General features: G+C 35.9%; 1 protein-coding gene across 1 annotated transcript; it reads left to right on the top strand.

Annotated features, from left to right (window-relative positions):
• Positions 1-36473: 36473 nt before the first annotated feature.
• LOC131164121 (axial regulator YABBY 1-like) lies at positions 36474-39871 on the top strand. Its single transcript, XM_058121093.1, has 6 exons — positions 36474-37091; positions 37341-37505; positions 37653-37773; positions 38852-38900; positions 39124-39199; positions 39375-39871. The coding sequence occupies exons 1-6, from the start codon at positions 36954-36956 to the stop codon at positions 39480-39482; spliced, it is 657 nt and encodes a 218-aa protein (XP_057977076.1). The 5' UTR covers positions 36474-36953; the 3' UTR covers positions 39483-39871.
• The last annotated feature ends 32218 nt before the right edge of the window (positions 39872-72089 follow it).

Below are 72089 nucleotides of genomic sequence, written 5' to 3'. Positions count from 1 at the left end.
CCGGGGGGGGGGGGGGGGCAAGGCCAAGAAAGAAAAAATTTTGTTCCTCTTCTTCTTCTTCTTATCAGCCCCTCACCTCGGCTCCACCATTCACCCAACCTCCAGCCACTCCTCCGGCCAGCTCCACCAACACCACTCCAAGCCCTCTCCAGCCGAGGCAGCCATCACTACAGCCGCGATCCGCCACCATCTCCGCCGACCATACCCGCACAGCAACCCAGCCGCCGACAACCACCACGAGCCCCTACCTGCTGCCGTCACTGCTGAAGACACGTGAATCACCGATGACCTCCAACTCCACCACTGCCAGCACCACCGAGCATTACAACCACCACTCCAGCAGACTCTGATCCTCTCTTCTCACATTCACGCCCAGCCGCAGCCCTCCATCCTCCCATAATCATCTCGCAGACACCATCCATCCAAAACCTCCAGCTTAATCAAACCCCACGTTCCCTCTCCTCACTCTCTTCTCCATCCTCACATAACCCCACGGCCAGCCCAACTTCTTCTCACCTTCACGCTCGTGCCTATCCTAGAGGTGACGACCGTTCGTCAGCATCAGCTCCGGCGGCAGCGGCGGTGTCCCCCTTCACGATCCCAGACCACCTTGCTGTTTCAACCGCCATATATAGTCATCAAGCTCCGGCAACGAACCTACCCCAGCACCACCGTCACCAACCTCGCATCACTCACAGCAGCACCATCTCCAAGAACACATTGCCATTGCAACAGAACCACCCCTCCGCCGTCGTCACCTCAGGGCTACCGTCGTCGCCTTTGCGTCATCGCCATCGCCGTCAAGCTCACTGTCTGTCCAACCTCCACGCATCGGCCGCTAGCCCTCTGCTGCTACACCGCCATCCGAGTGAACCTACCGCCAGACCATCCATAGGATCTCCGGCCATCAGCTCCTCACGGCCGTAGTCACAGTGTTCTCAAAGGTGGAATTTTTATGTGATTATTAGGGAAGTACCTGTATTATTATTATGTATATAGATTTTCATTCTATATTATTTCTACTATCATATACATATTGCAGGTTATTATTTTATATTGTTATGCAATATCTCGGCTTACCATATTATGCTGTCACCATTATTTTTTGTTTTGTTAATTTTGTGTATATATTTTATCATTGTTTATGAGGCTATTATTATCATATGGTATTATCATTTAACATGCATATTTTTTATTTATTATTATTGTTGTTGTATAACATGTCGTATATATTTTAATATTTAACATATGTGGGTTTTCTTTCGCTTTTGTTAAATGTTATTGTCGTTATATTTAATATATGCATACTCATATTAGTATTTTAACACATTTAGTATCAGTATTCTAGGACTTTGTCATATTCATATACAAGGGTATCGATTATTAGGTCGAGTTTGACATTTTGGTATATATTAGGTAAGTTACTATTATATTTAGTATGATAATACATAGAATATTATGGTGTTATTATTATGTTTATATTAGGTATTATTTATTAAGGTATTTTTTTTTTATTCTAATATACGTGATATTATGTTTTACAGTGTCTTTAGTATCTTAATATATATAGTGTTATGGTATCTTATCACTTATCTTGACATTCATAATATTTTAGTAGATATGTGTTGCTTATTACCCTATTACCATATATTAAAACCTCCCATATTAATATTTTCCTATAAAAAAAAATCCTATAAAATTTCCAAAATTTGGGAGTGTACTTTCCTAAGTATTTTCTTGATTTTTTTTCCCTATGATTTTATTGTGGGGGGTATGAGCCTTTGGGCATCACGTACCATAAGCTCTGAGGGAATATATATGTATATTTTTATTTATTTATTTATTTATTTTTCATATTTATTTATAAAATCACAAAAAGGAGTAATTTAAAGATTTACTAGATTAACTTAGGGATAATTTCAAATTAATTAGGTACCGTTCGTAAGAACGGGCGCGTAGGGGGTGCTTGTACCTTCCCCTAGCGTAACCGAACTCCCGAGCCCAACTCTGGTAACATAGACCTATTCTACCCCTAACGGGGTAGTAATTACGTGTTCTAACCACACTAAAAGGTTAGTGGCGACTCCGACTTTTTCCATGATTTTTCCATGAAAATTCTAAAATGATTTTAATTTCGCCGCCCGGGGCACACGCGCTGCGGGGACGTCGCGATAGCTGAAAAAACTAAAATTGAGAAGGCCTTTTAATCTAAGAAAGTAAGTTGGTTTGTCTTTAGCAGAAACCTTAAAGGGAGTAGGTTGATTAAGTGCTTGTGGAAATCTTGATTAAAAGGAGCACATAAAAATTCATTTATATAGGGCTACAAATTAAAATTTGGCAAACACTCAAAAATAGCAAGTGCATCAGCTCTAACAAATTGATTAAGCATTGCATGAGTGGTTGGTTGTTTATTATTTTGTTTGTGATTGGTTTTGTGATTGTGGTTGATTTTCTTGAGTATTTAAAATCAACAACGTAACTTCCTTGTGTGTTTTCTTAAGTGTATAAAAAGCTTAAAATCTGTAAAAACAATGGAAGGATTTTTTTATAAACCCAATTCACCCCCCCCCCTCTTAGGATAACACCTTGACTTTCAGCTGGTGTCAGAGCCAGGTTATAGAAAATCCTAATTTGATGCTATACAAAGGTCTAAACAGCACACCTAGGTGTTTCCCCTTTTGCTGAAGGCCAATCCTCTACTAGACCGCTTATCTTTTGTAGTTTAAATTATACATTTTTGAAACAAAAATGAGGATATATATTCAAACCATGGATTAGAAAGCATGGAAGATTGTCACACATGGTGACTGCATTCCTACTAAACTAGTAGAAGGTCAAGAAGTCCCTAAAGAAGAAAAAGACTTGACCGAAAATGATTATAAAAGGTGTAAGTAAACTCTAGTACCATGAATGCACTATATTGTGCTTTAGACGTTAATGAGTTTAATAGGGTCATGGCATGTGGGTCAACTAAAGAAATTTGGGACAAGTTAGAAGTAACCTATGAAGGAACTATAGATGTTAGAGATAGTAGAATTGACATGCTCACAAGCGAGTATGAGGCCTTTAAGATGAACCCAGATGAAACCATTACTAGTATGTACATTAGGTTCACTCACATAATAAACTCTCTCAATGCCTTAGGTAAAAATTACTCAACTTATGAAATGATCCAAAAAATTCTTAGAGGACTACCACCAATTTGGGAACCTAAGGCCATTGCCATTACGGAAGGTAGAAACTTGAACAACACCTCCCTAGAGGAATTAATAGGTTCTCTTCTCACATATGAGATGGCAATGAATGAAAGAAATTCAGAGAAAAATAATAAAAATAAGAAATCAATAGCCCTTAAGGCTAGTAAAGAAAGTTCTAGTGATGAGGATGAAGATAATCACTTACACGATGAAGAATTAGCCTTTATCACTAAAAGACTTGGAAAATTTTTCCAGGAGAATAGAAATTCCCAAGGAAATTTAAAGGATCTAAAACTAACAAAGGTGAAACAAACACAATGGAAACTAAGAACGATCCACCTACATGTTATAATTGTAAGAAGGTTGGACACATTAAACCCGATTGTCAACAAATGAAGACGGACAAGAAGAAGAAAAAGAAGGCAATGAAAGCTACGTGGGATGACACAAGCTCAAAAGAATCGGAGGATGACTCAAGTGAATAATAAGTTGCCAACATGTGCTTTATGGAACACAATGCTGAGGTAAAATTTTATTATAGTTCATCGGAAGAATCTAGTGGAGAGTCTAGTAATAATTCATGTGATAGTATGTCTTCTTACAAGGAAATCCAAGTCGAATTATTCAACTTACACAACAGATTCATCAAAGTATCTAAAAGAAACATAGCCTTGAAAGAACAAAGTGAAAATCTTAAGAATCAACTAGAAAGTTCAAAATTAGCTGAAAAAGAAAAAGATTCTCATATTGATGATCTAATGAAGAAAATCAACATATGTGATCTTAAAAGCAAAATTGAAGATAAATATAAAATCATTTACAATTTTACTAGAGGTAAAGAAAATTTTGAATAGATGGTTGGTCAACAAAGGATGATAAGTAATAAAGAAGGAATTGGTTACAATGGAATTGAAAACAAAAGGAAGAAGAACTTATTTATGGGATACTTTGTAAAAGAAGCTAAATACTATGCAAGTACATTTTCTACAAATATACATGAAAACACTACGTGCTACTTGTGTAGAAATAAGGGACACATAAAATTCAATTATCCACTTAAAAAGAAATATGTCAAAATCAAGAATGAATGGAAAGTAAACACTAAAACTAGGTATGAATTAAAAAGAATTAAGAAGGTTTGGGTTCCAAAAGTAATACCATGAATCCTTCCTCGTAGGTATGCTTTAGGACTACTCCATCAAAGGAAAAATGGTACTTGGACAGCGGGTGTTCAAGGCATATGACGAGAGATAGAACAAAGTTCACGTCCCTAGTTCAAAAAGATGGAGGCTATGTGACCTTTGGTGACAACGCCAAAGGTAAAATCGTTGGAATAGGTAAAACTGGTAAAGAACCCTCACTTACTATTGATGATGTTTTGTTACTTGATGGATTAAAACATAACCTTTTAAGCATTAGTCAACTTAGCGACAAAGGTCTTGACATAATCTTTAAGCAAGATAAGTACATAGTTGAAAATTCTAGAAAACATGAAATTTTGTTCACAACCTATAGAGTAAATAATGTATATTGTATAAACCTTGAAAACTTAGTCTCTCAAGATGTAACATGCTTGGTTGCCATAAATGAAGCTAGTTGACTTTGGCATAGAAGAATAGGACATGCAAGCATGGACCTATTATCAAATCTATCTAGAAAGAACTTAATTAGTTAAAGGTTTACCAAATACAAAATTCATAAAAGATAAAATTTGTGATGCTTGCCAACTTAGAAAAAAAATCAAAATAAGTTTTAAAAGGAAGAGAAATATATCTACTAGTAGACCCTTAGAACTTATACATTTGGATTTGTTTGGTCCAACTAGAACTCAAAGTGTAGGAGGCAAGCAATATGCCTTTGTTATAGTTAATGACTGCTCTAAGTTTACTTGGGTATTGTTTTTAGCCTCCAAGGATGAAGCTTGTAATATGATAATAAATCTATGCAAGAAACTTTAAAATGAAAAAGGATATGACGTTCAAATATAAGAAGTGATCAAGGAAGAGAATTCAACAACAAAGATGTGGATAAAATTTTCAATGAAAATGGAATCAATCATAATTTTTCAGCACCTAGAACTCCACAACAAAATGGAGTTGTTTAAAGAAAAAATAGATTTCTCCAATAAATGGCAAGAACAATGTTAAACGAGCATAATTTACCAAAATACTTTTGGGCTTAAGCGGTAAACACCGCATGTTATGTAGTAAATAGAGTTTCAATAAGATCAAATTTGAATAAAATTCCCTATGAACTTTGGAAAGGTAGAAGCCCTAATATCTCTTATTTCCATATTTTTGGATATAAATGCTATGTATTAAATGATAAAGATGATTTAGGAAAATTTTATGCAAAAGTTGATGAAGGAATATTCCTAGGATATTCATTAAAAAGAAAAGCCTATAGAATATACAATAAAAGAATTCTTACAATCTGTAACAATTGATGAAGAAAGTCCATTCAATAAACTATTAAAAGTTGAAGAAGTTCAAACTAATCAAAAACAAGAAGATTTAGACATAGTAGAAGCAAAAGAAGAAGAAAATAAAGAAAAATCAAATAATGATGCTGTTGAAAATACTGAATTACCAAAAGAATGGAAATATGTAAGAAATCATCCAAAAGATCAAAAAATAGGAGAACCATCATGAGGTATAACTACAAGATCCTCTTTGAAAATTCTATGCTATCACAATTCTTTCCTATCTCAAGATGAACCAAAGAATGTAGAAGAAGCTCCAAGGATTGACTTATGGATAATAGCCATGCAAGAAGAGTTAAATCAATTTGAAAGAAGTAAAGTATGGAAATTAGTTCCCAAACCAGATAATCATTCAATTATAGGAACTAAATGGGTGTTTACTAAAGGGAAAGAAACTTAATCTAGTTAGCCTCATTTTAAAATGGATGTGGGCCAAGTTGGAAGCCACTTGTGTCACTCTTCCTTATGGTTGTATGTTGAGCCTTATTTTTGCTCAACTTGATATTACCACACCTTCTGACTTGTTCATAAAACATACTCGCTATGATCTCTCCACCTCCACAACCCTCAAGAAAATGGGCTATGAAAAGCACGATCAAAGTTGGTTCTTAAAAGGAGGAAGACCTCAAAGAGAAGTAGTTGTACCTCCTCCTCCTCCTCCAGCTCAAGACCAAGGACCTCCTACTAATACGCCTTCTTGGTTCATTCCCTTTCATCATGAATTCTCCATCTTTAGCAGAAACATGAGATATGAACTTCAAACATGAGATCAGTGCCTCACTCGTATCGAATAATATCAAACTAGCTCATCCCATGGTGTTGATCCTATGGACATTAGTTCTGCTCTTCGGAGTGATGCTGAAGAATTTGAGGATAGCAGTGAGGAAGGTGATGAAGAGGAAGGTGATAATAAGACGGTGATGAAGAAGAAGCTGAAGAGGAAGATAATAATGCTGCTGATGATAACTAATGTTTGATTTGTAACTTTGTATTTTGAACTCCATATGTTTTGGCTGTATTTTATGTTGCTTTGTTTTTATTTTCAGTTTGGCTTGTAAACTCTATTTCTTGTGACCTTTTGTAATATGACTATGCTCTCAATATGACAATGCTTTTAATGTGCTAAATCACTTTGTGTCTATGCCCTTCAAATGTTTTTGAATGATGTCAAAGGGGGAGAGATATTTTAGAGAGCAAAAATGACACAATAGTATTTTTAAGCAACCATGAAAAATGAATATGGAAAGCATATAAAATCTTGGCATATAACAAGGGGGAGTAAAAGCTAAAATGAACATGAGAACTTAATAAAGCATATATGATGACATGGAATGCAATATACTTGATTGTGACTCATTTTTGAACTTACTCATACTTGAACTCATCATTTTTCATATTTGATTTAAAAGCATGCTTATTGTAAGGGGGAGCCTAAAGCATGCTTACTGTAAGGGGGAGCCTTTGCAAAGGTTCTCTTATCTTTACTCTTTATTTGTCATCATCAAAAAAGGGAGATTTTTGGCCTAACATGGCTTTCAAATCTCATTTTGATGAAAACAAATGAAGGTTTATTTAACATGTGTTGTTAAGTGATGATGTTTCAAGAATACTTAAATGACAAAGTTCAAAAGATCAAAGGAAATGCAAGTTCAAGATCACCAAGGATCACAATGCCACACTCATCTTTAAAGTGATCCAAAGGAAGCTCAAGTGAACGAAAATGATCAAATCATTTGGAAACCTATAGTTGACTCAAGCTCAAAGTCTAAGAGGATTCAAAACAAATACACTATGAAGACTTCAAGCTTAGAGTTCTTACGGCTTTAGAATGAATCAATGTAAGTACTTCATATTGGATATCATGTACAAATGTTTTGAAGCTCATTAGGGTTTGTTTTGGACTTAGAGACCTTGTTTTAAAAACCCTAGAAAATGTTTTTATAAAGAAACAAAGCAAGAGAGTCAAATGTTTTTGAAAACTAAACTAAAAAACAAAAAATTTGTCTGTTCAAGCGATTGAAGTGTAAAATCAGGCGTCTGAAGAATTTTTTCAAGCAAATGAAGAATAAGTTATGGCGCCTGATGATTTTTCTGAAGAGGTAGTGTAGGCTCAGGTGACTGACCCTTGTCACCTTAAGCGCTTGGCCCTATTTTTAGTTAAAATTTCACTATTTTAAAGAACCTTTGGCCACTGACCTTGAGACTTTAGACGCCTGAACACTATCAATGGCTATATTTTTAAAAAATTTTAAATTTCAAATTTAAGTTTCTTGTGCTCCAAATTTTGTAAAAACTTGGGAAATACTCCAAGTAAATTTTTCCAACACGAATTAGCCTTTATGTGCCTATAAATACATGTTTTCATAAATCAAACATTCACCAAGCAATAGAACATCTGCACTTTGGCTGAAAGCTCTCTTGTTCTCTCAAAGCTCTTTTTTGTTCACTTTTGCAATCTGAGAATTACTAAAATTCTGATCTTCTTATCATTCTTTTCTAAGCTCTATAATTCGAATTGCTGAATTCCATCTAGAGAAGTATTCTAGTGAAATTGTTCTTGAGCTTCAATTCTATTTCTTTTGATATTTGTTATTAAAGTATATAGTACTTTCAATTGTACAAACCAGCTCTATTTGAGAGTGTTGGCCTTACAAGGCTTAAAATCTTGTTATCTTGTTTTGATGCTCACAAACAAGTGAAATTTAATGTAATTGTGTGAGTAATGATATTTCAGGATTCATATATGTGAAAGTAAGGTCAAAGTGCCCACAAGGATCAAATATGATGGAAGCAAGGTTAAAGTGCTCACAAGGATCAAATGAAGCTTAAATGAGCCAAGACATGAATTACTTGTTGAAGAACATGAGGACATGAATAAGTTGTTGAAAGTCAAGGTATATCAAAGTCAAAAGATCCAAAGAAAGGCAAAGTAAGAAAGCTTAAAGAATATGGAAGTTTGAAGAAAAGATGGATTCAATCAAAGGACAAAGCATGAAGACTCAAGAACTTAGAATGCTAATATTTTAGAAGTCTCATGTAAGCGCTTTAATGTTTAAAATATCATTTGAAATATTTTGAAACTCTTAGGTTAACTTCTTAGACCTAGATACTTTTTAAATTACCTAAATAATATTTTTATAAGGTCAAAAATTATTTTAAAAAGGTTAAAATCATTTTTGGAATAAAGAGCACCAAAAAGAGTTTTTTTCCCAAATGCTGTCAGTTTTTATATAGCCGCATTGAGGTGAATATTTCTCTATCAAGAACTCATTATTTTAAATAGAGATAAACACGAAAGTTGTAGGATTTTCTCTTATCTTTCGTTTGGCACCAATATCACCTAATTTAGAGTTATATAGAAAAAGTTATGGCCAAAACACTGAAACGAGGTCACTGCTGTCACACATTTAAAAATTGTTCAACGGGCAAATTTTTAAAATTCGAATGTTTTAAATTATAGCCGTTTGAACCTTAAATATTCTAATAAATAGGGAAATTCTTTAAGGAAACTTTTCCAAGTTTGAAAGCCTATAAATACATGGTTTTTCAAAACAAATAAAAAAACCAAGAATTGAAAAATCTGTTTTGAGAAGCTGAAAGTATTCTTGTTCTTCCTAAGTTCTCTTGCTCACTCATTGGAAAATTCTTTTGCTGAGAACTCTGAAGTGTTGATCCTTCTTCTTTTGAATTCCTACTGCTAATCCTCTTCTAAGAAGGATATTGGTGAATTCTACACTTAAGGTTTATTCTATTTCCTATTGATATTTTACATTTAAGTATATAGTGCTGAAATTGTACTAACTTGCTCTTTGAGAGAGTATACTTGTACGCAGATTTTATTTTATGTTTCTTGTAGTTCATTGACGTTCCAAGGTGTTTGGATCGTTGGCTAAGCAAGGGGATATTGCTTAGAGAGGCAGACTCTAGCCTATGTAAGGAGTGACCGAACGAGGGAATATCGTTTGGAGAAGGCAGACTCTAGCCTTAACCAAGGAGTGTTGTAATCGGTTTTGTTCCACCGGTCAACGGAATAGGTTTAGTGAATCCTTTGGTGGTTTGCCAAAGGCGAGGACGTAGGCTGGGTATAAGCCGAACCTCGTAAAAATCTCCGCCTCACTCTCTCTTTCCCTATTCTTTAATTTCAGTTCATATACAACTGCGTGGATGATTTAAATATCTAAATTATACATACTATGCATATTTGGAAATCAAGTAAACTTAAAATCCAATTTTGATTTGGGTTGCGGAAACCGAAAGGGAGTACGTTGGTTACACCATATCTTGCAGAAACCATATGGGAGTACGTTACTTGGTTAACACCGCAAAGATAAATTTACCAAGAGTTTATTTGAATTCTAAATATTTGGAAAGAGTGATTGGATTTATTTATACAGGGCTTTACTTCAGTAAGCATAAATTATAATTCATAATCACAGGGCTTATATAAACAAATAAACTATCTCAAGATCTTATATTACCAAATTGCTGAATACTTTATATCTTTGTTTGGTTGTTTGTTGTTTAACTTGTACTTGGCAAATAAATTGATTGTTTGCTTTGAAGATTGTGTTTAATTGATTGGATAAAAGAACTAAGTTCTTGATTGATTAAGGAATTAAAAAACAAGTCAAGAATTGGTTAAAATAAATAAAAGAAGTTTAAGGTATTTTAAAAGGAATTAAAAGAAACTTTCAGAATCCAATTCACCCCCCCTCTTGGGAAGCTATTCCTAATTTCAATTGGTATCAGAGCGGGGTTATAGCAAATCTTAAATAGTAGCTATAAAAAGATCTAAATGGCTAACTTAGGCATAGCTCCCTTTGGAGAGGGACAATCTTCACTTAGGCCACCAATCTTTTGTGGTTTGAACTACACTTTTTGGAAAAAGAGAATGCAAATATATCTTCAAACTATGAATTGGAAAGCATGGGAAGTTGTCATGGAAGGTGACCAAATACCCACTAAGATAGTTGATGGAAAACAAGTTCCCAAAGAGAAAAATGATATGACCGACCTAGACTATAAGATACTACAAGTTAATGCTAGTGCTATGTATACGTTATATTGTGCTTTAGATATTAATGAATTTAATCGAGTAATGGCTTGTAAATCAGCTAAAGAAATATGGGATAAGCTAGAAGTTACTTATGAAGGAACAACGGATGTTAGGGATAATAGGGTTGATATGCTCACAAGCGAGTATGAAGCCTTTAAGATGAACCCGGATGAATCAATTACAAATATGTTTACTAGGTTCACTCATATAATAAATTCCCTAAATGTCTTAGGAAAAACTTACACTACTTATGAGATGATAAGAAAAATTCTACGAGGCCTTCCCTCCATGTGGGAACCAAAAGCTACTGCTATTACGGAAGGTAGAAATCTGAAAAATACATCCTTAGATGAGCTTATAGGTTCTCTCCTCACATACGAAATAGTAATGAATGAAAAGAGTGGGAAAACCAAAACCCAAGAAAAAATAGCCTTTAAAACTTCACAAGAAAACTCTAGTAGTGAAGAGATGGATGAAGATGAAGCAGCCTTTATATCTAAAAAGCTAGCAAGGATACTAAGAAGGAAAAACAAATTCAAGAGAAGAATTCAAAAATCTGAATCAGATGAAGAAGAAGAAGAAGTTAGTAAGAAATCAAAGAATAAAACTCTTACGTGTTACAATTGCAACAAAGCTGGACATATCAAACCGGAATGTCCACTACTAAAGAAAGAATCTAAGAAGAAAAAGAAGAAGGCCATGAAAGCCACTACTTGGGATAGTACAAGTAGTTCGGAGAATGAAATAAGTGACCAAGAGGTTGCTTACACGTGCTTTATGGCATGGGATAACAAAGAAAGCTCCTCAACTAAATCTTCAAATAATTCTTGTAGTGATGAATCAAGTGATGAGGATATGCCATCTTATGATGAACTTCAAAATGATCTATTCAAAGTACATAAGATGCTGATGAAAGCAAATAAAAAAAACACCTCATCGAAGAATAAGAATGAAAGTTTAATGAAAGAGATAGAATTCTTGAAGAATGCTGAAAGAGATAAAGACTCAAAACTCAAGCAATTAGAACATAAGTATGAATCAGTAAAGAAAGAAATAGAATCCAAAAATCTTGCTGAAAAAGAAAACAACTTGAAAATTGAGAAACTAGAAATCAAGAATGAACAAATGATAGAAGACCTTCGATCTCTATCCTCTACCGTATATGAGAAAGATTTGTATATTTCTGAATTAGAGGATAGAATAAGAAAATTATCTCTAGAGTTAAAGAAATCACAAAAGAAAGTTGATAACAAGAAAGAGATAGAAAATCTCAAGAGTCAGATTGAAGATAAAGATAAGATCATTCATAACTTCACTAAAGGAAAAGAAAATCTTGATAAGATGATTGGCTTACAAAGAATGTCTTTAAATAAAGAAAGCATTGGTTTCAATGGAATTGAAAACAAAAAGAAAAAGAATTCTTACATGGGATATTTCTTGAAAGAATCCAAAGACTATACTTGCACATCTTCTAATGCTTACACAAACATCATATGCTATCAATGCAAGAAAAATGGGCATATAAAGTTTGAATGTCCGTTTAAGAGGAAAAGTGTTAAAACCAAACAAGTATGGAAAATAAAAGAAACCTCTCTTGAAAAATTTTCCGGACCCAAGAAAATATGGGTACCAAAAATGAAATAATGACTTCACACATATATAAATTTGAAAATGGCATTGTTGGCCAAAATCATAGGATGACTTTTTACAAGGCTTAACTTAAGAAATATAGAGAAAATATCAAATTTGAGCTTATTATATAAGCACCTTGCTGTTACATGCTACATGCTTGCTTGCCTATATGTGATGTGTTGATATGCTATATGCTACATGTGTAATAATTAACTTGACTTGATTTATATTGAAAAGTATGGCTCACTACGTTGAAAATTGAGAATGAGATTATTGAGCTTAAGCATAAATTTTTTTTTTGATATAAGGATAATTCTTGAACATGCATGATTTTAAATGAATCACATGGATAAACAAACTACTCTTTATCTATGAGCCATGAAAGATAATAGTAGTTATATTGGTATCTATGAACTATATATTATGTGATATTAAGCTTTGGTATCTATAAAGTATTTTTGGTTTCACATGTTAAAAATTTCAATAGATATCAAACCTAAAAGCTTACTTGGTATCACAAAGTCAAATTATTCATGAGCATGATTATGTCTATGAGCATGATGTGACATTGATGATCTTAGCATGATATTGATATTTGATATGTGATATGATTCAATATTTTACATGAGATGATAAAAGCAAAATTAATAACAAAACTGAATGTATTGAATTCGGGGGGAGTGTCATGAATCATTAATCAATTGATATCATGAATTATTTTTTTTTTAAAACTTTAAATTGGTATCATAAAAACCATCAAATTAATATTAGTTGGTATCTTGAATAAATGCGGTGAGCTACACACTACACATGCTATATTGAAAAACAATAACTTGAGTGTGTACATATATTTGGAATACATGGTTATTGATATACTCAAAATGATTTGTATTTGAATTTAAATCATTTCTTTTCTTTTTGATTGATGTCAAAAGGGGGAGAAGTTGTGAAGCAAAAATTGGGCAAAATTGAGCATGAACATTATATCTATTCAAAAGAAGTATTTAAGTATTTAATATTGATTGAAAAAGCTTGTAAAACCAAAAGAAAGTAATGAGCACGATCGATGAAATTAATATTGATTTTACTAAGATGAAACTTATTGAAAGGGGGAGCCTTTTTTTTTAAGACTTACTCAAATTTTTGCTCATTGTTTGTCATCATAAAAAAGGGGGAGATTGTTGGCCTTACAAGGCTTAAAATCTTGTTATCTTGTTTTGATGCTAACAAACAAGTGAAATTTAATGTAATTGTGTGAGTAATGATATTTCAGGATTCATATATGTGAAAGTAAGGTCAAAGTGCCCACAAGGATCAAATATGATGGAAGCAAGGTTAAAGTGCTCACAAGGATCAAATAAAGCTTAAATGAGCCAAGACATGAATTACTTGTTGAAGAACATGAGGACATGAATAAGTTGTTGAAAGCCAAGGTATATCAAAGTCAAAAGATCCAAAGAAAGGCAAAGTAAGAAAGCTTAAAGAATATGGAAGTTTGAAGAAAAGATGGATTCAATCAAAGGACAAAGCATGAAGACTCAAGAACTTAGAATGTTAATATTTTAGAAGTCTCATGTAAGCGCTTTAATGTTTAAAATATCATTTGAAATATTTTGAAGCTCTTAGGTCAACTTCTTAGACCTAGATACTTTTTAAATTATCTAAATAATATTTTTATAAGGTCAAAAATTATTTTAAAAAGGTTAAAATCATTTTTGGAATAAAGAGCACCAAAAAGAGTTTTTTTCCCAAATGCTGTCAGTTTTTATACAGCCGCATTGAGGTGAATATTTCTCTATCAAGAACTCATTATTTTAAATAACTATAAACACGAAAGTTGTAGTATTTTCTCTTAGCTTTCGTTTGGCACCAATATCACCTAATTTAGAGTTATATAGAAAAAGTTATGGCCAAAAAACTAAAATGAGGTCACTGCTGTCAGACATTTAAAATTTGTTCAACGGGCAAATTTTTAAAATTCGAATGTTTAAATTATAGCTGTTTGAACCTTAAATATTCTAATAAATAGGGAAATTCTTTAAGGAAACTTTTGCAAGTTTGAAAGCCTATAAATACATGGTTTTGCAAAACAAATAAAAAAACCAAGAATTGAAAAATCTGTTTTGAGAAGCTGAAAGTATTCTTGTTCTTCCTAAGTTCTCTTGCTCACTCATTGGAAAATTCTTTTGCTGAGAACTCTAAAGTTTTGATCCTTCTTCCTTTGAATTCCTACTGCTAATCCTCTTCTAAGAAGGATATTGGTGAATTCTACACTTAAGGTTTATTCTATTTCCTATTCATATTTTACATTTAAGTATATAGTGCTGAAATTGTACTAACTTGCTCTTTGAGAGAGTATACTTGTACGCAGATTTTATTTTATGTTTCTTGTAGTTCTTTGATGTTCCAAGGTGTTTGGATCGTTGGCTAAGCAAGGGGATATTGCTTAGAGAGGCAGACTCTAGCCTATGTAAGGAGTGACCGAACGAGGGAATATCGTTTGGAGAAGGCAGACTCTAGCCTTAACCAAGGAGTGTTGTAATCGGTTTTGTTCCACCCGTCAACGGAACAGGTTTAGTGAATCCTTTGGTGGTTTGCCAAAGGCGAGGACGTAGGCTGGGTATAAGCCGAACCTCGTAAAAATCTCCGCCTCACTCTCTCTTTCCCTATTCTTTAATTTCAGTTCATATACAACTGCGTGGATGATTTAAATATCTAAATTATACATACTATGCATATTTGGAAATCAAGTAAACTTAAAATCCAATTTTGATTTGGGTTGCGGAAACCAAAAGGGAGTACGTTGGTTACACCATATCTTGCGGAAACCATACGGGAGTACGTTACTTGGTTAACACCCCAAAAATAAATTTACCAAGAGTTTATTTGAATTCTAAATATTTGGAAAGAGTGATTGGATTTATTTATACAGGGCTTTACTTCAGTAAGCATAAATTATAATTCATAATCACAGGGCTTATATAAACAAATAAACTATCTCAAGATCTTATATTACCAAATTGCTGAATACTTTATATCTTTGTTTGGTTGTTTGTTGTTTAACTTGTACTTGGCAAATAAATTGATTGTTTGCTTTGAAGATTGTGTTTAATTGATTGGATAAAAGAACTAAGTTCTTTATTGATTAAGGAATTAAAAAATAAGTCAAGAATTGGTAAAATAAATAAAAGAAGTTTAAGGTATTTTAAAAGGAATTAAAAGAAACTTTTAGAATCCAATTCACCCCCCCTCTTGGGAAGCTATTCCTAATTTCAGAGAGCATTCTTTCTACTAAAGAAACCTTTTCTTGTTTCTTGTTTCTTTGACGGTTAGGTGATTGGATCATTGTAACCGAGTGTGGGGTATTGTTCAAAGAGGGGGCTCTACCCTAAAGGAGGGTTGTAATCGGTTTATTCCGCTTGCAAAGGAACGTGTTAGTGGAATTCTTAGGTAGTCTTGCCTAAGGTGAGGAAGTAGGCTTGGGATAAGTCGAACCTCATAAAAAAATCTCTGTCTCACTCTTTCTACCCTTTTCTATTCAAATTTCAGCATATACAAATTATGTTTTCAAAGTGCATGATTGCTGAAAAACTGAGATTAAGAAGACCTTTTAATCTAAGAATGTACGTTGGTTGGTATTTTATAGAAATGTTAAAAGGAGTACGTTGATTAACCACTTGCGAAAATCTTGATTAAAATGAGCGCATAAAAAATCATTTATATAGGGCTACAAATTGAAATTTGGCAAATGCTCAAAAATAGCTAGTGCAGCAGCTCAAACAAATTGATTAAGCATTGTATGATTGGTTGATTGTTTTTTATTTTGTTTGTGATTTGTTTTGTGATTATGGTTGATTTGCTTGAGTATTTGCAATCAACAACTTCCTTGTGTGTTTGCTTAAGTATATAAAAAGCTAAAAATCTATAAAAACACTTAAAGGAATTTTTTATAAACCCAGTTGACCCCCTTTTGAGATAACACCTTGACTTTCACCCTCATAAGTAATTTCTAGTTTATCCCATATTTCCTTAGATGTTGTGCATGCCATAACCTTCTTTAATTCATTTGCATCAAGTGCATTGTATAAATTATTCATAGTAGTTGCATTTACTTTTATTGCATTTATGTCATCATCGGTGTATTCATCCTCCGTCTTAGGTACTCTAACCTCCTCTACAGTTTTCATGGGAATATAATTTCCTCTAGAGACCCCTCTCCACACCTTCCAATCAATGTTTTGAAGGTAAATGTGCATCCTTTGTTTCTAGAAAGTGTAGTTCACACCACTGAAAATAGGAGGACGTGTGGACAACTATCCCTCGGCGAAAGGGGTTACACTAACATGAACCATTGTGATATTTTTTTAGAAAAATGTTTAAGTGTAAGCAACTAGGCTCTGATACCAATTGTTGACTTTAGTGTAAACCCAATAGGGGGATGAATTCAATATTTGAAATTTTTTTACCTAAGTCAACTATCCAGCAACAATATTTCACAAGCCTAGAGTCAATCTAGAGCATATATAAAATAAACTGATAGATGCAACTGAAATTAATTTACACTAGATAAATTAGACAAGCAAACACAATACAGCAGAGTAGATAAAGTAAATATGATACCAGATGTGTTATTGCGGTTCGTAAAATGTTCTTACATCCCCGCCACTAGCTTGCAAGCCCAAGGATTCCACTAAAGCTCACTTGCGAGTGGAGCAACACCGACACTCTTTCCTTATTGGGCAAGGAAACCCTAGGTTAGATTAATAGGGCTGACCCCAACCTTTACAAACAATCCTTACGGGCTAGATCATCACCCCCTTAGGCCACACCTGGAATACAACATATAAGCAATACAAATTTTGTGTACAATATCAATGTTTCTCCAATAAGCAAGTATGTGCCAATATAATCAATGCACTTTAATATGATAGGATTTATAAGCTGAATAAAGTTTAATATAACTACTCTCAAGATAATGTCAATATATCTAGTAATATGTGAGGGCGTGATATGGATGAATCTTTGAGTCAAGATATGTATGCAGGTACCAATCACAAGTTGCAAACTCAAAGGTCTCAAGAGCACAAGCAAATATCTCAAAAATAATTTTTCAAATAAGTATGAGAGATATTTGGATTTAGCTTGTTAAAAATGTTTTTTACAATAGCACAATACAAGCCTTTGAATCTTGTAATAAGAATGCAAGACTCACAAGCCCTAGAGAGTAATCACAAGGGAAAACTCAAGTTTACTCTCAATAAAAATTAATCTCAGTCAAAGAATATGAGAGTGTAAGCTTATAGTAACAGTATGGATGATCTCAAGATAATCTCATCAAAGGAATTTTGCAAAAGGAATGTGTAAGAGTGGAGTTTTTAAGCATGTATTGAAAAAATGGCTAAAGAAATTTTAGAGATTTTTTTGTTAATCAAGGTCTTAATCTGTTGCTAAATTTTCCAAATGAAAAGGTATATACTGCTTTTGACAAAAATATAACCACTGGGACTCATTTGGTACTTTTAAAAAATTTTAATTGAGTTTTAACCCAAATTACCGCGGTTATTTTTTGGCAACCCAAGAGTTTTGGTTGCTCGGAATCAAAGGTCAGTCACCCAAACACTCACATTAGCTCATAACCATTTTCCCATTTGGTTAACCTTTGCCAAAGGCCGGTCGGCTGAAGCTAAGGCGATTTCCCAATCGTTCGTGCTTTCAGTCGCCTAATGAGTGGTTCAGATTGCCGAACCTCACAATTTGGTCACCCAGAGAGATTTTGAACTTAAAGTTCGAGTAGCTGGGATTGGTAAAAAGTGTCAGCATTCAGGTTCGGTCGACCGTGAACAGTACATTCAATTTTGGACCAGTCACCCGAGCTAAGTCAAAGTATTGACTTTTTCCCATTTCAGTTGACCGAGGCATTTTTAACGCCCTATGTTCGGTCGGCCGAAGCCCTTTCAAAACTCAATTTAGGTCCTAATTTTTTATTAGAATTCATCCTTATTCGCATAGTTATAACTTTTGAGTCGAAGAGGATTTTCCATGAAGTGTTTGGGGATCTAAAGTCAATCTATGGTCATTAAGCTTATTAAACCTATCATGCATGTGATGCATTAATTATCACACACCATATTACAGACCCAAATGAATTAAGCAACAAATGAAAATGAAAATATTTAGTCTTCATTTCCTTTGCTTCTCCAAATGCCACCATATGATGTGAGTATTGAGTTCTTTATGACCTTGTTAGAATCTTTGTCATTTCGTGCTAAGAATGGTTCTTCACACAAACTCAGAGCACAGGTAAGATACAAAGATATTTTTCATTATAAAAATGGGATATGACCTATAAGGTCAACAGAGAGGAAAGTCATGGCGGAGGTTTGGACGGGAAATGCAGTAGACTATTCTAAATTGGAGATATTCAGCTGTCTAACCTATGTTCATGTATCTAGTAAGAAAAGATTGAAGCTTAATGCAAATTAGTCTAGAAGCTACATCTCTTTGGGGTGTCAAAAAGGTGTGAAGGAGTTCAAGTTGTGGGATCCAATGGCAAACAAGGTGGTGATCAGTAGGAATTAAGTTTTTGATGAGAAAGTTATGGTGAAGTGTACTCAAGAATTTGATGAAAAGAAACAGGAGCTAGAAAACTGGAGCAGAGATGAGCATGTCGTGCAGGTGAAGTTAGAAACTCAAGGCAATGATAATGATATTGATCCACCGGTTGCAAGGAGTTCTAACTTAGGAAACCTGCAAGTCGACAATATTCCTAGACAGAGATCTAGATACACTAGTAGACCTCTGCTGAGGTATAACTTTGATGATTTAGTGTCTTGTGTATTCATTACCAGTAGCACTGATCCAAATACATTTCAAGAGGTAATGCACAACAAATAGAAAAGTAGGTGGATGGCTTCTATGATGGAGGAAATAGAGTCATTGCATAAGAATTAGACTTAGATTTTGGTGGAACTTCTAGATGGGAAGAGGGCGATAGGCTGCAAATGGGTAGTAGGAAGAATGAAGCAATTTTATAAAAAGAAGGAGAGAAATTCATGGCATAGTTAGTGGCAAAGGGGTTCTAGCAGAAGATGGGAGTATATTATGATGAAATCTTCTTACCTGTGGTTCGACACACTTCCATTAGGGTTGCGTTGGGATTAGTAGATTATTATGATCTACATTTGGAACAAATGGATGTGAAGATGACATTTCTTCATGGTGACTTGGATGAACAAATTTATATAGTACATCCATAGGGATTTAGTGAACCCGGGCAAGAGCACTTAGTTTGCAAGTTGAAGAATTCTCTTTACAGGTTGAAACAGTCTCCAAGGCAATGTTGCAAAATATTTGAATCCTATATGATCAGGATAGGCTATAGGAGGTGTGAGTATGAATATTGCGTGTATGTGAAAGACCTTGATGTTGATTCTCTTATTTTCTTATTATTGTATATCGATGACATATTAATAGCTATGAAGGATTTAACTGAGGTAAATTAGTTAAAGGAACTGTTGCATAAAGAGTTTGACATGAAGGATCTTGGTCCAGCCAAGAACATACTTGGGATGGAGAATTGTCGGGATAGAACTTAAAAAAGGTTGTGGTTATCTCAGGGCAATTATGTAGACAAAGTGTTGGAAAGGTTCAACATGGCTGATGCTAAATCAGTATGTACACTTCTAGCGAGTAACTTTAAATTTTCTACTACTGAATGCCCAACTACAGATAATGATACTTGGGACATGTTAAAGGTCCCCAATGCTAGAGATGTGGGGAGTTTAATGTATGTCATAGTGTGTACAAGACTAGACTTAGCAAATGCAGTGAGTGGGTGAGTAAGTTTCTCTCCAATCCAGGTAGACAGTATTGGGAAGCCGTCAAATGAATTTTCAGATTCTTATGGGGTACTTCTAGTTATGGCATCATGTTTGGCAAGCAACATGATAGTCCATTAGTTGTGTTGTATGTTGATGCTGATTATATAGGGGATATGGATGACAGAGGTCTATAGCGAATTATGTTTTTAATCTTATAGGAGGACCCATCTTTTAGAAGTCCATATATGGTACAATTCCTAGTGGCATTGTGTACAACTGAATCTGAATATATGGTCATTTCCAAAGTTGCAAAAGAAGGCTTTTGGCTTACCGATTTGGTCAAGGAGTTGGGTATACAACAATGTGGGGTTGTGCCGCGTTGTGACAGTCAGAGTGCCATTTACTTTGCAAAGTGTAGTGATTCCCAAAAAATAAATAATTAATTAATTAATAATTATTATGAATTAAATAATATAATATAATATTATAATATTTTTTTTATATATATAATCCTTCCTGAAACTTGTGGCCTCAAGAAAGGAAATCAAAATTTCCTGAGATAAAGAGAGACCCCCCTTCTCGCCAAACTCTTTCTCTCTCTCTCTCTCTCTCTCTCTCTCTCTCTCTCTCTCTCTCTCTCTCTCTCTCTCTCTCTCTCTCTCTTTCCCTCTCTCCTCACTGTCTCTCTTTCTCTCTCTTAAATTTCTCTTCATTCCTCGGCTGAATTAAAAAACGAACACCATATCCAGTTCCTATCTTCGCTCCTGAGCATTTTAATCAGGGTGATTTCATCATTTAGATGCTGTAGGCACCATTCTAGGGCCAAGGTAAGGGGAATACATTATGTAAGCCTTTTCTAGATTTTGAGCCGATTAAATTTGAGTTTATGATACATATATGCTATATATGATTTTATAAATGATTTGGACATATGAAATGATAGTTTTTGAATGTTAAACATATTTGGGAATGACCAAGTAAGTAGGTTGGGCGTCTCCACTCTTTGAAAATTGCATGTTTTAAATTAAATAAACTTTCGGAGATGATTGGACCGATTTTTTTTTAGAAATATGTATTTTTCTTGGGTATATTATTTAATTATGATTTAATGTAAAACCTTGTGGCATGGGATTAAGTAATAAAATGTTTTAAATGGATCAGTTGAACTGTTATGGTAGGATACTGCGAGCACGTGTTGCTAGGCTGATTTATGGTCATATGTATATATCAGGATTACTGTGAAATCAAGAAACGGTGGATTTGATATCGATATAAGAATATGACAGTTTAATTTCGTTAATCATGAAATGACAGGTTTGATCTGGATATGTGAATGTGACAGTTTAAATATATTTTATGGTAAATTAGATTTTGCATTGTATTGGGAAATATGAAATGATTTATCATAAATTGAAGTAGAAGACTTGTATGGCGTATAAATTGAAGTAGAAGGCATGTGTGGCATATAAATCAAAGTAGAAGGCCTGTGTGGCATATAAATCGAAGCATATGACCTGTGTGGCATCTGTACTAATGATGATGGGGAGGTGTGCTCAGTACAGAAAATTTATGTGTATGAAGAAGTGTTATAGAAGTGTGAATTAAATTATCTGAATTATGCTGTAAAACCTACAGTAGTAGATTTATTATGAACTACGTTATATGAGCTATGATATGTCATAAAACATGCGTTAGTAGAGCTATAGTAAGCTACAATGATATATGTGTTAGCAAATCTATAAATGTTATTTATTTATATAAATGTCATATTTAGTTAAGATTAATATAAGAAATGTATATAAATAGTTGGCATAAAACCTCATCTACCACACACTGATAATGATGTTTTCCATCTGACTAAGAGGTGTCTCACTCCATCATAATATCAAATTTCCAGGGCCTTCTAGGAGTCAAGTGTTGGAGCTCCAGGGCAGGACCTAGACGATCTCACCGAGGGTGAGTGTGGGTAGAATACCATTTTGTTTATGTTAGATGCTTTTGGTCATTTTAAGGTGGACATATATTTATTTGGGACTTGTAGATGTCAAGGATGGGTTAGTACTCTGGTAGTTATGGTAGTAGAAAATGCTTTGCTTCAGTTGTTTATTAATTAAATTATGGACAGTGATACTTTAGACCCCATTGGTGACTAAAAAAAATTTAAAATTGTGGTATTAGAGCTGTCATGCGATGTCAACATCATTTTTTGTATTTCTATGTGATGTGTATTTGGGGCGTTATAATTGTGGTATCAAAGCCTAGATTGTTAGGTTTTGTAGACTTTAATAAAGTATACTACCAAAGTATAGGAATGAGTTAAAGAAAGGATAGGAAAGGGGTATTGGGTTTTATCTTACAACCTGGAGGCAAGAATTTTATTACTATTTTCGGTGATTTTCTTAAGGCAATGGTTTCAGAAAAATTATGACGTACCATCAACGGTTATGTTTCTAAGCAATAAGATTGAAATCTGAGATTAGGAATTTGGAGGGTTATTAGTTTATTATGTGGAGAAAGTCTAAGTATTTTAGTATGAGAGTGTAGTGAATTTTATGATTTTAGTGAATTGATGGTATAGGTCATATTCCGGTACTAGGGTTCTAAGAAAAGTATGTATTGGATGGATCACTGAGATAAGAACGTGGACACTAAAGGGATAATGACTTAGGGGCTTTTAACAAGGATGACATCAATACCTTCACATTGCTGCTAGGTTTAGCCCAACAGGTTAGAGTAGAGATGAGGCAGGACTCTAGAGGTTAGGATGGGCCACCTGCAGACCAAGGCTGCTCTATTGAGCAAATTATCCGAATGAATCCCTCAAAGTTTGCGGGAGGAGCTAACCCGATCACTGCAGAGGACTGGGTGTAGGACAGGGAGGAGACATTGATTGTCCTCCGTTGCACAAAGGGATAGAGGGTATAGTATGCCACTTTTAAGTTAGTCAGAGAGGTCAAGCGATGGTGGCGAGTCATAATGCTGGTCAAGGAACAGAGGCCAGGACCTGTAGCTCTAACCTGAGGCCATTTTAAAGAAATCTTCTTCGACAGATACTTCCCTGCTTCCACCAAGGATGCAAATGCGGAGGAGGTCATGAATCTAACTTAGAGACACTTGACTGTACAACAGTACGTGGCCAAGTTCATGGAGTTGTCTCGCTTTTCCCCTTACATGGTCTTGGACAAGCCAAAGAAAGCATGGAGGTTTGAGAAAAGTCTAAGACAAGGGATCTACGAGCAGATAGTGGCATCCCAGGTTCAGGTTTTCTTAGAGCTGGTGGATAAAGCCACGGTTATGGAGACAAGTCTGCAAGGGAGTGCAGGGATGGAAATAAAAGGAAGAGGTCCATGCCTCTGGGTTTTCAAGCCGATCCAAGTAAGGGTCCTGGAGGAAGAACAACAACAGTGTGATCTAGATACCAGTGATGGGGAATCAAGTGGGACCAGGTGATCTGTTATGCCCTCCATGCCCCAGGTGTAACAGGAGGCACGAGGGGAGATGCCAAAGGGAAATGAGGACTTCCTATCGGTGCGGCAAACCCAACCATCTTGCACGTGAGTGTGGGGCCCCTCCGATCAATGTTACCCCTATTAGCCAATTTCAGGGAGATGGTCAGGCATCCCGAAGTAGATAGGAGATGAACACCACCCCAACATAGGTCTATTCTCTGACACTGGTAGAAACAGAAAAAGCAAATGATGATGTGACATGTAATATTTCATTTTTCTCAAATAAAGTTGTTGTTATGTTTGGTTTAGAGGTGACACATTCATTTGTTGCACGGGAATTTTTCAAATTATGTGGGATGGAAACTTGGCCTCTAGATGTTGATTTATCAGTGGCCACACCGGTGCGGACTGTGGTGGTGTGTAGAAGGGTTCTTAAGGATTATCCAATCAGTATACAAGGGAGAACACTTTCGGTTGATCTAGTGGTTTTTGACATGCATGGTTTTGACATAATTCTGGGAATGGACTGACTAGCTTCCAGTTATGCCAGTATTGATTGTTTTGAGACGTAAGTCGTGTTTAAACCTCCCAAGGAGTAGACGAAGGATAGATTCGTGGGGTCGTGCGTGCATGGTTCGCCACCAATCCTATCAGCTATTCATCCTAAGAGGCTACTCTTGGATGGGTGTCAAGGGTACCTAGTTTGTGTAAAGGAAGCGCTAGAGGGTGATTTAAGACTTGAGGATATCCCGATAGTAAGGGAATTTCCTGATTTGTTTCCGAAGGATTTGCCAGGGTTACTTCCTGAGTGTGAAGTGGAGTTTACTATTGACCTATCTCTGAGAATGACGTTGATTTCTAAGGCTCCATACAGAATGGCTCCAACAAAGTTGAAAGAATTTAAAGAATAGTTACAGGAGTTGTTAGACAAGGGTTTATTAGGCCGAGTGTATCACCGTGGGATGCACCGGTGTTGTTCGTTAAAAAGAAGGACAGTTCGATGAGGATGTACATTGACTAGCGAAAAATAAATAAAGTAACGATTAAGAACAAGTATCCACTTCCTCGTATAGACGATATGTTTGACTAACTTCAAGGAACACGGGTGTTCTCTAAGATTGATCTTTGATCCGAGTACCATCAAGTGAGAGTTAAGGTAGAGGATGTACCTAAAACTACGTTTTGAACTCGGTATGGCCACTATGAATTGTTGGTTATGCCCTTTGGATTGATTAATGCCCCTGCTACATTTATGGACCTCATGAATAGAGTATTTCATGAATATTTGGATCGGTTGGTTTATGGGGGAAAAAGGGAGCAGTGGGAGGCGGCGGTGGGCAGGACCACAGAAGACTCTCGGCCACTCTTAGATTTTCGACTATCTCTCTCTCTCTGTCTCTCTCTCTTCTCTTCTTTCTTCTCTTTTCTCCCTTACTCTTTCATCTCTCTCTTTATTTGAACTCAATTTTGTTAAAATTAATTTTATTGTTATGTTTTTAATTTATTCAAAGTTTGGATTAAATTTTGTTTAAATCTCTCTCTCTCTCTCTTGCATTTAAATTTTTTTTTGAACATTATTATTGTTAATTTCAATTTATCTTCTTACTTAAATTTTTTATAGGGATTTAATTATTTTCTTTGAGTGTTTTTATTATTAAAGTTGGTGTTTTTATTTAGAGTGTATTCTTGCTTGGGTTTACATTTAAAGTTAATATTTTTATTTAGTTAAATGATTGCAGGGTTTAGTTCTTTCATTATTCTGGCATTGAATTCGGTATTTATTTAAATTATCTCATATATCTTTAATTTTTAGTTAGAATTTAAATTCAATTGCAAAAACCACAAAAATCCCAAGAAACTGAATCTAAACTATGTTCAGTAAATTTTTCTTTTCTTAATTTCTTTTGGAATTATACGAGTTTCGAATTAAAATGCATTCCCTGAGGAGACGATCTAACCTTTAGGTTAAGTATTACACAGCTGAACTCCTATACTTGGGATAGCTTTTGAGTTGTTCATTTTTAGAGTCAATCAAGTTTTTGGCATCGTTGCCAAAGAATGTCAGTTTTAGTTTTAAATTATTGTTTTTCTGTTATTTTAATTTTTCTCATTAAAAAGAAAAGAAAAAAAAAGAATTTTTTTTTTTACTTTTGAAAAAAAAAAAAATGGCTATACTTGCACCACGCACGCTTATGGAGTTTTTACAGCCCACACGAACCACACAACCATCTTATATCACATTGTCTAAGAATGCACAGAACTTTAACATTAAGCCTAAGATGATATTTGTGATGCCTCAATTTTATGGGATGGAGTGTGAAAATCTGTATCAGCATTTAACTGATTTTAAGTTTACATGTGTTACATTCATAGATGGGGCTTGTACTAATCAAGCAATTAGATTGCGTCTATTTCCTTTTTCATGAAAAGATAAGGCTAAGACGTGATTTAATTCTCTTAGGCCCAATTCCATCTCAAGTTGGGCTAATATGCAAAAGAAATTTCTACATAATTTTTTTTTCTCTTACAGAGAGCTCAATTTTTGCAGGAACAGATCAGTCGATTCATGCAAGGAGTTGATGAGACATTTCATGAAAACTAGGAGAGATTTAGAGGTTTGGTTAACATGTGTCCTCACCATGGATTTGAATCATGGCGTCTAGTCAACTATTTCTACACTGCGTTGACTCCTGAATCGAAACAATTTGTTCATACTATATGTTCAGGATATTTCTTTGACAAGGAGCCTGATGAGGCATTGGATTGTCTGGATCATTTAGCTAACTATGCTCAGCAATGGAACACTAGGATTGATAGAAGATCAATTGTAGCTCAACCATTAAGAGTAGTACACGGTGGAGATTGGTCTGAATTTAAAGATGATTTTTATGTCTAGGCACGTATGGCTGAACTCACTAGAAGAGTGGAGGCTATGGAGATGGAAAAGGAGAATAGTACAGAGTAACTTTGGAATAACCCTTCTCAGTCCTATGCACCCCCTTATCAGTCGTCATATCATCAGGCCGCCTTTCAGCATCAATATCAGCCACACCAGATCTCTTAGAGTTATGTACCTTCGGGATTTCAATCTAATGTAGCACCTGCTCCATCGGAGAAGTCTCTTGAGGATGCCTTTCAGTAGTTCATGCAGATTCAAATCACAACTAGCAATCAGTATACTCAGGCCATAAAAGAATTGTGGGACACCACTAATGTGATAAGATCGCAATTGGATATCCTAGAAAAAATGGAATTTCTTGTAAAACCTCAATATAATCCTTAAGAATACCAGCACCAACAGTAAAAAATACATTATGTTTCTCTTGAGATAGCGGAGGTCATTATTATTTTGAGAAGTGGAAAAGAAGTTCCCCAACCTGAGATACTTACTGACAGACCAACAGTTATCCCGACACCTAAAGTTACAACTGAGATAGATGAGGTCAAAGAAAAATAAGAGGAAGCAAGCTCAGATTTGAAGAAGTCAGTTAACGTGGAGATCGAGACAAGTAAGGAGTACCAACATGTGATACCTTACCCTCAGAGATTGACAGTCGTGGAACCATCATTCCCTACTGGATTAAATATCAAGGAGTGCAATGTTGAAACAAATCCTCCTAGCGGTAAAGTGATGGGTATACCCTATAAAGAGGGTGAGCAGACTGGTGAGAATTTAACTTTCAAGGAACTAGGTAAAATTTTTAATGTTGATGCTTCTAAAGAGCAAAAGGTAACTGCTTTGACAAATTTGCTTCAAAGACCGGTTCTTAAAGAAGTGACTTTCTTGAAAAATATACTGAATAAAATCCTTTCCTATTAAAATAAGGAATAATAATAATAATAATAATAATAATAATAATAATAATAATAATAATTATTATTATTATTATTATTATTAGAATCACTACATTCTCCCATCTTTATAAAAATTTCGTCCTTGAAATTTGTTAACCGTTACTTATTACAACTTCTGGAATCCCTGAAGTAATCACCTGACTCTAAAAATAGCCGGCGGCCACCCACATAGGGGTCCCATCCCAAATTTATTACCAACCCTCACCTATGGCAAAGGAATACCAAGGTTATAACATCGGTCTTTGGTAGATTACAAATAGCCAAACAAACTTTCCCCCAAAAACCACACATCTCATAAAAACCATAACATATAGACTTACACACAATGAAACATAACTGCACAACCTGCACAAAACATATTTACATTCAACATTAACCATTACCTACCCTATTACCCTTACCTGTGGGCAGCGGCGATGGGCAGAGACGCTATAGGCGGCAGTGACAGGTAGAGATGCTGTGGGTGACAACTTGAGAAGCGAGGAGAGAGGGATAGGAGTGAGGAGGGTGGGGTAGGAAGGAGGAGAAGACGGCAAAAGGGATAAAGAAATTTGGGGATTTTAGATTTTGAGGAGGGACGAGCAGAGATGTGGGTTAATTAGGAAGGGATTTTAGATTTTAAGCATCTATGACGGTTTCGAAACCGTCACTAATACCCTATTAGTAGTGACGGGTCTCCCAATCCGTCACTAATACCCTTATCTAATTTTTTTTTTATATATTTAAAATAGAAACACTATTAGTGACGGTTTCAAAACCGTCACTAATACCCTATTATTAGTCATGGGTCTCCCAATCCATCACTAATACCCTTATCTAAATTTTTTTATATTATTTAAATAAAAACACTATTAATGACGATTTTAAAACCGTCAATAATACCCTATTATTAGTGACGAGTTTCCCAATCCATCACTAATACCCTTATCTAATTTTTTTTTTATTTTTTAAATAAAAACACTATTAGTGACGAGTCTCCCAATCCGTCACTAATACCCTTATCTAAATTTTTTTATATATTTTTTTTTAAAAAAAACTATTAGTGACGGTTTTAGAACTGTCACTAATACCCTATTATTAGTGACGGGTCTCCCAATCCGTCATTAATACCCTTATCTAATTTTTTTTATATATTTTTTAAATAAAAACACTATTAGTGACGGTTTCAAAACCATCACTCATACCCTATTATTAGTGACGGGTCTCTCAATCCATCACTAATACCCTTATCTAAATTTTTTTAATATTTTTTTAAATAAAAACACTATTAGTGATAATTTCAAAACCGTCACTAATATCCTATTATTAGTGACGGGTCTCCCAATCTGTCACTAATACCCTTATCTAAATATTTTTAATATATTCATAAATATTAGTAGTGACAGTTAGTTAATCGTCACTAATAAGTGACTTTTAGTGACGAATTTAATTCGTCACTAATATCCTAAAATCGTCACAAATATTTTTCTGAAAAAAATTTTGCACCGAAATTGTTAACCGCGCAGTTTTTAGTGACGAAAGTATTAGTGCCAGTTTTAAAACCGTTACTGATAGTGTTGCATTAGTAGCGACTACTAAAATCGTCACTAATGCTTACACTATTAGTGGCAGTTCTTAAAAATCGTCACTAATACCAACTTTTAGTGACGAAATTGAATTCGTCACTAGTACGTTCGTCACTAAAAACCAATTTTTTTGTAATGTAATATAATATAATATTATAATATTATATATGTATAATCTTTCCTGAAGGTTGAAGGAAATCAAAATTCCTAAGATACAGATAGACCACCCCCTTCTCGCCAAACTCTCTCTCTCTCTCTCTCTCTCTCTCTCTCTCTCTCTCTCTCTCTCTCTCTCTCTCTCTCTCTCTCTCTCTCCTCTCACCGTCTCTCTTTCTCTCTCTTCAAATTCTCTTCATTCCTCCGAATTGAAAAACGAACACCATATCCGGGTCCTATTTTCGCTCCTGAGCATTTTAATCCAAGTGATTTCGTCATTTGGATGTTGTAGGCACCACGTCAGGGTCAAGGTAAGGGGAATACATTATGTGTCGACCTTATAGGTCACCCCCGGTTTTGATAATAACAAATACTCTTATATTTGATGAATATCTAGTTCTTGTGCAGGTCTACATTAGCAAATACATTGATGGTACGAAGAGAAAGTGAAGTTGAAAACCAAATCTCCTTTTGTAATGCATTTCATATATATTTGGTCTGTAATAGTAATTAGGACATTTGGTTTGTAATAAGCTCACACACCTCACATGTATGATATATTTTGTAAGCTCAAACCAGATGCGAACTAAAAGTGACCTTAGAAAGACCTTAGGATTTTCCCTTCGGTCGACCGAAACTGGACTTTTTCGATTTCTTGAAATTGGACCCCAAGTGACCCTAGGACACACACATTTACACATATATTTGTTAGGCAACTGAATAGGGTTTGTATGCTTCAAAATGGGACAGTAGTGCACACTTGGTGCACTTTCGGTTGACCAGCCAAGTCAGTTCATTTTGACCTGGTCAACCAAAACCTCCCTGGGTCAACTGATTGACCAAGGTTCTGGTTGATCGAACCAGAATAGTTCAAAAAGCCCTAGTCGACCGCAACCCTCTCTAATCAACATTTTGAATATCTGGTCGACCGAACCAAGTAGTTTAAAAAGCCCTGGTCGACTAAAACCCCTTGGGGTCAAAAGTTTGACCATCTGGTCGACCGAGACAAAAATGAACTCCAACTACCTGGTCGACCAAGGGTTCTCGGGAGAAATCCCAACGGTCTGGTCGATCGAACCAGCTAGTTCAAAATGGTATAGTCAATCGAACCTCGAAAAATTGAGAAATCGCCCTCTCCTAGTCGACCGAGCCCTCAGTTCAAAAGTCCTCTGGTCGACCGAACCATATGAGACTTGGTCGATCAAACTTGTTCTGGTCGACCGGACCTCTCGGGTTGCACCTAATTTTTTACCACAGTTAAAATTTTTAAACAGGGTTAAAATGAGTTAAATGTCATTAAACTTTTCTAACAATCCCTAATAGGTCCCCAACGGTCAAAAATTTCGGTATGTCTATATATACTCCTTCATTTGGGAGAATTAAGTGTCGATTAGCAAAAGGATTAAAAATTTCTCTCTCAAGCAAAAATACTCTCTTTTGATTCATATTGCTCATACTTTCCCTACAAACACTCTAACTTTTCTTCTCAAATTCAAAATCATTTGTAAGTGCTTTGATTGTATATTCATAAAGGTTTTACTCTTATTGTTTGAAGTGTTTTGAATCGATTTTTCTAACGAGAGCATCACCTAAGTATTCTTATGAGGCTTTTCTAATAAGCCTACCCTAAGAAGGCTTGTGGTGAACTTCCGAGTATTGCATTCTCATTGCAATATCTTTGGAAGTTTGTATTTGCTTTTGGTTTGCAAAAACATTTTCAAACTTACTCAAATATCTTGTGGAATCTTTATTGAACTATATGTGAAAAGATATTTGTGTTTGTTATATTAATCTTTGTGGCAATATTTATTCAAGTATATATATCACTTGCTGAATACAAAGATTATCTATTTCGCAATCCAAGCATATACATATTCATGTGATTGAGATATTCTATTGATTGATATTCTTGAGGCTTGCTTGATATTCCGTGTGAACGCATTTGATTGAAACATTTTGAAATACACAGATTGTTGTTGATACTCTCACGTACTCACTACACTGATAGAAAATATTTTTGAGAGTTGAACTATTTACACCACACTGAGCATACATTTTAAATCATCTGTGGTGTTTGTGATTGTGCGCATTTGGGGTACAAATTTGCTTTACGTGAAAGCACCCTTATACTGTACCTTTTGATTGTATATCTGAGAGATTCCAAGCGTGGCCTAAGAGGGCGGTAATCCACCCTGGTAAGAATTGGTGTAAAGGTTGAGGTCAACCCTATGTTAATTTGACCTGATTTGTATAGGTGTCACTCCACACGTTTAAGTGAGCAAGTTATTGTGATAATCCTTGTGCTGGTTAGTCAAGGCGGGGAGGTAGGCAGTTGACCAAACCTCGATAACATATCTGTGTGTCACCCTTCTCTTTATTGCTTTCTGGTGCTTGTGAAATTAATTAAACTACTTTATTTAATTTATGATATTACTTGCACTAGATTGACCTTAGGACTGTGAACATACTGCTGTTAGGAGGAATACCTAGGGGATAGATTTTAAAAATATCAATTAACCCCCCTCTTTGGATCATGGTAAAGCTAACATTATGTCAGCCTTTTCTAGATTTTGAACTGATCAAATTTGAGTATATGATACATATATGTTGTATATGATTTTCTGAACGATTTGGAGATATGAAATGGTAGTTTTTGAATGTTAAACGTATTTGGGAATAACCTCGCGAGTAGGTTGGGCGTCTCCACTTTGAAAATTGCATGTTTTAAATTAAATAAACTTTCTAAGGCAAGCAAAGCAGTTTTTTTTAGAAATACATATTTTTCCTGGCCAGATTATTTAATTACGATTTAATTTAAAGCCTTGTGGCATGAGATTAATTAATAAAAGGTTTTGAATGGATTAGTTGAATTGTCATGGCAGGATACTGCGAGCACGTGATGCTAGGTTGAATTATGGTTATATGTATATATTGGTATTGCTATGAAATTATGAAATTACAAATTTGATATGGACATGGGAATATGACAGTTTAATTCCATTAATCATGAAATGGTAGGTTTGATCTAGATATGTGAATTTGGCAATTTAATTTCGTTTTATGGTAAATTAGATTTTGCATTGAATTGGGAAATATGAAGTGACTAATCATAAACTGAAGTAGAAGGCCTGTGTGACATATAAATTCAAGTAGGAGGCCTATGTGACATATAAATCAAAGTAGAAGACCTGTGTGGCGTATAAATCGAATCAAATGGCCTGTGTGGCATCTGTACTAATGCCGATCAAAAAATTTGTGTATATAGAAGTGTTATAGAAGTATGAATTAACTTATCTGTGTTATGCTGTAAAACCTACGTCAGTAGATTTATTATGAACTCTGTTATATTATCTATATATGTCATAAAACATGCGTTAGTTGGGCTATAGTAAATTGCAATGATATATGTGTTAGCAATTCTATAAATGTGATTTATTTATATAAATGTCTTATTTAGGTAAGAATAATATAAGAAATATATACAAATAATTGGCACAAAAACTCATCTTTCGCACACTGATAATAATGTTTTCTGTCTTACTGAGAGGTTTCTTATCCCATCATAATATCAACTTTTCAGGGCCTTCTAAGGATGAGCCTAGTAGCTCCAAGGTGGGACTTAGACGATCTCGCCGAGGGTGAGTGTGGGCAGAATACCGTTTTGTTTATGGTAGATGTTTTTGGTCATTTTGGGGTGGACATATGTTTATTTGGGACTTGTAGATGTCAAGGATGGGTTAGTACTCAAGTAGTTATGGTAGTAGAAAGTACTTTGCTTCCGTTATTTATTAATTAAATTATGGACAGTGATACTTCGGACCCCACTAGTCCCTTAAAAAAATTTACAATTGTGGTTTTAGAGCTGCCATGCGATGTTAGCATCATTTTATATATGTATTCTATATAATGTGTATTTGGGGCGTTACACAAGGAATCAAGTGTATCATATTAGAACCAAGCATATTGATGTAAGGTTCCACAGCATATGGAAATTGATTACTTCAGGTGAACTTATACTTTAGAAGGTACACACATCTGAAAATGCAGCGAACATTTTGACAAAATCAGTTACTACTGAAAAGTTCAAACATTGCTTAGACTTACTTTATGTCTCCAAGTGCTAGAAGGGAGATGGACCTAACCTAATGTTCCAATATCAAAGTGGAGTATTAGGCTATGTTTTTTTTTTATTTCTCCTAGGGGGCATATACTTTGCTAAGGTGGAGATTTTTGTGTTTTGTGGCTCATATATATGAGTGGATGATTTTAAAAAAGGAAGAAAAGCATAGTAGAATCAGTATTGGGGGGAAATCATCAATGATTTGGCTCTAACCGTCGATGGTTTAGCTAAATATTCAGAAGACCTGCTCTCAGCTTTTATTCATTGAAGGTTCTGTCGACGATTGTTTGAACATGCATAAACAGTTTGGTTTCAGTAGCTTTCCGTAGTTTGGGCTCTAACCATCGATGGTTTGCAGAAACCGTCGATGGATTCACTTGGGAGACCAGTGTTGATTTCGAGTTTTGAATACGAACGTTGGTATGGTTGGGTGTTTGTAGGAAAACCTCCATGGTGTTTCTAAATACATCATTCTGGGTGCATTCTTATCGTAAGAAGATCATTGTATTGTGTCCTTTGACATCAAGATAGTGAAACTTTGTCGTTTGCTCCCGTTGATGTAGGCATTGCCGAACCACGTAATTCCTTGCATTATTGTTGTTTCTTTCAAATATATACACTGTGTGTGTGTGTGGGTTCCATATTTATTCTTCATTGATTGTTGCGTTTGATTTTCGCTGTTCAAAATTGAGTTTATTCACAACACATAGGAACTAATTTACTCTCCTTATTGGCGCATAATTTGGCTTACGCTACGGGTGTCCAAACCACCTAAGTTGTACCTCCTTTTTCTTATCTTTTATAGGAGTTGTGTTAAAGTTATGGCATATATGTTCATTCTTTAATTTATCTTTTAATGTCATACCACTTATCCATCTTAACAATCTCATGTCAACAACTTTTATTTTATTAGAAATGTTATTTATTTAATATCGAACATTCTGATTCATATATAGCATAGTGTAATAGTCTTGGATCCAATTGTGGTGAGGTATTATCCATTTTGGCCCACTGGCCTCACAAGTTTGTCCTATAAAAGGTGCCTATCATAATTAGAGCCTAAACCATCATAATAAGCTCATTGTCTCCCAATTACACAACCAATGTGCAACCGTGACATGCTCTCCCATCTAATCTCCGATGCCCTCGTTAGAGAGACATGCACCTTTGTGCTAGATCCACCTATGTGATAGTACCCACAATGTGGCCCTAATATCAACTATAATGGTCTTGGGCCCAATTATGATGAGGTATTGTCCACTTTGCCCCACTAGCCTTGAGAGTTTATCCCATAAAAGACGCCCCCATAATTGGAGTCCAAATCATCCTTATAAGCGTAAGATCTCCCTAGTACACATTCTTTATGGGACTATGACACATAACTAGTCTTATAGCCATCCTGTAGAACTTTCCTTTTAGTTTGCAAAAAAAGGATAATAAAATACACCTAATTTCAAATAGTGACCCTCAATAAAAATGTAAATAAAACACGAAATATCAACCCAAAGCAAAAAAAATTTAGCATATCCACTACAATCTCCCACTTATTTATTTTTGTAAATTATTTGTGTTTCTTGCAAGTGCATTTCTCCAAATGATTACATGCACTTTAGAACAATATTTTTTTTCATAAAAAACAACCTAATTTTTCTTTGTGTCAGACCTTTAAACTAAAAGCTTAGGATCGGCTCTAGAAATTATAAAAGAAGGTAGGGATTTTTTACCTCATCGGCTTGAGCTCTATCGTCTTTGTACTGCTGAGGGGCCGTTCACCACTGCTAGCTTGAGTTTGCAAGGGCATCGAGGGGCTGCCACTGGAAACCTAGGTTTGCAAGGGCATCGAGGAACCACCGGCACGGACTTCGGTCAACAAACTCATTGTTGAAGGAGACAATATTATGGCGCATTTGTGGGAGCAACAAATCGAGAGAGAAGAAGGAATTGGGAGGTCCTACGAATGTTGGCAAGGATTTTATTATGTTTTTTACGACAATGAAGAGTAGTTGTTAATAACTAAACCCTGGTTGTGAAAAAACACTTATTATTACCATTTCAAAAAATGGTAAAAAAAAAAAAAGAACTAAACAAAAAATGTTTGGGCTAAATTTTTGTAGTATTTTATGTTCTACATAAACAATCGTAAAAGATGCTTTCTCATACGCTTTCGATAAAGGGACGCAAGGAGGAAGCATAATATAATTAATATTTTTTTATCTATTATTTTTAATTTATAAGAACCATCTCAAATACCCTCTACTAATCAATATTGACCGTTTCTATAACGTTGTATTTATTGTACTGATTTTGGATAGTTTAAACAATCGTTGTAAAAGTGACTTTTTCTTGTTGGCCGTTTGTGCGTCACAAATAAATCTCTCCCAATAAATTCTTTCTCCTACAGTGTTTACCCTCAATAATAAGATGATAGATGATAAAAAGTTAAAACAAAGACAATCTAAAAATTTTTAAAAGTTCAAAAAATAAGTGTCACATTCGGAAACCTCTTCTGCATTGTATATAACCTAATACAGGGAGGGGTAGGAAAGGGAGGACGTACATGTAAACATGGCTTTTGCACTAAACTCCACTTGCACTGTTTTCTCAACACACCATCTTTAAGTTTGAAAACAACAGGTGAATGCGCGAAAGCTGTATCACCCCCATGCAAACGTCCCTTTCTCGCTCCTCTCCCCCACATCTGCCGCCTCCTCACGCTCTCCCCCCGTCTCCCTCTGCGTGTATGCCAACAAAACATTGGGAATGTCAACCACCACAAATGTTCTGTTCTCATACATGACACCATGTGCATGTGGTCGTAGACATATCTCCTTGACTTAATTTCTTCTATAGGACCTACTTTCTTTTTACGAGCCGGAAGAGGACTGGGTCGGGTCATTTGCACCCTTACCTGGCTTATCAAGTTCAAACTTCAAAGTGAGCCATACCTATACGATCCAGCACCGAGAAAGCCAGAGTAAGTCAAAAGCTTGTAGGTTGGCCCGAGTTTCTGCACCCATACCGTCTAATCAACTCGAAATGACCATTGCCTACCACATCCAACACCGAATAAGTAAAAAGTGTTTTCATCGATAGGCGCACCAAGGATTACATCTTGTAGTTTGTCATTTGCCCTTACTACTTACTTTGCACCCTCACACGCGAACAAATATATATGCCCTATATTATATATTTTATATAGATATATCACTCATATGCATGTACATGTATACATGTATATGCATGCACATCCATAGATGTACGATCTATAAACAGCTAGCAGGCCGCTAGCTTGCTAGCGCACCAGATGAATAGACCCATCTAGCTATAGCGGGAGAAGGGGGTCTTTGTCCTTGTCCCTCCCTCTGCCGTCTTATATCTACCAGACTGATAACCTTGCCCTTCACCATCCTCTCTCTCTCTCTCTCTCTCTCTCTTATGCATAAATTTCTACTTTCCCAGATTTGCTCCTATTTTCTCCTTTTATAACCGCTCGTAACCAATCAAAGAGAGCCAGATCCAAGGTGGTTGTTAGATTGTCAATCAATCAATCAATCAATCAATCAAATCAATCAGTCATCTTGCCAATCAAATTAAAGGAGAAAAGAAAAGAAGGAATCAAAGATGTCTACCTCTTCCGCTACTCCTTTGTCGCAGCAGCAGCAGCAGCATCAGCAGCTCCAGCAACAGCAGCTGGACCACCTCCCTCCCTCCGAACAGCTCTGCTATGTCCATTGCAACATCTGTGATACCATCCTCGCAGTATTACCCTCTCTCCCCACTCCATCTGTATCACCCACCGGGCACTACATAATTTTAATTTACACATTCTGCTGCTCATTCTCAACATGCCCTTCTCTCTTCAACTAACAAGCCACTCTTAGGATTTTTTTTTTTTTTTGTGGGACAATATTTTAGGGTTTCAAATTTTTGGAAACACCCTCTTTCGAATTTCATGTTTTTCTGAACAGCTTTTTTTGGGGTTTCTGTTAACTCACTCTCTAATGGCAGGTGAGTGTTCCTAGCACAAGTTTATTGAAGAGCAATACGGTTACAGTTCGATGCGGCCACTGTACCAATCTCCTGCCGGTGAACATGCCAGGGCTGCTGCCACCATCAGCTTATAATCAGCTTCACCAACTGGGTCACACTTTCTTCTCCCCATCTCATCTTCTGGTATATATAATTTTTTTTTTTGTTGACTAGGGTTTGATCTTGCAAAAAATTTCTAGGTTAGGTTTTGATTTATACATGTATGTTCTTGTTGGGGATAATTAAAATGTTAAATAATTTGATATGGGTTAATTGATGATTTCCTTGCAGGAAGAGATCTCAAACCCATCTCTGAACTTCTTGATGAATCAGATGAACCCAAATGACATTACCGTGTCCGCTCGAGGAGGAGGAACTGATGATCTTCCAAGACCACCACCTATTAACCGACGTGAGATTAATTTGTCCAATTACTCTTATGCCTGATCCATCTTAAAAGGCCATATAACTCGTGATTCATTTGGTTTTTTAGATTTATTCTCTAACTGTTCATCATCCAACTTTTCATTAGCAAAATAGCTCTAGGTTAAAAAGATTATTAAAAATAACTGCACTTATTTTCAACTTGTCATATGGCACTTGCACTTGGATTTTTCGCTTTTGATTTTTCCGCTTATGTTTTTTAACGGATATATATGCATGATTTAGAAGGTCTCCTGGTCGGGCGACAGGGGAGAAATAATTGATTATACATAGATTTGAACTAATTTAGAAGCCCAAAGCTCTTTTGGATGACTACAGATATGCCAACTATTTCTGTTCTAACTTCTTAATATACATAGAATCTTAAATTCTCATTTGGGAATGTGCAGTAGCTACTTTTTTTTTTATGTTAAGTAGCTAGTTTGCTTTCCATTGTTTCCCATACACCAGATTTAGATCTAAATCTTCAAAAAGAGGATTGTCTTTCGTTTCCTCAGCATATAATATTACACCATATATCGATTTAAAATTAAGGAATAAAAGTTATATATAGTCGTTCATGATCAATCAAGCTGAAAAGACTGCTTTAATTACATCATTGCTTTCTTTTCCTTTCTCTTCTGCTTTTTCTTTCTTCTTTGAACTGGACAACAAAACATTGCTTTGCCGTTTGGCTTTTCACGTCTTTTCTTTTGGGGTTAATTTCAATTCCCCTGCTGCATGGATGGCCTTGTCTCTTTTTCTTTTCTTTTTTTCTTTTTAATGTGCGTCTGTGTGTATGTGTGTGTGTGTGTGTGTCTGAGAGAGAGAGAGAGAGAGAGAGAGAGAGAGAGAGAGAGAAAGAGAGCTCTCCCCCGGAAATTTAGATAGCATAGAATCATTGTGAATCCCGCCTGTAAATATTGATATGGATGGGAAGGTAGAGTTTGGGTTTGTAATGATGATAAGTTATGGTAGCTAGCTAGGCAGAGAGGAAGATAATCCACAAAGGTCAGTACTCAGTAAAATGATTATAATGCGTGTCTGTTTGTGTGTGCATGTCCCAGCTCCGGAGAAGAGACAGAGAGTCCCCTCTGCATACAATCGCTTTATAAAGTGAGTAATGATATTACTATTCATTAATTATCCATAATGCACTCTTGTATATACATAATCTCTCTCTCTCTCTCTCTCTCTCTCTCTCTACGTATACTATTATTGTTATTTTTTTTTTTTTTTAAAATGTAGCAGCAGAGATTACAGAATTTGATAAATTTGGAGTAGCTACAATTGATGATTTTGACGTGTCTATATGGCGAATGTATATATATGAATACAGGGACGAGATCCAACGCATCAAGGCTGGAAATCCCGATATATCCCACAGAGAAGCTTTTAGTGCGGCTGCCAAGAATGTAAGCGACAAACTCATTTCCACTAAACTAAAAAATAATTATTTAAATTAATTTACGCTTTCTTCATCATCTCCTTATTCACACATTTGATCATTTTGCACCCTTAATTAATTTTGTGGGAGCTAGCTATGACTGAACTAATAATCTGCTCGTCTTGATTATGATGTTCTTTCAGTGGGCTCACTTTCCTCACATCCATTTTGGCCTCATGCCCGATCAGACGATGAAGAAGACTAACGTGCGCCAGCAGGTGCCCAATGCACCCTCCTCCATCTTCTCCTAGCTAGCTCCACGCACCTTAGACACAGCCCAGAATACTGAATCTGACATTTCTTCTCTGGTCTGTATTGGCCATTGCCTCTCCACGTGAGCAGGAAGGGGAGGACGCTCTCATGAAAGATGGCTTCCTAGCTTCAGCCAACATAGGTTTCACTCCTTAGTAGCTCCCCAGCTATGTGCAGTTCTTCTGGGTTCTCCTAGTTTGTTTCCTCTCTCAGTTTCTTGACAACCCTTCTGGCCTAGAGATGGTCGGAGGATCGATCTTTTGGTCGGATACTGTCTTAATTTCCTATGTATTGTGCATGTACTTTAAACTTTTTTAATTATCTGTCTATCTATTTTTTCTTAATATTTAATGGAAGACCCTACGCACCCTTTATGCTTGTCGCCAAATTTATCGGTTACCTAACCAAGCAGTTTGCTTCTCACTGCATTTATACTTCCTAATGCTAGTTCCTAGCTACGTGCCCTTCTTCTTTTCTTGTCATTTTAAGAATGTGGTTGGCATGATTCGTTCTAGCTACTAGCACTACCAATCTCTTTTAATTTAAGTTATTTTCTTTTTAGATGATAAACATATATTTCACAAATATTTGATTTGTTTAGATAAGATAGGTTGTTCTCTTAATAGTACTTTAAAGTTCAACGAGCTTACTGGCTTCATCATTTAACTACTAAATATTTTAATAAATTTGCTTGGATTACCTCCAATACAACTAAAAAATTTGAAGTAGTGATTCACTAAAAGATCCATGTAGATACTCCATTGCAAATCTCTGCCCTAATTTTTTTATTTTTTATTTTAAAAGAAAAAAAGGAAAATCGACATTGTTTCATATCTTTCACAATAAATTTCTCATCATCTCTTAAATCTCGTCTCACATGTGGTTAGATGTCAATTACCACACGACAAAGAATTCGATCCCCATTTAGATTTAGTTATTTAACAGTTGGGATTTAAATTTTTTCAAATGCCTTTGTAGGCATTTATAAATATTGTAGATGTCAAAATTTGATTTAATTAGTTAAAATAATTTAGTTTTATTTGGTTAATTATTTTGGTGAACCTAATAAATTTTAAAAATTGTCAACATTCATTAAGATCGAAAGGGGACCGTTGGGCCTTTAACACAAAAAATGTGGGCTTAATTCATTAAATATGATTAGTTAGCCCATGAGTCTAAATCCTACAAACCCAAACACACGCCAAAATGTAAGGGTTCTTAGGGTTACACTCAAACCTAATCCTTACCTGTAAATGCTCTCTATGTAGTCTCAATAAGAAGATATAAATAGAAGACTACATCTCAACTTATCCATGATCGTGTTGACTTCTTGAATCATATCCCTATTTTGAAACTAACAAAGCACCAGTGTCTTATTTGTGCATTGAGCTTGTACAGGTTTTTATTTTGGCATGCACATAAGACAAAAGTAAATGGAAGCCAGAAGCACTTAAAGAGCACATAACTGCTTGGCGTATTTCATGAAGAGAAGAGCAAACAAGAGAAGAAAACATTTATTCTTTATTGTATTTGCATTTTGTTAGATTTACTGTAATCCCAAGAGGGGGTGAATTGGTATTTTAAAATTTCTCCCCTAGGTCAATTAACCAGCAGTAGTATTATACAACCCTAGGGTCAATCTAGTGTAGATATAAAATAAATCAATATATATGCTGAAATTAAATTACACAAGTAAGCTAATTCAGCATGCAGTGGAAAACAAGTAAAGAGAGATAACGCCAGATATGTTATCGAGATTAGGCAAAAAGTGTCTACGTCCTCGCCTTGGCTCACAAGCACGAGAATTACACTAAAACTGACTTTACGGGTGGAGCGGCCCCAAAATATAACCAGGTCAAATTAACACAGGGCTGACCTCAACCTTTACAACCAATCCATCCGGGTTGGATTAATACCCCCTCAGGCTACACCTGGAATATAATCAAATCACAATATAAGATGTGTACGAAATATATGTTTCTCAACCAAGCAGATTTGTATCAGTATAATCAACACAATACAGTATGATAGGATATGATAAGCTTAATGTAGTCTCAATGTCTACTCTCAAAATAATGCTAGTAAAGGCGTGCCTTCTATTTAAACGCATAAGCCTCATCTTGTAATGCATTAGTCTTGGGAGTTGGGATTTGGTATTTTAGGTTGAATCTCAAGGTGTTGTACACATGCCCTGCCATCAGGTAATATACATTCTAAAATTGTGCAGGTGTGTGCTTGATTCTATCCATATATATGTTGAATTTTGTTAAAACTTTCTCAAAAATGAAATCATAAATGATTTTTCTAAAACTGTTTTTGAAAGGATGAATGAAAATCCTTTCGAGAATGTTGCACGCTTGAAAGGGAATACTTGCATGTTTCATTCTATTCATATATATGTTGAATTCTGTTGGGTTGCGAATATACTACTTGACACTAGTAGTTATATTGCTTGTTTAATTGTGCTACTTGGTTGCATGCGTAGTCTAGAATGCCTCCTGCATTTCGGATGCAGTGGATGTGAATTGCATGCTGGTAGTGGATATAAGTTTTCGTGTGCCTTGAACTGAATCATAAATTGCTTATTTGAACCTATCAGGTACAAGTTTTGTGGGAAAATGTCCAATTTACAAACAACATATTGCCAAAAATTTTGGTAGATTTTTTACCCAAATTAAATCCTTTTATAAAATGATTATGTTAAAATAAATGATAAACTACTTTTGAAAGGATGAGTGAAACCTAATTGAATATTAAATTTCATCTTAGCATAATCATCGAATAGTTAGAGGGGCTCAGCTCCATCTAGTATAGTTAGGTCCACAAACCTTAGGGATAATTTCTTGGAGTTTATTTTTATTTTCCTTTTTGAAACTATTCTTATTTGTTTGGAGATACTGGAACTGTATTGATTGTGCTGTTACGACTTGATTTATCTTTTCTGAAATATCATATATGCGTAGACAGACCCTAGGTTGTGTATTACTGTTGTTGCCTTGGCTAAACCTAGGAAGGACTTTTGTGATTTGCAGGTTTGGGAAATGTTCTATTTATAGATGGCATGCTGCCAAAAATTTGTTAAATTCAAAATGCTTTCTTAACCTCCTCACAAATAAATCTTCCGAACACTATAACTTAGCCACTTATGAACATTAAAACCCATTAAAGAATCAAAACTCGAAACCTCTTATATATTGAAAACTTTTTTAGTCAAACTCAAGTTAACAAATTGAATCTTAAGGACCAAAGACAAGCTCAAAAATCTCCAACAAACTATGACAAAAGGCAGTCTTAAAACCTTCTAAAAATCATCAGCAAAGTGTACATGAGAAACAGACTTCAAGCCTGGCAAACAACAAACTTTCCACAAGATCACAAGCCTCACACCTAATTAGCACTCTAATTAAAACATTTACCACCACAATGAACAAAAAATGAAATAACATACAACCATGAAGAAAACGGAAGATGTAAACTAAGATTCCACCACTATCATTGAGTAGAAGAAAAGCAAACCATAATCCATTTCTTCAATCTATAACCAAAGCTTTTTATGTCCATAACTGAATCCAAGAAAACCCAACTCAATCTATCACAAGCCTTCTCACAATCTAAGTAACAATTTCATGCACAACACAAGTCACATCAAGAATGCTTGAGAAGAAACCTTCTCTATACAAAACTAAAAAACCTTAGTCAAAATCTTGTCAACAGTAGTCACAAAACCAATAGGTTTGAAATTCCTTTATATATCCATCTGTCTTAGGCACTTATAAAAGTAGGACTCTTGGCTACATCATCATTAGCATGAAGCTCTGGTATAAGGGACAAAACCTTCGTATATCATCCTTGACACTTTCCCAACCTAGGATAAAGTCCATAACAAACCCATTAGGTCCAAGAGCTTCATCTCTCTAACTCAAAGGTACACTTTCATACCTTTGCAACTACAAAAGTGCTCTCTAACCACCATTTAGCTTCTTAGAAAGAAAATTCCATTCCAAACCTTTTATTCATAGGCTTAAAGCAATTTTCCTCAAAATCCAACCTTAAAAGAAATATTGCTTACCTCCTTTACAATAACTACAAATTGGACAAACTCACTATTCAAAATCCCCAACTCCCAAATTAGATTCATATGCTTCCTCAGATCAGCCACATGATGAAGGAGTTGCAAAAGGTTAAAATCCCAAGGGCAGGACAATCTCACCATTCTCAATCTCCAAATCCTAATCTACATATTCCTGGAAAAACAAATGACGCCAGCTTTGGATACTTTGTTAGGCAGCTTTAATCATAAAGATAGTAAAGGAGTGCATTCTTCAACTGCTAAAGCTATGTCAACTTGGTTGAAGGTGGAACAACGGTAGCAAGGGTCCCATTTATTAGTTACTATGATGTTGATTGGCTCCATAGATTTATACTAAAATGTTCTTGTAATGGTTGAGTTCTAATCCTAACTTTGAAAGTTTCACTCGTAACCCACACTTAAGCTAGTAGGGTTGTTAGTCATCACCCCTCACATGTTATCGACAGGAAAGCATTCAATCTTAATCTATGTATATGTATATATATCTTTGTGTGTATATATAGATATGTATATATGTATGTATGTATGTATCTATGGATATATGTATGTGTGTGTGTATATATATATATAAAGAGATCATAATGTTTCAAAGCTTACTTATATCTTCTTCTTTTTTCTTTTTCTTTTTTTTGTTTTCTACCACTTATATCTTTCAGACATAAATTGAATTAGTTGATTCGGCATTTCGTTCGGCTGCCTAGTCCCTTCACCAAAAAGGGTTTAAACAAATCACCCACTCTCTAGTCACCACTTAAAAAAATCACCCTAGCCTCTAATTACACAAATAGATTCTTCCGAGCCTCAACCCTCGCCTTGGCTCTCGCAAGCCTTCTCACCTTCACGACAACTCCTCGAAGGCCGCAATAACTTCTCGCGTCCCTCCTTTCACCTCTTTTCTCTTTAGATGATCACAAAAGAATGATCATCTCTTTAGCATCTTTTTAATTTTTCTCCAAGCCTTCCAATTGATCTTCAAGAAAGGGTTTACTGAGTGCCAGCTCTTTATTCTGCTCTCCGATTGTATATGCTCTTCTAGTGAAGTTTACTCATGAATGGAGAGCAGAATGGAGAGTTGGCGCTCAATAAACCCTTGCTTGAAGATCAATTGGAAGACTTGGAGAAAAAGTACAAAGACGTTAAAGAGACGATCATTCGTTTGCGATAGGATAACAGAGTAAAAAGCTATAGGGAAAAGAGGAGGAAGGAGGGATGTGAGATGTTATTGGAGCCTTCGAGGAGCTCTCATGAAGGTGAGAAAGAGGTTGTTGCTTATGTGAAGAATAAGTTGAATGATTCGGAGTTCTCGCAAAGGCGAGAGCTGAGGCGAGGGTTGAGGCTTGGAAGAAGCGGTTTGTGAAATTAAAGGCTAGGGTGATTTCTTCCTGGAAGAGGATACAACTTTGTTGATGAGTTTCAAGGTTAGTTGAATTGTGTTTTAACTTTTTCGTGGTAATATTTTCTTGATGGATGGTATTAGGTTATATGAATTGTATATTGAACTATTGGAATACATGCTTGTGTTGAACGACAACTGCATGACTAATGCAACATATTGTGAATTGCATGCTGGTAGTGAATTTCAATTGTTGCATGCTTGGAATCTTTTATTTTGTAAAAACAACCATGTTTCAAGTACAGGTTTTATGGGAAAATGTTCAATTTACAGACAGCATGCTGACGAAATTTTGTTAAAAGTTTTCCAAAAAAAAAAACCATTTACAAAGATAATTATGAGAAAATGAATGTTAAAATATTTTTGAAAGGATGAGTGAAAGTTAAACAAAAAGTCATTTCATTATGCCCTAAATTTGTATCTATTAACATAAATGATATATCATTTGCTTTTAGTTACGGATAAGCATTATTATTTGTCCACCACCAGGGATATTCTATTTTGAGAATGAGTTTAAGTGTTTACCTGCGTGGTTTGATGCATGCAACTATATATATTCATACATACAACATTCACGTTCATTTTAGTTATTCATTTAGGGTTGAAAATTATTATATGGCGGACTCTCTATATTTTTCTTCCTGATTATACTAAGCGCCAGCTCTCCATTTGTATACTAATTTTTTTTTTTTTATGATTCTTAATTTGTAGGATTCACGGTTGTTATAATATCAACACGATGTCATGCATGCACTATAGTCGTTGGATACAACTTTTGATTATTTCTTTGTAAATTTTATTGTTATTTGAACAAATGAAATTTCTATATTTTGCAATGGAAAATATAGTACGGGAATTGGTTGGTGCTGATAAAACAAGGGAAATTTTGCAACAGGTGCCGGCGGGTAAAAGTGGGCAGGATATTTTTTTGTGGAAGCCTGCCCCAGACGGTAATTTTTCTACAAAAACGGCTTGGGAGGCAATGAGGAGCAGAAGTGATAATTTTTTGTGGAATGACTGGTTTTGGCATTCTTTATTGCCCAAAAGAATCTCAATATGTTTATGGAGAGCCTAGTTTAGATGCTTGACTATAGATGATAGAATTCATACCAAAGGAATATCGATGGCTTCGGCTTGTGATTGCTGCGTTTAGAGAAGTCAGGAAAACATTGATCATATTCTTTCTTTAGGAGAGGTGGCTTCAGAGGCTTGGCGTCGGGCTAGTGTGACATTGGGGATTCCTTTCCAACGATCTCTTCCTTGGAAAAATAAAATGGCAAATTGGTTCCACTATGCAAAAAAATCATCTATTAAAGGTATTTTAATCAGGCTGATTCCATGTTTGATTACGTGGTGCCTCGAGAATTGAAGATGTAAAGCGAGAATGGAAGGAGTTTATCAAAGTGCAGATCAGATGTGGAGAAGTGTTTGATTCTGGGTTAGTTTTATTGCTGAGAGCACCATTTCTTTTCAAAAACTAAAGAAGTCGGACATTAAGATTTTGAATGAGTTTCAAATTAAGCATCAAGGAGTTTGTAATAGGCTTGGAAAAATTATTTCATGGGTTAAACCTCAAGTAGGGTGGATAAAACTTAATTTTGATGGGAGTTGTAGGGGCAATCCAGGTACTTCAGGAGGTGGAAGAATTATTCGGGATTGTCATGACATGGTAAAAGCGGCTTTTTCAAGTTATTTTGGCAATGGTACAAATAATAGTGCAGAATTAAAAACAATCAGGGAAGAAATTCATTTGTGTAAATGTTTGCATTATGTTAATGTGATTATTAAAAGTGACTTGCGAATTGTAGTTGATTGATTTCAGAAAGGTAGATGTACTTTGTGGTATCTTTGGGAATTTTGGGAGGAGCTCGTGGCAGAGTTAGAAGGAGTGAATGTCATGGTGATGCATCAATATAGGAAAGGCAATAGTGCGGCTAATTTTCTTGCTAAAGAAGGAGAAATATGAAACAATATAATCTACGAAAAATAATACCTTCTACTACGTTATCTGAAAGGTATCCTTCGGATGGATAGGTGGGATCTTATTTCCGTGCATCGTTAGTTCATCTCTAGAGTTTCGTTTGGTGTATTTTGTTGTTTTTATGTTTTTATCTCCTTTGTTAGTTATGTTTAATTTTGTTTGTCCTAATTTTGTTGGTTGGTTTTAACTTGTAACCACAGTATTCTTCCGCCAAAAGTGAGGGTTTATTAATAAATAAATGGAGGTGCCGCCCTCTTTTACAAAAAAAAAAAATTCAATATTTTAATTTTAATTTGTATAATGCATTTGCGTTTGAATTTTGAATGTTTTGAAAATTTTTTTTATCTGAACATATGTTATTTCTTTATTTTAATTGAATTTGTATTTGAATTCAAAATTTTGAATAATTTATGAATTTTGTAGTAATTATGGTTTCAGGTTATGTATGTGAAAATGTAATTACAGATTTTTATAGGAATTGATGATTAAAAAAATTAGTATTAATTTTTTTTTTAATTTTTTAATTATGAATGAAGGATTAAAATTCATCACTAATACCCTACTATTAGTGACGAATTTTAATCCTTCACTAGTACCCTACTCTTAGTAACGAATTTGAGTAGAGCCAATGTAGAATTTATAGTGACTATATTAGGGTTTTAGTGACGGTTATGGTCCGTTACTAATACTATATTATTAGTGACAAATTTAAAATTTGTCACTAATAGTTAGTAGTAACGGCAGATATAACAACTAATTTAAAACCATCACTAAAAATTATAAATTCGTCACTAATACTATTAGTGACGAATTTATAAGTATTAGTGAGAGATTTGATCATTCACTAATACCCTAATTTTTTGTAGTGGTTATAAGTTTCCTCAAAATCTATCTCTTCTTCCTAATTATATTCTTGGGCAACTAGTTTAACTTTGTTTCTAGTAACTACCCCATTTTCATCCTTTTTATTTCTATAAGCCTATTTAGTTCCAATTATGGTATGATCATCGAGCCTAGGAACTAGGGTCCACACTTTGCTTCTCTCAAATTGGTTAAGCTCTTCTTGCATAGACATTACCCAAGATTCTTCCTCTATGGCTTCCTTAATGTTTTTGAGTTCTTCTTGGGATAGAAATGCAAAATGACTCACTAGGTTTTTTAAGGAAGATCAAGTGACTACACCATGTGAAGGTTCACCTATAATTTGATCTAAAGGATGGTTTCTAATGAATTTCCAATCCCTAGGCAGTTCATGAACCTCACTTTCAACCTTATTTTTTTCAATTGATTTATCATTGATTTATGAATTTTTATCTACATTATTTTCAATAGATAGTTTATCTAGTCCCTTTCTAATATTAATATCATCTTCATCATCTCTTTTAGAAAATAGATTAGATTCTTCAAAAACAACATGAATAGAGTCAATATGTTGACCTTATAGGTCACACTTGGTCTTGATAATGAAAAATATTGATATTTGATGTTTGTCAAGTGTTTATGCAGGTTCAAATTAAACTTCCTTGATGGCACTTGAAGAAACAAGAAGACCGTGAAACTTTGTAATTTATATTACAATATATTAGTCATTTATGTAATACGGTCTGTAATAGTAATCTAGGATATGGTTTGTATGCTTATCACCTGCACATCATGCACACAAGATATAGTGTGAGCTCAACTTAACCATAGTAAGACCCTAGGCTCCCATACACACACATTGCATAAAATATGAGTGAGAAATAATTGTGCTTAAATGGAATATATCTAAGCAAACTAAAAGGGGTCAGGCGACTGAACCTTGGAGTAGAAAAACTCCTTGCACAACCAAACCTTGAAGGTCAACATTTTGACCTGCCCTCGGGTGACCGAACTGAAATTGTGCTAATCTCCCCCAGGCGCCCGAATGCATCGAAAGGGACCACTCACCAATTCAGGCAACCGAATGTTTCAGTTCAAATATGTGCCGGGCGACCAAACTCAAGAGTTCGGGCACCCGAACCTAGGACTGGGCACTCGAAGTTACATAGCTTTGCTACTGACTTTGATCCGGACTGCCAAACCTTTATACGGTCGACCGAATCTCATTTGAAATCTTGTATAAATGTGTCTGTTAGGGTGACTGAACCAAGGTTTAGCCACCTGAACCTCAGACAGTTAAAATAATTTTAACAGCGGTAAAACTGGGTTTATACGGGCTAAGTGAATTTTAATTATTTGGGATTTTTTTAATTATTCCCATTGTGTCCCGAACGGTTATAAAATTTTTACCAGCTTATAAATAGGCCTTCATTTGCATTATTAGACAATGATTAGCAAAGTGATTAGCAAAAGTTCTCTCTCTCCTAAAAATCCAATTTTTGCCCTAATACTCTCAAACTTGCATCCTCTTGATCAAATCCGAGATTATGAGAGTTTCATTCATGTTTATTTTATTTTTGCTCAGAGCTAATACTCACATTGTTGTGTGTGCTTGAGATTTATTTTGTTGGGAGCATAGCTTAGGTTTATCCCACAGATTTCTCATTTATAAATTTCGTGTGGGACTAAACCAAGAAAGTTTAGGATATTTGCACTTCATTGCAAGTATCCAATAGCTTTGCTTTTGGTGTGCAAAGATTTCTTAAACAAGCTAGTAACCTTTTCAAACTAACTTTGTGCTCATTTCAATGAAGAAAATCATTCAGAAACTAGTTTGATTATCCGCATAGTATACTTGTAATATTGATGCATTGTTGAAATATTTTATTTAAATTCCAAGTCATTGCTTGTGTTGATTATTCTTGAGCATTATACTGATCGTATTGTGTTCAATACTCTTGAGCTTCATATTCACTATACTGTGTTGAGTACTAATAGAACAAACCTTGCATCATTGAGCTTACACTATATCCTTGCTTTTGACGCGTATGTGATTGAGCGTATTATTTGGGTACAAATCTTCTTTACGTGAAAGCACTATTTCATTGTACCATTTGATTGTAAATTTGAGTGATTCCAGGCATGGCTTAAGGGGGCGGTAATCCAGCCCGGTACGAATTAGTGTAAAGGTTGAGGTCAGCCCTGTGCTAATTGACCTGGTTTGTATAGGTGCCGCTCCACCCGTTTAAATGAGCAAGTGATAGTGGAAATCCTTGTTCTTGTTAGCCAAGGTGGGGACGTAGGCAATTGGCTGAACCTCAATAACATTTCTGTGTGTCACCCTTCCTTTACTGCCTTTTGGTGCTTGTATGATTGATTAAACTGCTTTATTTACTTTCTGGTATATATTTACTTTACTTGCACTAGATTAACCATAGGGTTGTGAATATACTAGTGTTAGGAGATTGACCTAGCGATCAAATTTTAAAAATACCAATTCACCCCTCCTCTTGGGATCACGGTAAAGGTAACACAATAATAGTTAATGTTCTTTTATTAAAAAATCTATATGCTTTAATATTAAGTGAATAACCTAGGAAAATACCTTCATCATATTTAGAGTCAAATTTCCCTAGGTGTTCATTATCTTTAAGTACAAAGCATTTACAACGAAAAAGATGAAAATATAAAATATCAGGTCTATGGTTGTTCAACAATTCATATTGTTAGAATTGGTGTATTCCCAAGAGGGGGGGTGAATTGGAATTTTAAAACTTATCACCTAGGTTAAGCCGAATAAACAGCAGTATATACACAACCTAGGGTCTGCCTATTCAATTTCCAAATGCGTAGATAAGTATAATGTGAAATTTAAGTCATACGCATCATTCACCCATAACATACATGTGCGGCTAATATAAAGTGCGGAAATATAAATGAACACACCATATGTTATCGGGGTTCGGCCAACCGTGCCTACGTCCCCGCCTCAAGCTCGCAAGCTAGAGGATTCCACTAAGAGCTCACTTAAGGGTGGAGCGTCACCGTTTACAACCAGGTCAAATTAACACAGGGCTGACCTCAACCTTAACCAGGTCAATTAGCGGGGCTGACCTCAACCTACACGCCTTAACAGGACGACGCACCTAGCTTTCCTAACCGGGTCTAAGCCAATCCGGGACTATTCCAGGGCTAGTCTCCCTCTTCAGGCCCGTGCCTGGAAATACAACCAAAGTGTATTACAATGAGATGGTACAGTGATTATGCTTTCAAGTAAAGCAGATATGTACCCAAATTCGCGCAATAATATACACCACAAATATGAAATAATTTGTAAGCTCAGTGTGGTCTAAGATGTCAACTCTCAAATAGATTTACTATCGTTGTAATGAGTGCGTGAGAGTGCAAACTCAAATGATCTTTGTATCACAAGATATTCAATCTAAGTGCTCAAACAAAGATATCATCCAGACTTCATATATTTCAATCAACAAGTTTTCTCAATACACATATGTATATGAAGCTCTAGCAACGTATAAGTTTGGTTTGCAAAAGGATATTCAATCTTTGTATTCAGCAAAAGATATATGAGTTAACGAGTATTGCAACAAAGATTTTATCACACTATCAAATATCTCATCAAATATTTTCAAGATTAATAACACAGTAGATATTTGAAAATGTTTTGCAACCACAATACAAATACTATCTTCTTAAGATGTTGCAATGGAGGTGCAAATCTTAGAAGATCTATCGAAGTTTTCTTAGGATAGACTTATTAATAAAGTCCACTAAGAATACTCAAGGTTTAGCTCTCAAGGATAATAAAACAATCAAATATGAATGGGAGAGCAAACCTACTTAGACTAGCACTCAATCAACTTACAAAGGGTTTAATTTGTATGAGAAGGTAAGTATGAGTGTAGGAGGCTTAAGAATGAGTATTATAGGGTTTTGGATTTTCAAAGAATTTTCCCTGATCAAAGTGGCTAATCACCTTTAATCTTTGCAAATGAAGGCATATATATAGGCAAGGGAGGAAATATGACCGTTGGGGACCTATAGGGTATTATTAGAAAAGTTTAATGGAGTTTAATGCATTTTAACCCTGTTTAGAAAAATATTAACCACGGTAAAAATGGGAACAACCCGAGAGGTCCGGTCGACCAAAAGTAGCTCGGTCGACCGGGACTCAAGTAGCTCGGTCGACCGGGGGCATTTTGAACTAAGGGATCGGTCGACCGGGCAGGGGCGATTTTTCAATATTCCGAGGTTCGGTCGACCGGACACTTTTTGAACTACATGGCTCGGTCGACTGGAAAGGGAAATTTCCCAAACTTCCGAGGTTCGGTCGACCGGGGGACTTTTGAACTGAAATGCTCGGTCGACCAGACCGCTGGGAATTCTCCCAAGACCCTTCGGTCGACCAGGTAGTTGGAGTACAAGAGTGGTCGGTTGACCGGGAGGTCAAACGGTTGACTCCCAGGTGGTTCCGTCGACCGAGGTCAAATGAGCTATAAGGGCTCGGTCGACCGGGCCAGGGTCAAATAGTTGACCCGGACCGGTTTCGGTCGACCGGACCAATTTGAACTGAAATGGTCGGTCGACCGAAGGTGCACAAAGTGTGCAATTCGGTCCCAAATTGACCCAAATAAGTCTATTTCAAGTGCCTAATAAACATATGTGCATATGTGTGTGTCCTAAGGTCACTTGGGGTCTAATTTGAAATCACCGAAAAAGTCCGGTGTCGGTCGACCGAGGGTTCACCCTAAGGTCTTTCTATGGTTCGGTTTGAGCTTACAGATTAAATCATGCATGTGATGTGTGTGTGAGCTTATTACAACCCGAATGCCCTAATTACTATTACAGACATTTCCTACTTAACTATTACAGACCCGAATATAAATTACAACAACTCAATTATATCAAGGGTCTTCAGAGTCTTCGTTTTCCTCCGGGTCTCCGAGTGCCATCATAGGATACTGCCAAGATAAACCTGCACATCAACTTGGCAATCATTAAATACCTGAGTATTTGTCATAATCAAAATAGGGTATGACCCATAAGGTCAACACATATGGAGTCTAATTAAGTGAAGACCTGATTAATACTCTGTTCATTACATAACAAGCAGTATTCACTACTTCGGCCCAGAAGTATTTAGGTAACTTATGTTTGTTTAGCATTATCCTACCCATTTCTTGTAAGGAACTATTCTTTCTTTCTACAACTCCATTTTGTTGTGGGGTCATAGGTGCAGAAAAATTATGTGAAATGCCCTATAGGTCGCAATAGTTTTCTATGCCATTATTTTTTAATTCAGTTCTCCTATCACTTCTTATGTGTGTGGTTTTGTAGCCTTTTTCATTATGAATTCTTCTACACAGTTTAGTGATTGATCACACGATTCATCCTTTTGAGAAAGAAATAGAAAGAAATAGTACCTAAGTGAACCTAGAATAATCATCCAAAATAACAAAAAAACGTACAGTTTTCCACCTAGACTTTGAACTTGATTAGGACCAAATAAATCTAAGTATAGCATTTCAAGTGGTCTAGTGGTGGATATGAATTTCTTTTTCTTAAAACTTGATTTAGTTTTCTTACCCATTTGACATGCATCACAAATTTCATCGTTTACAAAATGTGTTTTTGGAGAGTCTTTGACTAAATCCTTTTTCACACGTTTTGACAACAGGTCCATACTAACATGTCCTAAACGTCTATGCCACAACCAACTGGTTTCGTTTATTGTAGAAAAGCATGTACCTTGTTGAGAAGCTAAATTATCAAAACAAGTGGTGTATACATTTTCATAACATTCAACAGTAAAAAGCACTTTATTATCATATTTACTTTCAACAATGCATTTATCATTTTCAAAAGATACTTTATACCCTTTATCACACAACTGGCTAATACTTAACAAATTATGTTTCAAGCCATCAACAAGCAATACATTATCAATAATAAGAGAAGGTTCCTTACCAACCTTACCTATGCCAATAATTTTCCCTTTTGTGTTGTCCCCTAATGTCACGAATCAACCTTCCTTGGGAGTGATGGATGCGAACTTAGCCTTGTCGCTGATCATGTGCCATGAGCAGCAGCTATCCAAGTACCATTTATCCTTGGAAGAGGATGACCTTAAGCATACCTGCAAAAATATCTTAGTAATTGACGCTGGTCCCCAAACTTTTTTGGGTCCAAAGGGGTTAGTTTTTTATTCATCTTTTACTCTCCATACCTTTTTAATTTTTGCATGCTTGTTTCTAAATGGATAGTTAAACTAAATGTGACCAATCTATTTGCATTTAAAACATATCAATTGATCCCGAGGATCTTTAGGTGGAATTTGGGAATTTGATTTTAGGGTAAAATGTCCCATGTAAAGATTAGGCATCTCACTTTTTCCATACCATTAAATTCGAGACCTTCTTAGCTTAAAGAGTTTCTTTGGGCCGGAAGGAGTTTTTCAAAATTGCGTTGGCTCTTAGTAAATTTATAAATAAATTTTATTTCAAGTTCAGCCATTTTCAAAGTCTTTTCTTCTTGCCAATAGAAATGAACAGATTTTCCCATTTCAACAAACTTTGAATAATTTTCACAGTTCTTTTTCAAAAATTTATTTTCCTTGGTCATTTTATTTAGCAATTTTGACACACGAATATATTCATATTGCAATTCTTTATAAGTAGGCATGTTATCAGAATCACAATCATCATCATTAGAATAATATGAAGATAAGAAGTAGGAAGACAATACCTCATCATTGTGCACCATCAAGCATAGGTTAGCAACCTCCAAATCACTGCAGTTTGAATTTGAATCATTGCTACTTTGTTTATCCCATGAGGTGCCTGCTTTCATGGCTTTCTTCTTTTTCCTAGACTCCTTCTTCAACAATGAGCAGTCGGGTTTGATGTGCCTGACCTTGTTACAATTGTAACACGTGGGAGCATTTTATTTTTCTTTTCTTCTGCTGGATTCTCCCTTCTCAGACACTGAATCTCTGAATTTTCTATATGGCCTACTATTCTTTTTAAAGAACATGTTGAACTTTCTAGTAAGCATAGCCATGTCATCACCAGATTTAGGTTCACTGCACTCACTAGGAGTATTAGTAGTCGTTTAAAGGCAGTCGCTTCCTTCATTCTATTGTGCTCATTCAGTCTCTCGTTAATAGATAACTCATAGGTAATAAGTAAACCTATCAGTTCATCTAGTGACATAGCCTTAAGGTCTCTACCCTCAGATATGGTTGTAGCCTTTGCTTCCCAAATAGGAGGCAATCACCTAAAGATTTTGCTAACCATTTCATAAGTTGGATATGTCTTACCTAATGCATGCAGTGAATTAATAATGTGTGTGAAGCGAGTGTACATGCTCTGAATTGATTCACTAGTATTCATTCGAAATGCTTCATACTCACTAGTCAATATGTCTATCCTACTATCCTTAACATCTCTAGTACCCTCGTAGGTGACCTATAATTTATCTCAATTCTCCTCAGTAGAAGAACATGCCATAACTCGGTTAAATTCATTAACATCAAGTCCGCAATAGAGATTATTCATCGTAGTAGCATTTAAACTAACAACTTTCATATCCTCATTAGTATATTCATCTTCTATCTTAAGAACTTTAGTTTCACCTTCAATTTTCATGGGGACATAGTTTCCCTTAGAGACAACTCTCCTCACCTTTCAATCAATATTTTGAAGATAAATACGCATCCTCTGTTTCCAGAAGGTATAATTGACACCACTGAAAACCGAAGGACGTGTGGAAGAGGGTCCCTCAGGGAAAGGGGTTACAGTGTTATGAGCCATGTTGGAAATGGTGTGATCCCAAGATGGGGGGATGGGTGAATTTGTTTTTAAAAGCTTTTCGGCTAATTAAGCATTTTGTCAATTTACCACAAATCATATCTCATCCAATATACACACGTGTATGTAAAATAAAAAAATGAAAAATGAAGACATACATGTAATTATATCTTATTTAAATAAAATATGTGTATAAAAATAATTATGACATCAAATAAACATTCATACACATGCTGAAATTAAAGTGTAGGATTTTAAATAAGATAGAAAGAGTGACACATAGATTTGTTGTCGAGGTTTGGCCAAACCAGCCTACATCCCCACCTTAAGCCAGTAGCCCTAGGATTCACTAAGTGATCACTTTAACTGGGCAGAACGACGCCACTTACACTGTCCTTATGGGGCGGACACTCTCCAGTTCAATTTCCGGGTTGAACCGAATCGGTCTCACTTACAGGGTTAAGACTCCCCATTTCAATTAATGGGATGAACCCAACTGGTACATTAAAAATATTTTGTACATATGAAAATGCTTCTACAACTAGGCTGGGATGTACAAATGATTTACAAGTAAATGAAAAAGAGTTTTGGAGAGTAAAATATTTGCCCCAAGAAATAGTTTTTGCAATAAAAATTAGTTGGGGAAACTTCGATTAACAAAATAATTTGAGAGAATTTGGGCGTTAATCAAAGTTGCTAATTAAACAAATGAAAGGGGTATTTATAGAGTTTCTAAAAAATATGACCGTTGGGACATCAAGGGTTTTATTAAAAAGGTTAAATTAAATTTTTACCCTAATTACCGCAATTAAAATTGGGCAACCTGAGAGTTTCGGTTGATCGGGCCATAAGTTCGGTCGTCCGAATAGACACAATAGGGAAAGTCTTTGGATACTTGAAAAATGGTTCAGGTGGCTGAACTAGGCGATTTTCAATATGTTCGAGATTTAGTCACTCTTTCTTAAGTTCGGTTTGCCGAACTTGCATGTTCGATCGCCTGAGGGTATTTTGAACGTAAACGTTCGGGTACCCGAGTTGGTGGAAAAGGACAAGGTACAAGCTCGGTTGCCCAAAGTCAAGTTAACTATTTGACCAGTCACAGTTTGGTCGAGCGAGGCAATTTGACTTGTCTGGTTCGGTCGCCCGAATCCCTTTCAATTTTCAACTTAGGTTATATTTTGCCCCTATTATTTTCCATAAGTGTAGTGCAGGATCCTACAGTCTCTCTAAGGTCTAGGCATTTTAATTTAGCCTAAAAAACCTAGCGTCACTCGACCTTTGGTCGACCAAAGTCAGCCCTAAGGTCCGTCAACATTTCTACTTGAGCACGAAGACATATCATGCAGAATGTATGCAGTTGCTACAAAACAAAATAGAAAAATTAAATGCATATACAACTGAAAACATGTTTTATTCTTCTTCTTCTTCTTCTTCTTGTGCTCTTCTAACTTCATGGAGTATGCCAAATAATGTGTTTTTTAAGCTCCGTCTAGCTTCCATCTAAGACCTCTTATGTGTGTTAAATTATAACCAGTTCAACCATTAGAAACACACATAAGTAACTTGCGGTTTGTCATTATCAAAACTAGGGTTTGAACTCAAAAAGCCAACAATCTCCCCCTTTATGATGCTGACAAACGCATCAAAACAAAATGGATATAGCCTAAAAAGGCTCCCCTTGAGAATATGCATAATATAAAATACAAATAATAAAACTCAAGCATATTCACAAAAGTAGACATTACAAATGATCATGCATTTAAATTTTTGCATTAAAGCACATGCTCAGAAAATTTATCCCTATATTTCGGTCATTATCATTTTACTCAAAAAAAATTCTCCCCATTTTGGCATCAGCAAAAAAGGTTAAGTTAAGTAGAAAATTTTAATCTTTTAAAAAAAAAAACTTAGCAAAGAGAAATCCCCCTTGTTTTTGAAACGATTTTAAATTTGTTTAGAAAATACTCTTCCTTTATGTTTTTGACATTTATTTTGCATACAACACAATATATCATGGTCAAACCAGAATTATACACAAACCAATTCATTTTGAACACAACATAAGACCCGCAAAATATTGGAATTTTAAAACATGTGGCATATGATTGCAAGTGATGGTTTGAGCATAAGAGTGGTCGAACTAGTTCATATGCATTTCATGAACAATCAATGAACCAGTTATGTAATATAACACCAAAAAAAAATTCATGACAAATAGTTTTAAAACAAGATAGCACAAGTCATGAAGCATAAAGCACACAAGCAAGATATAGAAATATTCTATATAAGTTAAATTCTTGCTTTTATAAATGTATATATATATATATATATATATATATAATGTAACGACCTACTTAACTTACTACATTATCAACCACATTAAATGCCCTGATACCAATAACTAATGATATAGGAAAGTCGACCTAAATCCGTGGGTAACGGGGACACACCTGTCACACACAGCGAACACCTAAGTAGCAGTAAATATAAATTTCATTTACCTAACCATAGAATACAATACTAGAGTTACTTACATTCCACCATAATGTTGTATATATACAATCCTCAAAACACTAAAAGATAAAACTAGGATCTTACATAAAAAATCTACTAACCCTAGTTCAAAAATCACCCTTCTAGCAAGTTAGAACAACTGCCTCAACGGCGCGAAGCTCGGTTCACCTGTCTTTTTGGGTTCCCTAAAATGGTTTAAGCTAGGGTGAGAAACCTATCAGTAAAGGAAATAAATTAAATATAGTTGTGTGACAACATAAATATTTGCATGCTATAATAAATATACAGTACATATTACATGCCTGAAAACACTAATAATATCATAACTAAATAACATACAATTTCATAGTTATACTAAATCATATTGTATCTCACTGTTCATAAAATCATCTGATATAACTAGTAGTTCTGAAATTTACCCAGGATGAATGGCTAGCTGGTGTAATGTATTTCCCCCTATGACGGGTTGTGCAGCCCAAATGCGGGACTCGATAATGGCTCATCAGCCACTGCCGAGTCAAAAATGTCTGTAAGTACGATGGGCCCGCCACACCTTGGTCCGGACTACCAAGTGGACGTCTACAACTCTACACTAAAAGTCACATCAACTATCCATCTCCCACCCCTCTACTGGCAGGGGTAGTTAGCATAAGTCTAAACTGAACTGAACTGTGTAGCTACGATGTCGTGCTCTTGAAAACTGATTTGAACTATCATCTGCGTTCTGATAGCATATAGTACATAATCATATACTATTTTAACATAAATAGATTGATAGCATTTTCTAAATTCTATCATAACATAAATAACCACAGTCTTGTGCCAGATAATAAACATAACTGCAGCCTTGCGCCGACTATCAATCACGGTCTTGCGCCAAACATATCATAAATACTGAATTGAACATATGTACTATTTATCATATATTCTGAAATCATAATTTCCTATTTTATCATGTTATTCCTGAAAATAACTGTAAACATGCTTTTTTTGTAAATCCAACTTAACATAATACAATAGACGTGAAATAATATTCATGCCACACAAACTGAATAAAATCATGAATTTTGTTCTGAAAATCACATTTCCTGACATTTTTACACTAAAAACTTATTCCTAACTAAAAACAGTAATTTCCCAAGTATATATATATATATATATATATATATATTGATACTCATACATAATACATGCTTTTTGTGAATTAATATACTATTAAATAATAATAATTTTCATGAAAAATTACTGTTTTAGTTTACTCCCTTACCTGACTACTGGAAAGCCCTTAAAATGACTAGTCCTGCACCTATAGGGTTTCCCGTTCAACACTCTGAAAGCAACATTGCCCCGAAAAAACTTTAGTATTTCTTCAAATGCTACCTTTTCGACAATTGTAGGAAATCCAAATACTCAACATAAAACCTTACCCTAAACTTGGGGTGGAGTCCAAGTTAGCCCCACCAATGATCTACTCCAATAGGCTTGAAGGGAGCTTCCCCAGGAGTAGCGTGGCAGCTTCGGATCATTGATTCGACGAAGAATGGACCAAAAATATTAGAGAAAAGGCATAGGGGAAGAACAGGAAAGAGAAAATCTGATTTGCTTGAAAAATCTGTGCTGAAATCCAAGCTTAGGACTATTTATACACCTGTCCTCATCGACGAGACATGTCACTTCGTCGACGAGGACATGAAGGGAGTTCATCGATGAACGCTTATTCCTCGTCGATGAAATTCAAAGCTAAAAATAGGCCCTCGGTAACTTCTCATCAATAGGACGCGTGTCCACGTCGACGATCCCATCAAGTGTGTTTGTCGATGAACGCAACACGTTCGTCAACGAGACCCCTTTTGAATTCCAATTACAACTTCTCTCCTCCTCCTATTATTTAATTAATATAATTCACTAGGTCTCCACATTCTTTCCTCCTTATAAAAATTTTGTTCTCGAAATTTACTATTCATATGATTCACCATCCCTTAAAGACAAACAATCTACTTATTTTATTACTTACCTGCACTTATGGTGGAGGAATACCGTGGCTGCATTCAGAGTTCTGGGAGATTACATATATAAAATAAAATTCTCCTAAAACTAAAATACTACTTATTAACTAAACTACTACATATATTGGCTAACCTGCAAAAGAAACATTTCATAACCATTTACACTTTTTTGATTATAACTGAACCCCACTGAATAACTGCGGATATTTCTGCCTTATCTATTCCTCAAGCTCCCAAGAAGCTTCTTATATTGCATGATTTCTCTATAGGACTTTCACTAGAGGAATCTTCTAATTAATTCCTATTCTTTTCTATCCATAATCTGTACTGATACCTCCTCATAAACTAGTGACTCACTTAGCTCTAATTCACCATAACTGATTACGTGAGAAGGGTCTGGGACATATTTCCTCAACATGGAGACATAGAATACATCATGTATCTTGGACTACACAGATGGTAAAGCTAGCCTGTAGGCAACTAGCCCCACTTTCTCTAGAATCTCGAATGGGTCAATGAACCTAGGGCTAAGTTTACCTTTCCTTTCAAATCTCATAACCCCTTTTAACGGAGCAATTTTAAAAAATACATGATCACCGATATCAAACTCCAATTTCCTGTGGCTGGTATCGGCGTAACTCTTTTTTCTGCTCTAAGCTACACTGATTCTATCTTTAATGAGCCGAACCTTATCATACGCTTGTTGTACTAACTCTGCTCCTATAACTCGCCATTCTCCCATTTCATCCCAGTATAAAGGAGAACAAGACCTTCCATCGTAGAGCACCTCAAACGGTGTCATGCCAATGCTGGTCTGATAGTTGTTATCATACGCAAACTCCACTAACGACATAAACTGGGTCCAACTACCCCCAAAATCCAGCACACATGCTCAAAGCTTATCTTCTAATATCTGAATCGTCCTCTTAGTCTGCCCATCTGAGTGAGGATGGAATGTCATGCTAAAAGATAACTGAGACCCTAGAGCCTCCTGCCAGCTCCTCCAAAATCGTGACGTGAAACTTGAGTCTCGATCTAACCCTATAGACACTAGCACACTGTGAGAACGGACTATCTCCTGAATATAAATCTCTACTAGTCTGTTAATGGAGTAGCTGATCTTGATGGGAAGGAAATGGGTAGTCTTAGTTAAATGATCTATAATCACCCAGACTGCATTCTGGTCATGTAATGCCGACGGTAACTTTGAAACAAAATCCATAGCTTTGTGATCCCATTTCCACTTTGGATAAAAAGTGGCTGCAACTGGCCTGCCGGCCTCTCGTGCTTAGCCCTTACTTGCTGGCACGTCAAACACTGTGCTACATACTCAGCAATCTCCTTCTTCATACCACTCCACCAATAAGATTCTCGCAGATCCCTATACATTTTCATGCTACCGAGATGAACTGTGTATAAAGATCTATGAGCCTCTTTTAGGATGGTCCTTCTGATACCAGCATTAGCAAGAACACATAATCTAGAATGGAACCACAAAGCTCCATCATCTATAATATAAAATTCCTCTCCCTGACCACCCTATACTCTGACCATTACCTCTACTAATTATGGATCCTCCTTCTCAGCAGCTTTAATCCTTTACTACAAAGTAGGCTGCACCACTAAATTTGCAATACATGCCTGAGAATCACTCTTAACCAACTCTATGTCAAATCTCTCCAAATCCATCATGATCGGATACTGAATCTCCATAGCTGCTAGCGCTGATCCCACAGAGTTCCTCAACGCATCAGCTACCACGTTTCCTTTTTCAGGTGGTAACTGATAGTATAATCAAAATCCTTACTAAGCTCCAACAACCTTCTCTGCCTCATGTTCAGTTCCTTCTAAGTGAAAAAGTACTTTAAACTCGTATGGTCGGAGAAGATTTCGCATCGCTCACAATATAGGTAATGTCTCGAAGTCTTCAATGCATATACTACTGCAGCCAATTCAAGATCATGGGTAGGGTAGTTCTTTTCATATTCTTTCAATTGTCTGGAAGCATATGCTACCACCCTACCATGCTACATCAGTACATAGCCAAGTCCCTTCAAGGACGCATCATTGTAGATAACATAACCCTCACCCCCTGACAGGATGATCAATATTGGTGCTGTGACAAGCCTTTGCTTCGATTCTTGGAAGCTCTCCTCACAGATGCCGTCCCATTCAAATGTGATATTCTTCCTAGTCAGTTGCATCAAAGGCCCTAATAATACTAAGAATCCCTCAACAAAATAATAGTAATAACTAGTCAGCCCCAAGAAACTCTTGATCTCCTGGACGTTCCTCGACCTAACCTAATTCACTACGCATCAATTTTACTAGGATCCATAGAAATTACATCCTCTGAGATGACATGCCCCAAAAACACAACCTTCTTGAGCCAAAATTCACATTTTCTGAAGTTGACATACAACTTCTTTTCCCTGAGCGCCTGTAAAAACTTCCTCAAATGCATCTCGTGCTCCTCATAGCTCCTCAAATATATCAATACATCATCAATAAAAACAACAAACTGGTCTAAATATTGGTGGAAGGTTCTATTCATCAAATCCATGAATATTGTAGGAGCATTCGTCAAACCAAAAGACAAAACAAGAAAATCATAATGCCCATACCTGGTTCTAAAGGCTATCTTTGATACATCTTCCGGCCTTACCTTTACTTGATGATAACCTGATCTGAGATCAATCTTAGAACTATAGCGCCCCACACCAATCAGGTGGCAAGCTTGGTAGCTCATTTGGAAAAACATCTGTAAACTCTTTTACTACTGGCATACTAGGGAGCTTCAATATATTCCCTGACATTTCATTTACAAAGCCACAAATCCCTAACAACCACTCAAGAGCAGTCTTCTCGCCTATATAGCTGAAACTAACTAAAGTAGGGATTGCACTCGCGACTCTATAAACCTTAATTCTGATCTTCTCAGAGGTCTGAAAATCACTTCTTTTGAATGGCAGTCCATAATGGCAAAGTTAGCTGCCATCCAATCCATGCCTATTATTACATCAAACTCGTGCATGTCCAGCACAATCAAATCAGCAGTTAAAATTTTCCCCTAGATATCAATAGCACAGCCCTGGAGCACCCTATTACACCTCACTGCTGACCCAATTGGTGTGGTTACTAATAGTTCAGTGTCTAATAACTATATTTTCGCCCCACACAATTTAATACAACCTATAGACATGAACGAGTGTGTGGCCCCTGAATCAAACAATACAATAACTTTAAGTGAAAGCATGCTAACCATACTTATCACCACATCATCGGCTATCTTAGCATCACTAGGCGTCAAGGTATAAACTCTTGCTAGTGCCTTATTCCTTTGCATACATCCACGATGCACTTGATAGCCTCCCCGAGTAGGTCTAGGAGTGGGAGCAGCTCCAATCTGGGCCTGACAATCTCTTATTATATGTCCTGGCTCCCTACATCGGTAGTAGATACCTCATCCGGCACGACATTCCCCCGGGTACCTCTTCCCACAATTCTAACAAGCTAGAAATGACTACATACCCTGAGTCTCACGGCTCCACAACTCCTACTTCCGACCCCTATAGTAGCCACCCTTCTTCCACGAACCACAACTGGACCCCTACTAAAAACTAGAAGGCTTAGATCTCTTTCCCTATTTCTATTCTTTAGCCTCCAAACACTCCCTAGCTTTTTCCATAGCTACTATGTCTACTAGCTCAACAAAATCTTGCAATTTCAGTATCGACACTTGCTTAATCAATGCACATCCTCATAATCCCGTATTTCTTCTTCAAAAATAGGATTAGTGCTCCCCAATGCAACACCCTAGGTCTAATAAATCCTTTATCTAATAGATCTTGTACCTGGTCTTTCAGCTCCTTTAACTCGACTAGGGCCATCTTGTAGGGTGTGCTAGATATTGGTGTTGTTTCTAGAAGTAAATCCATGGCAAATTCAATCTCCCGGTCTAGTGGTAAGCTAGGTACCTATTCTTAAAATACATCTAAAAGTTCTTTGACTATCGGAATATTAGCAAATTTCAATTATTTCTCTAATTCCTCTTTTATATAAGTCACATGCCCCTGGCAACCATCCTAAAGTAGCCTCCTTGCCTGAATGACTGATACAAACTATGGCGAGGCGCACACACACGATCCCACAAACCTGAATTCCTACTCTCCCAAGGGTCTGAAGATCACCTCAATTTGATGGCAATCAATGCTGGTGTAGTTAGCTACCAGCTAGTCCATACCTAATATCATATCAAATCCTTGCATGTCTAATACTACAAGATCGGCTCGTAATATTCTCTCAACAATGCCCACTGGATAGTTTTTAAGTATCCCACCACATCTCACTACTGATCCAGTTGGCGTGGCTACTAACAAATCAGTATCTAGAAACTGTGTCTCAACTTCAATCGACTTGACATACCCCAATGATACGAATGAATGGGTCGCACTTGAGTCAAATAAAAAAAAACTTTATATGATAAAGCAATAACCATACCTGTTACGACATCACCTACAACCTCAACATCTCCCGACGCTAATGCATAGGCTCTCGCTGGAGTTGTGTTCCTTTGCTGCCCACCACCCCTGGGTACCTGGATATTCCCACCAAATGGTCTGGGAGCAGGATCAGTACTATACTGCATATGACAGTCTTGTGCTATATAACCCAGTCTACCACATCGGCAGTAAACATTCCTCCCTGCTTGGCATTCTCCCCGGTGTCTCTTTCCATATGTAGGACAAACTGGATACACCTTCTCGCCCTGGATCTCCCATCTCCTAGTATCCTACCTTTGAGCTCTGCTGTATCTATCTCCTCACCAAGGGCCTTGGTTGGACCTTGTTTAGAATCCTAGAGGTGTGGGCCTCTTCCTCTAACTCGACGTCCCCACATCGCTCTAGATGCTTTCCTCTGCTACTGTAGCCTTATCCACCAACTCGAAGCAATCCTGCACCTTTAGGACCACCACCTGTCTATGGATGTCATGCCTCAAACCCCTCTCAAACATTCTTCCTTTCTTCACCTCATCCGAAACGATGTAGGGAACCAAGCATGACAGCTCGATAAATTTCGCTGCATATTGCTGCACTGTCAGATGCCTTTGTCTCAGATTCAGAAATTCATCTATCTTAGCTTCTCGAATAATGGGAGGAGAATAATGATCAAAGAACATCTCCTTGAATCGGTTCCATGACATGACCACTAGTATGGGTCTCTATTCCTCAAACAGTCCCATGATTGTCCACCATCTTTTAGCCGCACTCATCAACTTATACGTAACATATGGGACCTTTTGTTCATTGGTGCAGTGAAGTACTATTAGTATTTTCTCAATCTCCTGCACCCATTTTTTTCCGCTATAGGATCAGTTCCTCTTGAAAACTTCGGAGGGTTCATTTTAGCAAACTTCTCTATTGTATAGCCCTGATTTGTTGTTGGTCCTCCCTGCTCTCTCGAGTTTCGTGCAATCTCAACCATAACCTGTTGAGTTACACTACGAAAAACCACTTTTGAATCACCACCATTTATGCCAAAGGGGCCTACTCCATCATCACCGCTGGCGTGAGCACTACTACCCCCAAGGTCCATCCTAAAAAGAAGATAAACGTAGTCTGAGGACCCTATATGCATAACATAGCTAAGCTAACATATTTATCTAATTGAAATCTCATATCATTAATTATCCCAATGTCCTTATTCTCAATTTATAATTCAGTCCAGAAATTGAGAAACACAACCCAACAATAGTTTCCTATGACTTTCCTGAAATTGTCACCCCAGGAAAAACACAAAAACCACTACGGAAATCCTGATTCCCAATCATGGAACAAAATCCTAACTAATCATCTTAATTTCCCCAGCATTGACTTACTAAATTCTTGATCTATTCCTAAACTCTGGTATTGTTTCCGCTACATACTAAATGTTGACTCTACGAGTCCAATCCTATTTTGATAATGACAAATCACTTGGTATTGAGTTTGTGAATAGAATCATTGTTGATCTAACTAGGCTTTTAATCTTTTTTTGATGATAACAAAATGAAGGTTGCTTTAACATGTGTTGTTGAGTGGTTTTATTTCAAGTCTAAGTAAAAGGACACTCATGGTTAATCATGGAAGTAAGCTGGAGATCAATGTCAATCGAGTGAAACTTCTTAGTATATTGAAGCAATGAACAAAAAATGAAGAGCTTAAAGGTCAAGTAGATCTTGAAGTCAAAAGTGAACCTCAAGAGGCTGCAAGACTTAGTGATTAAGGAGACCATGCTTAGAAGGATAGTTGTAAGTATTTCAAAGTCATTACTACTTAGATATGTGAAGCACCTTAAGATACAAAGACTTAGAGACCAGCACTTGAAACACTCCTGAAAATGTTTTTGAAAAGTGCCAATTAAGTTTTTCAATTAAACTAGATTTTTAAAGAAATCAAAAAATGGAAAATATTTGAAAAAGAGGTTTGCCCAGCCGACTAACTCGTTGAACTAAACATACCCAGCCAACTGACAATACCCAACTGACTGACCAGTTTTGAATGTGGTTCAATCAGCCAACTAATAAGAAACTTTCAGTAAAGTTAACTATCTAGCCGACTGACTCAAATGAACTGAAAATGCCCAGCCGACTGACATTGCCCAACCGACTGATTATTTTGAACGTGATTCTCTCAACCGACTAACAATTTAAGATAATTAATTTTGAAAAGTTAGAATGGTGTCAGCCGACTAACTCTGTGGGGAATTTCAAATTTCAAATGTGCGAGGAATTTTCAAAATTGATTCTCTGAGTTAATATTTTTTTAAAAATTTCCTAAACGATATGTATTAAATGAGGCAACGTTTCTTCAAAAATGTCTATAAATACCTCTTTTGTTCAATGAAAAAAATACGAGAACACAAGCACACAAGCGATATACAAGCAAGCAATACACGATCTCTATGCAAAAATTCTCCTAAAGATTTTTCTTGCTCACATCTTTTTGCTGGGGGAAAACTCTACAAAATTGCTAGATTGAAAAACAAGGGTTTGGTTCTGAGTTGCATCTATTTAAGAACCATTGGTGACTTCTAAACCTTAAGTTTCACATTTTCTGTTTAGTTTTGGTTTTAAAGTACGATTTGGAATATAACTTGTACAACTTGCCCTGTGTTTTGAGAGTGTTTTTGTACATATATCCATTTCTTTCTACTTGATCTTTGATCGTTCAAGGCATTGTTGGATCGTTGGACCAAGCATAGGTTGTTTCTTGGAGAGGTTTCTCTTCCTAAAAAAGAGTGTGATTATTGTAAGGATTTTGTTCCACTCGGAAGGAACAAGGTATAGTGAAATCATTAGGTGGTTGACCTAAGGCGATGATGTAGGCTGGGGTAAGTTGAATCTCGTAAAGGTTGTGGTGTCACTCTTTTTCTCTTACTCTCTTTTAAATTTCAGCAAAGAGCGTAAATGTTATAATTCTTTCAATTATAAAAATAACACACATTGGAAATTAAATAAACCTATGCCTAATTTGTTCTTGGGCTTGCAGAAACTGAAAGGGAGTACGTTGGTTAATCGATATTTTACAGAAACCATAAGGGAGTACATTGATTGGTTAACAACTCAAAACCTATTAACTAAAGGTCTATTTAAATTTTGATCTTGAAAAAGAGTTTCAATGATATTTTTAAGTTTTAGTTCAAGAGCAAACTACAAGACTTGCACATTCATATACAGGGTTGTTGAATATTGCAAAGCTAATATTAATTACTTGTATGGTATTTGTTTTCTTTGAATTGGTTGTGTATGTTGTGTTTGAAGATTGAATAGAAGAAGTAAGTACTTGTGTGGATTGCCTAATCAATAAGAACAAAAGAAATCTTTAAAGGATTGTAAAAAGTAAAGAACTTTTAAAAAGACTCTAAGGAAAACTTTTTAAATAAGCCAATTCACCCCCCCCCCCTCTTGGGACTACACCTTAGGCTTCAATCATGATTTAGAATGCATGAATGGTGAACTTGTATGGAAGCCATGAGGAAGCTAAAGTACATATCACTTGGTGTAATCCATGGAACTAGAGGGACGAAAGGATGATGAAGCAAGCTTCAAGTTTAAGATCTTCAATGGAATGGCTATTTAGAATTGAATGTATTTACATATGTCATATAATATAACTTGAAGCTCAAATATACCCTAGACAGGCCTTAGGACTCATGCATTTTATGAAAAATACATTTACATTAGTTCTAAGTTGGAAGAAATTGTTTGAGTCAAATTTTAGAGGCCTCATCGACAAACGTATGAAGGCCACTCAACAATGAATAGTGTTGTCTTGTCAACGACCAAATACCAAGAGCCCAAAAAGTTCAGACAGTGCTCTCGTTGACGAACTCATGGTCTTGTCGATGAATGAGTGTTATACACTCGTGGATGAACTTACCCATTCGTCGACGAAGGTTGGGGCGCTGATTCACGTTTCAGCACAGAAACGGACTAAAACTCTTATTTTTAAATGATCCAATGGCCAAGATTTAATCTAGGGCTGAGAACACTTATTAAAAAAAATATCTAAACCCTAGAGCACCACTTTTTGCTGATCTCTTGAGAACTTTGAGTTTATTGCATCAATCTTTAGCATACCTTTGGGAAGCTTTGAACGAATTGCTAGGAATCATTGCCTGCACTCCAAAGAAGTCACATTTCTCTGGGCATTAGCATATTCAAGATCCAAACAAATACACGCACAACTTCTGCTAAATCTAGTTTAATCTTGAGGTTTGGAAAAATATTTTATTGACCTTCCAATTTTTTATTAGTCGGTCATCTTTTCCATTATTCATTTATTGAAATATCTTTTTGGGAGCAAGAAACTTATTTTCCCATAGTTATTTATTTGAAAAAAATCTTTTAGGAATAGTATTCTAAAGTTTGAATCTTTGTGATAATCAAAGTTATATTTTTATCCAAAGAGATCTATCTTATTGGTGCAAAAAGTATTTGAAAAATATTGTTTAAATCTTTGACATATTCAAATTCATCTTTTTTATTCAAATATTTAATCTTATGAGTTATTTGATAGTAAGAACTTAGATCTGCATAATGATTATAAGCTTAAACTGTGTAATTAGGCGTTTTAATCCTAGTATTAGGGCTTATATTTTTAATTAAATGCCTAATTACTCTTAATATTCTAACAAAGTGCCCTATTTATAATTTCTGAGTCTTATTAAGTAATTTATGAATATTTTGCATTTTTTTATCATATGAAAATTCTCGAGAGCTAAAATCGGCAACAGTTTGTAATTCGCGCATAAAGTTTACGTCCGAGCTCCGATTGAGACAACTCAAAATTATGGAGAAATTTGAGAATATTATCTACAACTTCCGTGTTTTGAGCTTTGAGAGAAACAGGCTCCAAGAAGGTCAAAATCAACCTTGTTTGCAGAGAGAATAATGAAAAAAAAAAAAAAAATAGACAATGTAATACTTTGATGTGACATAGCCATGCAGGCCGGGTCGAGTTGGCTATTCGGCTTGTAGGGCAAGCCTCCCCCTCCTTTTATATCTCTCCTTCTCTTTATTTTTTCAGTGTGCCACGCGCACCCTCACTCTTTCCCTCTATATTTTTCTTTTCAGTCTCTCTTCTCATTCTCTTTTTCTCTCTGTTTTTCAGTTTCTCTCCTTCTCTGTTTCTCTTCTCTCCTTTTCTCCTTCTCTCTCTCTAACTCCCTTGGCTTCCTCTCCCTTTCTTACTCTCCTCTCTCCCTTAGTCTCCCTCTCTTTCATTCCCTCACATTTCCTGCTGCAACTGCAAGTCATCTCTGTCCCAGTTGGACCTGCCGTACTAGCCAGCCCAAGAGACTTCTCGTACTGGTTTCTCCTTCTCTCCAACCGTTGCCTATACCTGTTGCCACACCTGAAGCTCCAGGCTCTCAACAGCAGCAGTCGAGCACCACTCAACAACAGCAGCCAAGCAACCACCACCATCCACAGCTGCTGCAGCCGAGCACCAGGCAACATAACCATAGTTCCACCTCAGTCTGGCTGCCAAACCACCCGAGAGCGCCCAGCATAGCTCCTCTGCCCCACAGCCAAGTTACCAACCACCTACAAGAAACAACACGACTCTCTCTCTCTCTCTCTCTCTCTCTCTCTCTCTCTCTCTCTCTCTCTCTCTTTTCCATTTTTTTTTTCTTTGTTTTATTTTAGTATCAGTTATTCTCTTCCCCTCTTTCTCTTTTTTTCATCTTTTCTTTTCTTTGTTTTATTTTTGTTAGTTAAGTGAATAGGGATAAATTTTTGTTTTAAAGATTATTTAAAATTTTAGCTGCTAAATATTGTTTAAGTTGTTTAAATATTATTGAGGTTATTTATTTATTTATTTTCTTTTAATTAACAGTATGCTTTAAGCTAATCTTTTAAATTAAGTTCGGTTTGGTTCCAAAATTTTTTTAAAAAAAAAGAATAAAATACAAAAAAAAAAAAAAAAAGAGAAAAAAAAAGTTTATTTGTTGTTAAGAAATTAAATTAGTTGTTTTTTTTAAGATTTATTTTTTTTATTGAAGCTTGATTTAGTTAGGGTCGGTTTTATTAAAGCTCGTATTTTTATCGTGTTTTGTTATCATTTAAGTTGTCTAAGTGTTAAATTTTTGCTGAGTTCGTGTTTGTGTTTAAATTGTGATTTTGGTTCGAGTTCTTGATTCTTGTTAAAGGTTCGGTTTTTATCGCTGCGTATGTGTTTGAATGAGTTCCATTATTGTGTGTTTTAATTACATGTTAAAGTTACCGTCTTTAGTTAACACATGTTCTGATGTCAACCTGATTAGACGTAGGGTTTCTGTTCTTGCCATTTAGTTTAGTGCATGCTAGGATTAGGGTTTAATTCACATGTTCGTTTAATTTGTCGAAGGAAATATCAACCATCTTGAAAAAAACTGAATATGAACTGAGTTCAGTAACCTTTTATTTTTCGATGGGGAAAATGCAAAACTTGAGATTAAAACGTATTCCCTTAGGAGACAATCTAGCCCTTGAGACAAATATTACAAGACAAAACTCCTATACTTGGTGAAAGTGTCCCACGGTGGAATACACGATACAATTAGGCACCCATGACAGTACAACCTATCGCACAATCAGTGGTGGAGATATATATGAGCCAACATACTACCCAAGCACCCTTCCACCTCAATATCAGCCACAACAGATCCATCAGAGTTGTGCACCGTCAAGACTTCTTGATGATAGCATGACACAGATGGCGAATATGCTCCAACAGTTCATGCAAATTCAAATCAATCAGTATACTCAACATACTCAAGACTTAAATGAATTGTGGGACACCATTAATGCGATAAGCACATAGTTAGACATCTTAGAAAAAGAGGAATTGCCCGTGGAACCTCAGGCTAGTCCTCAAGAATACTAGTAGCACCAACAACAAGTACTGAATATTTCTCTTGAGACAGCGGAGCTCACTATCACTTCAAGAAATGGAAAAAAAGTTCTCCAATCTGAGACACTCATTGCCGGACAACCAGTTGTCCCGGCACCGAAAGTTATGGTTGAAACATATGAATACAAAGAAAAATCAAAGGAAACGGGCCTAGAAGTGGAGCAGTCAGTTAATAAGGAGGCTGATACTAATAAGGAGTACCAACCTGTGGTACCTCATTCTCAGAATTTGGAAACCATGGAACCATCACTCCCAACTGAATTAAAGGTCAAGGAGCCCAATGTTGAAGCAGCTCCCTACAGTGGTAAGATGATTGGTACACCTAATAAGGAAAGTATGCAAAATGGTGAATGTTCAACTTTCAAGGAACTAGGTAAAAATTTTAATGCTAATGCTTCTAAAGAACTAAAGGTAACCATTCCAACAAATTTTTCTCAAACACTAGTTCGTAAAGAAGTAAATTTCCTAGAAAAGATGCTGAATAAAGACCCTTTCTT

Source organism: Malania oleifera, chromosome 9 (assembly GCF_029873635.1).
Source record: "Malania oleifera isolate guangnan ecotype guangnan chromosome 9, ASM2987363v1, whole genome shotgun sequence".
Classification (NCBI taxonomy): Eukaryota; Viridiplantae; Streptophyta; class Magnoliopsida; order Santalales; family Ximeniaceae; genus Malania; species Malania oleifera.
The sequence above is the reverse complement of the archived record's forward strand: the minus strand, read 5'-3'. Positions and strand labels throughout refer to the sequence as shown.

What these genes read in the sequence shown, in the direction of transcription:
- LOC131164121 (XM_058121093.1), top strand. Translation starts at nt 36,954, where the DNA reads ATGTCTACCTCTTCCGCTACTCCTTTGTCGCAGCAGCAGCAGCAGCAT. An exon ending in TCTCCCCATCTCATCTTCTG is followed by an intron (nt 37,506 to 37,652) that starts GTATATATAATT and finishes ATTTCCTTGCAG; the next exon opens with GAAGAGATCTCAAACCCATC. An exon ending in TTAGTGCGGCTGCCAAGAAT is followed by an intron (nt 39,200 to 39,374) that starts GTAAGCGACAAA and finishes ATGTTCTTTCAG; the next exon opens with TGGGCTCACTTTCCTCACAT.